The sequence below is a fragment of the Phyllostomus hastatus genome, unplaced genomic scaffold (genome assembly GCF_019186645.2).
Source record: "Phyllostomus hastatus isolate PE091 unplaced genomic scaffold, TTU_PhHast_1.1 phas_contig_29, whole genome shotgun sequence".
NCBI lineage: Eukaryota > Metazoa > Chordata > Mammalia > Chiroptera > Phyllostomidae > Phyllostomus > Phyllostomus hastatus.
In genome coordinates this window covers 46,552,312-46,620,755 of record NW_025333835.1, presented here as the reverse complement: position 1 = coordinate 46,620,755, position 68,444 = coordinate 46,552,312, and the positions used below count along the sequence as shown (strand labels likewise).

The 68,444-nt window shown below is 59.3% G+C and overlaps 2 protein-coding genes across 6 annotated transcripts; one reads left to right on the top strand and one right to left on the bottom strand.

The window, feature by feature from the left end:
• Positions 1-33,637: 33,637 nt before the first annotated feature.
• CCNA1 (cyclin A1) lies at positions 33,638-42,690 on the bottom strand. The gene is made up of 8 exons (XM_045839166.1): positions 42,511-42,690; positions 38,498-38,738; positions 38,198-38,322; positions 37,546-37,769; positions 36,386-36,590; positions 35,335-35,448; positions 34,438-34,571; positions 33,638-33,873 (listed from the first exon to the last, which is right to left on the bottom strand). The coding sequence occupies exons 1-8, from the start codon at positions 42,667-42,669 to the stop codon at positions 33,822-33,824; spliced, it is 1,254 nt and encodes a 417-aa protein (XP_045695122.1). The 5' UTR covers positions 42,670-42,690; the 3' UTR covers positions 33,638-33,821.
• A 1,054-nt stretch (positions 42,691-43,744) lies between these two features.
• On the top strand, positions 43,745-67,727 carry SPART (spartin). Of its 5 annotated transcripts, XM_045839164.1 has the most exons (10): positions 43,745-43,868; positions 44,339-44,405; positions 57,107-57,927; positions 59,086-59,283; positions 62,920-63,087; positions 64,584-64,707; positions 65,307-65,501; positions 65,763-65,921; positions 66,007-66,097; positions 66,611-67,727. In XM_045839164.1, the coding sequence occupies exons 3-10, from the start codon at positions 57,109-57,111 to the stop codon at positions 66,882-66,884; spliced, it is 2,028 nt and encodes a 675-aa protein (XP_045695120.1). In that variant the 5' UTR covers positions 43,745-43,868; positions 44,339-44,405; positions 57,107-57,108; the 3' UTR covers positions 66,885-67,727. The 5 variants fall into 5 exon arrangements, with proteins under 5 accessions (XP_045695120.1, XP_045695117.1, XP_045695119.1 ...); XM_045839161.1 differs by lacking the exons at positions 43,745-43,868; positions 44,339-44,405 and adding an exon at positions 51,952-52,086; XM_045839163.1 differs by lacking the exons at positions 43,745-43,868; positions 44,339-44,405 and adding an exon at positions 52,128-52,242.
• Positions 67,728-68,444: the final 717 nt, after the last annotated feature.

Below are 68,444 nucleotides of genomic sequence, written 5' to 3'. Positions count from 1 at the left end.
AGCGAGCCGCAGCGTGACGGTGGGGTGCTGGCCAGCGTCCACGTCCGCGTGCAAACACGGTTTCAGATGAGGGTGGGTGAGAGGTCACGGAGGTACTAGGGCTGACTCAGGATCCCAACGGAAACTAGAGCAACTCACTACACCAGTGACGGGGCAGTGGCATTGCTTGTGGTTACGGAAAGCTCTATTCTTTGGTGCCTTCGGTTATTCATTCAACAAACGCTTGTTAATTCTGTACTGTGAACAGGAAGGTGATCAAATACTGTCGTTAGGTGCCCGAGTCCGAGGCACATGTAATTTTTGTAGTGCCCACCCTGAATAAAAAATCTCCTGGTGCGGCCACTGTGGGAAGCAGTAGGGAGGTTGCTAAGAAAATTAAAAATGGAACTGCCTGATGGCCCGGCGATTCCACTTCTGGGAACATATCCCAAGAACCCCGAAACACTGGTCTGAAAGAATGCGTGCACCCCTGTGTTCACTGCAGCGTTGTTTACAGTCGCCGACTCCGGCAGCAGCCCGAGGGCCCGCCAGTAGGCGAGCGGATGAAAAAGCTGTGATGCGTGTCCACAACGGGATACTACGTGGCCGCCAGGAAGAAGGAGATTTTAGCTTTTACAACAGCATGAATGCATTGAAGGACAGATAAAAAAAGCTTCCCAGCCTAAAAAAAAATAAAAAAGCTAAGTTCATCGTTGCCAAACCAATATTCCAAGCAATGTCAAAGGGACTTCTTTAAGAAGAAGAAAAAGAAGATGAAAATACGAGTATTAAAATGACGATAACTACATATCTGTTGACAATTGTTTTAAATGCAAATGCATAAATGGCTCCAGTCAAGACACGTGGCGGCCGAACAGGGCACAGAGCAGGAGTCTCACGTGTGCCGTGTACCAGAGACTCACTTCAGATCGAGAGAGACGCACACAGACCGAACGTGAAGGGGTGAAAACGTCGTTTCATGGCTATGAAAATGAACAAACACAGAGCCGGGGAAGCCACATTTATACTGCACAAAACAGACTTTAAAACAAACGCTAGGTAACGAGAGACAGAAGGACCCAGCAATCCCGCTTCCGGTGTTTGTGCAAAGAAGCCCACAACATCACATTGGGAAGACACATACACATCCACGTGTTCACGACAGCGTTATTCACAACGGCCAGGGGAGGGACGCGGCCCCGGTGTCCATCAGTGGGTGAGTGGGTAAAGAAAAAGGTGGTGCGTCTGCACAACAGAGCGTGGCTCAGCCACAAAAAAGAATGGAATCTTCCGCCTGCAGCAACACGGACGGACCTGGAGGGGGCTGTGATGCGTGAAAAAAGTCAGAACGAGGGGGACAAGGGCCAGACGGGCCAGACGACGGCCCTTGCGTGTGGAATCCGGAAAACAAAACAGCTGAACGGACAGAACAGAAGCAGACTCGTCGACGCAGAGAACAGACTGATGGCCGCCAGATGGGAGGGTGGGGGAGGGGAGAAACGGGGAAGGGACTGAGCAGTGCAAGCTGGCAGTTACGGAGCAGGCTCAGGATGCCAAGTGCTGCGTAGGAGATGTAACCAGTGATGCCGTGAAACTAGGCACGCCGTCAGACGGGTGCTGGGTGTACTGGGATGCACACTCCATACGTTACACGGTCAAGTCTCATCCCGGGATTGGACTTCAGGTGTAAACACCTGAGACCAACACTGGCACATCAGCTGTAATTCAAAAATAAAACGTTTCTTTACAAAAAGGACAAGAAGCAAGTTATTCCGTGTCCTTTGTTCTCCAGGGGCTAATTCATCATCTACATCAAAATGCATGTCCCACAGGGCCCATGGGCAAACTCGAGGCCCAGACTGGCAGGGACCCCGGAGAGACAGAGGCTCTTGGGAACCCCTTCAGGGGAGCCAGACCAACTTCCCTGGCAAGGAGTCTCCCTCAAGGTCTGCACACCGGTCGGTCCATCCACACTCCACCGTCCGTCTTAAAGACACAGTGTCGTTAGCACTTGACTCGTGAAAGCCAAGGCCAAAAACTCACCAAGAACTTCTCATATGGAATTGTTACAACAGGCGGCCACGGCATACGAGGAGGGCATGAAGAAGATACTAGCAAATATATATATATATATATGTATGTATTTTTTATACATATATGTATAAAATATATATGTATATGTATACATATATATTTTATGTATATATGTACATATATGTACATATATGTACATATATGTGTATATATATGTATACATATATGTGTGTATATATATATGTATTTTTTTTTACCAGGGTTCTATTTATATGGCTGTGTCAAACTGAATACATAAACATAACTATGTTTATGATTCATGAACCTATATGTTAAAATCAATATAAATGGTCTTTTAAGGAAAAAAATCATGTGCGTAACATTTACTACTGGTTGAATGACATGTATGAGTGCTTCCTTTTTAGCCCCAGATACATGGCATTACAGGCTAGCCATGCACATACTGAGCACTGAGAATGTATCTCATGGGAACAAGCCAGGAAGGTTTAAAGGGCACCAGGGCGTCCGCTGGAGCTCCCGAGACACCCGTGAGTCAAGGAGTCACACGAGGAGGGTTCGCTTCAGAGCCGTGCCCGGCACGGCTGCCGTTTTGCACAACAGCCACCAGCCCTGCTGCCAGCCCCTACCGCACCCGCACACACAGCTCCCGGGGGGCGCCCGAGCCACGCGGCCAAGCAGACAGGACTAGCCAGCACAGCGGGCCAGGCACTGAGCTGTCCTGTGCGCGTGTTAGGGGTCAGGGGTCAGAGCAGGCGTGAGACCACATTCCATTCCGTGCACGTCTGTACTCGGGTTTTGCTGCGAGGACCGTGTCCTGTGTGATGATCAGAAAACACAGTGAAGGTGTTTTCATTAATACACAGAAATGAAATCCAATGAGAGCACACGCCGTGAAAATGTAATTGGTTTCTCAGCTTAGAATTCTCCCTGCTGCTCCCCTGCACCCTCCCTCTTTTGCTGAACCAAATATCCTTCGTGCCATCTTTTAAACCAGTTCCTTCCTTTTGGAAACGAACCTTTCCTCTCAAAGTTTCAGCCCGCCAGGCCGAGGCCAGAAAGCCAGCCTGCGCGGTGGGCTCGCTTGCACTGGGTGCTACGCTGGGGTTTGACGAGACGCTGCAAATGTCCTAGTGAAGCGATGAGACGGGCAGCTCTCTCCGCTCAGGGGACCTTGACAGTGACTGAGCACCAGAGCAGCGTCGTTGGCAACAGTGGGTAGGCTACCCGGCACTTCCGACGCGTACCCGACTGCCTGCCGTGGCAGATTACTCTGAAAAGCTGCTGCGTCGGCTTCCCCCGGGGAGCAAATCTGTGTGTGGAATGTTCCGCGAGTGCACGGCCATAGTGGTTTATGCGTAAGCTGTTTCCCCGGCTGTCTAAACCCCACAGAGGTTCCCACAGCCGCCTCGTTTGTTGTCGCCCACCAACAGTCGTATGCAGGTGTGTCTCCTCACGCCACCCTCTTTAACACCTGTGACAGGTGTACGCCCCCGAGTCTCTCATGGCTGTCTGTAGCGATCTCAGCCCCCAAACAATCGATCGCATAATACCATCTGTAAGTCTGGCTCGAAAGACTCTCCCTCGTCACGTGACTGAATCGGTGACAGTTTCGAGTGAGGGACTCAGGGAATGCTGACGACAGTCCACCCTGCTCCCGAGGAGAGTTCAGAGCTTTGAAACGTGGGCACCGTGTCGGCAGGACTGTGGGCAGGACTGTGCCCTTTCGTGCCGAGAGCTGCTGTTTGTTACATCGCGTGTGGCCACTTGAGTTCTCAAAACCCCCATTTTTTTTGTTCTTGCCAAAGCTCAGTGCAGACTAAACAGTGAGTGTCTCCTGGTTCCCAGGGTGGACGTGAGCGTGCACCCTCGTCAACAGGAGCTCTGGGAGGAGGCGTGGCGTGCCAGGAAGCAGCAGCTCGGAGTGCTAATTCCCAGGGTCGCAGAGGCCTCGACTCCCAGCCAGAGCCGCAGGGGCCCGGGAAGGCGGCTCAGCCGCCGGCTCCCCGGCGGCTGGACGGGGCCATGAGTGCACACACAGGTGGTGGGCCCGCGGAGCTCTGCACCCCAAGCCGGCCCACACAGGTGTGTCTGGGACTCCTGCGCCCGAGCCCCGGCTGGGTGTCTGTCGGAACCTCCGTCGGATGCCACAGGGGCACCGCCAGCTGGCGCACTCAGTCCGGCCCCGTCTCTGCTGGGCTCCCTACTCCCTCCGCTAACGGGAAGGCTTCGGTATTATTTTTATCCGCCATGAAGAAAACACAAGCCTATGAGAATGAAGTCTGTGGTGCTCTGTGTTAACATAGTAACACAATATGCTCAGCACATATGTGCGCGACGGGAAGGGCATGTTTCTGCTGGGCTCCTTGTCGGTTTCCAGCTCCACGTAGCAAATGTTTACCCACGGGCTCGGGGGCCGGCAGCCGGGGGGGCCGGGCAGGCGGGACTCACCCAAGGCCCGACCCTCACGGCCTTTTAGAGATGTGCTTTTCCAGGTTCTTAAATTACTGTTTGAAAAGCCCAAACAAGCCCTGGCTGGCGTAGCTCAGTGGGTTGAGCTTGGGCTGCGAACCAAAGCGTCGCAGGTTCGATTCCCAGTCAGGGCACATGCCTGGGTTGCAGGCCACGGCCCCCAGCAACCACACACGGATGTTTCTCTCTCTCTTTCTCCCTCCCTCCCTTCCCTCTCTAAAAATAAATAAATAAAATCTTTAAAAAAAAAGCCCGAACAAGCAAAAACACAAAAGTGATGTCATAATTTTACTTTTTGCTTCTCCCCGATAACTCATCACATACAGAAACGCTGACCCCCAACTCTACAAAGTTTGAAAAAAAAGGCGGGTGGGGGGGCAATATTCAAACACAACGTCAGGGAGAAGAGTCAGCCCAGGGCAGGAGGGACAGTATCACCGGAGCCGAGAGCCGGTCTGGAATGAGGGCCGGATGAGAGAGCTGGGCTTGCGAGGGGTCCGTCTTCTCGTCTGAGGGTGAACGCGTGACGGCAAGTTTGCCGAGTGGCCGGGACGGCTGGCCACCCCCCCACCCCCCCACCGTCGGTTCTGCCCTCCTCCCTCTGCCCTCCTTGGAGGCGAAGAACGGAAGGAACGTGAGACGCCTGCAGACAAACCCTCTGATGGACTCAAGACCACGCGTCCCCACAGGGGTCTTTACCTGGGACCCCCAGACGGGGCCCCGAGCGCCAGGGACTCGCCCAGCGAGTGCGCGGCAGCAGGAAGGACGGAGGGACGGCCACTGCCCGGGCGGCGTCTCGAACGAGACCCAAGAGCAAGCGTTAAGCTCTTCAAAGTGCTTGGCCTTGTGTGGCGGAACCAAGACGAGTGCGTAAGAATGGCAACGGAACCAGAAGCCTCCAGCACCCAACAACACAGAGACGGGACAGAGGCCCCACCCGCGCTCGGGGGCTCCGTGTGCCCGGGTATTTCTGAGGTGGGCGGACGGCCCCCTCCTTGCCCGGGCCCGGCCTCTGAAGGTGCCCAGAGCGTGCCCAGTGGGAATGCTGTCCCCGCAGCAGCTCGGCCACAAGGCGTCTGCCCAGCACACGCCTGGGAAGCGTTTGGCATTAAGGATTGACTCGTGGGGCAGTGGGGGTGGGGGACAAGACGCCTCTGTACTTAGCAAAATGAAGCATTTTAGCCACAACATACATTTAAGAATCTCCAGGAGCTAGATGTCGAATGAGCTGAATGCTCCGACTGGTTGCATAACTTGAGCTAATTAAACAGTCTCTCAGTCTCTCTCTCTCTCTCTCTCTCTCTCTCTAACGAGGGTGCATGGGGCTGCCAGCCGCCTTGCCTCTTTCCCTGTGGATGGGCTCTAGTCTGACAATGAGTGCGGAAAGTCTAACGCGCCCGGTGCGGAAGGACAAACACCCTGCGGACTCGTCCCTCGGGATGGCCCGTGGCAGTTGCTGCCGCTCTCAAGCCCCTCGGGCGCGCGCAGTGGGGACCTGACCCCACGCGAGGGCTCCCCTTCTCCAGCACAAACCGCCACCGAAGGACCGGCTTGGGCGGGACATTTCCCGAAGGAAATCCAACGGGCCGAGGAAATGACGGGCACTGAGAAAGAGACTGGAGTCTCTGGACTCTGACGCCGACCCGAGCCGGGCGGGCCCCAGGGACCCGGCGGCGGACAGCACGCGTGTACAGCCCCAGACCTGGTCCTCCACGAGACGCTTCTGTGAATGGGCGGTGTGGCGGGGGGGAGGGGGTCCTTTGCAGGCCGAGGAGGGCACGCCGCACACCCTGTCCTGAGTCGGAGCCCCCACAGGGCGCCGCCGACCCGCGCACCTCGGCAGGGAAACGCAGGACCCCGGCGCCTCATCGGGCCCGGGAAAAGGGAAAGGACGCGGGCGCGGTTTCCCGCTCGGCTTCCGGGGAAGCCGGCAGACCACCGCTGGGGAGCGCAAGGATTCGGCCGCGGATGAAACTTCCCGGGATTTGGAGCCACGGAGGCTGGCGGAGAGACTCCCGCGAGCGCCCTAAGGGACAAGGCTGCTGGCCCGCGTGCGCGCGCGTGGCGAGTCCCCCGGAGGGACGGATGACCCTGGAAATCCAGACACAGACACGGGCACGACCGCGCGGAGGGGACACGCAGAATGCACACGGAATCGCCCTCCGCCAAGCGGGGCGCAGCCCAGGCTTGCACGGGGGAATCGATCTTCGCAGCGGCGGACACGAGGGCAGATCCTCGCGGTCCCCCGTGTCCGGGACAGAAGCGGGTCATCCCGGGGCCAAGGACGTTGCGCAGCCCCGCGAAGTCCTCCCGAGACTCGGGAGAGCCAGGCGGCGGAGGCTGCCGGGGGGGGGGCGGGGGCCTTCAGGACGTGGCCGGCCACGAGGGGTTGGGTTCGGGGCGTCCAGGAAGGAGTTAAACCTCTGGGAGCCGAGGAGTGTCAGCGAGGCGGCTCCGGAGCGAGCGGAGCCTTCGGGACCCGAGGCCGCCCCAGGAGAGGAGTCCGAACGCCCCAGACAGGGGGCGAGCCCCTCTCCAACGCTCTGCAAGCCCCTCCCCCCACCCCCACTCCTCCACCCCGCCGCACGGGCCGTGTCCGGAGACCCTCACTGACCTGCAGGTCGGGGCGCACCCAGCGGCGCCCCGGCACTCGAGCGGGACCGGGGCCGCGCCGAGCTCCTCGCGGGTGCCCCTGCTCCGGCGATCCGCGCCCGCGAAGCCGTCCGCGGGAATGTGGAGCGCGCGCCCGGGGCGCACTGGCAGCAGCGGGCGCAGCGGGCGAACACCCGCGGCGGCGGGGTCTGCGGGACGCCTCGTCTTCCCTCCGCCCCTCCCGCCCGCACAGCCAATGGCGGGGAGCTGGGCCCACCCGCCGCCACCCCCCAGCCCCGCTCCCGCGAGGGCGGAGCTTGCGCCGGCGTTGGAAAATCCTGGAGGAGGAGGAGGCGGCCGCGCAGGGAGCCCCATCTGGAGAAGGCAGGTGCGGCGCCGCTAACTTCTGTGTGTAGGGGGTAGGTTGGCGAGGGGTGCCGTTGCTGGGGGCCTCAGGCACCTCCTTCTGCCGGCGAGAGCATCCTTCGCCCAAGTTCCTTCCCTCTGAGACTCTTTCACGAGTCCCGCGCAGTCCCCACGCCACGCCGAGGCGCACCGGGGAGCGCAGCTCTGGGCGGAGTGGGGGCATCGCCCGCCCGCCGGTGAAGAGCTTCGCCTCCGACGTCTTCCCTAAAGTGCTCTCCTCTTTGCCCGCTGCACCCGCTGTGGAGTGGGGCCACGCTTTTTACCGCCACCTGGGAGTCAGGCGGTCACCCGAGTCCCTGCCGGCTCGGACAGAGAACCTGGTCTTTCCCAGGCGCCTGGAACGGGAGCCTTTCACGGATGGGACCAACTCCTGTACCGCTGGGCCCTCCCACCTGCACCCAGCCACTCCGCACGCCTGTTTCTCAGCGCGGAAACAGGAGGCCGGGCGTGTGCTGCCTGAGGTCTCTTCCACAGTCCACTTGGGCCTCTGGCCGCTGTGGCTGCGACCCGCCGATCCCCTGCGAGGGATTGGCCTGGGTCCTTTTCCCCGCAGCCCGAGCTCACCCTGCCGCGCTACATCCCCCTGAAACTGTCCCCCTGGGGCCGGGAGAGCGAGTCAATCCGGAAGGATGCTGTCCACGCCTCAGAGACCATCGCACAGACGGTGTTCCCTCCGGGCCCCGGCCCCTGGAAGCGTGTCCGTTGCGTCCATGTCCAGTGGTTCTGCAGGAGGGCGCAGAGGCCTGGACCTGAGGCCCCGTGGTAAGTGGGGGGAGGCCCCAGCCCTCTGGGTTCCTTCTCCAGGGCCGTGTGGCTGGGGCTTAGTCCTTTCCAGTCTTCCCGCGTCTGGTCCCAAACGCAGGGGGACTGAGATGCAGCGTCCACAGGGCAGGGTCGGAGAGCTGCTCCCCCTCCCACCCCCAACGCACTTGGATTTGCGCCTGAAGGTCACGGCTCACACGTCACGTTCACGGGTTTTGTGACATCTGTCTCCTGTCCGATCTACCATGCGCTCAGTGTCTTGCTTCAGATTTTTACATGGCCTCATCTCAGGCAGTGATGCCTGTGAAATCCTCGGCTTGTTATCTGTGAATTATATTCCTTACAAAACGTGAGTTAGTAATACGTGACCTGTAAGGTTTCTCTGGGCATTTCCTGAACTTAGTTTCTTGGGGCTTCTCTCGTCTTCGTGTTTAAACGTGCCGTACACACATGATCTAGAACCTGCCGGCTGCCAGGTCGACTTCCACAGGGGGTCTTCGCGCGCGGGTCCCTGGAGTGGCGGGCGGAGCCTGGGGGCAGAGGTCAGCGCCTCCTGAGCGTGATGAGCCCGCCTGTCCCCGGGTCCCTTTCTGGGGGCAAAAAGTGTGGAATTTGGAACTAGATGGAGTCATTAAATTCTGATGCTCTGACTTATTATCTGTGCGACTAAAGCCAGTCACTCACCCTCTCTGAACCTCATTTCTCTTACCTGTAAAATGGAAACCATAGTGTCCACCTTATGAGGTTATTGTCAGGGCTAAATTCCCTCCCTCTCTCTCTCTCTCTCTCTCTCTCTCTCACACACACACACACACACACACACACGCATAGTTCCTGGCAATTCTGTTGCATGTAACAGGCCCTTAACAACATTAGCTCGGCCTGTCCTTCCCTGCTGCCATCAAAGCTGCGTGCAGAATCAGCGTGCCCCATTCTCTGCCTTCCTTCTCGGCCATCACGACTCTTAGGTTCTCTGGGGAGGCCCCCCACCCCCAGGACTAATTTTCTGCTCCCTTTCCTCGGTCCCTTCCATTCTGCGCCCCTTTCGAGGTTTCTTCCCCAGCTCCACCCCCTTCCTAACGCCGCAGTCCCTGCCCTTTCAGGGGGGTCCCCTCCCGTGGCCACACCGGGTGTTAGTGGGTGGGTGTCGTGCACACCCTGAAGCCCCTGCTGCTGGGTGCCACGGCAGCGACCTCTCTGGGCGGAGCTGGAGGGGGGACTGGGCCACGGCTCCGGCCACTCGGCCTCCCGTGGCTGCTGTTCATTTCCTGAGCGTGTTTCTCGTCCCGTCTCCTCCTGATCGATTCCGGCTTTGCCTAAACCAGCCAAATTGATTCTTAGCAGCTACGAGCACTCCGGCGGAGGCCTGGCCCCAGGGCTGTGCCTACCGCGGCCAGAAGAATGCTGATGAGTTCGTCCCGTAACCTGTGCTCCTGGGGCGTTCGCACTGCACATGTCTGAGCGAGGCCACGGGAGCCCAGGAGAGGAGCTGAAAACGCCCACGCGCGCGGGGACTCGGAGACGCCAGGGGCTCTGAGTGGGCTCGGCTGGTGAGTGAGCAGAAGTTATGAATAAGCAGGAGTTATGAGTTAGCAGAGACCGCCACACGCACGGAGGAGAGCGGGAGGCGGTTGGCTGGCAGCAGCAGCAGCAGCAGGGAGTGGGAGCCCCCGGGAGCCGAGTCCCCATGGCGAGGGGGGAGCGGAGGAGCCCCTGCTCTCCCGGGACCGGCTCCACCCGAACCCACTCCCGAGATAGGTCTTGAACCCCCCTCCAGTCCCCAACCTGCATGCCCATCCCTACGAGGTTGATGACCCTGGTTGTCACTGGGTTCCTTGGCGTTCCCGCTGTCCTCACAATGATGCCCCTGTTACTGGATGTGACCAGAGAAGACTCCACTCTGTATGCCCGAAAGGTGACAGTGATGACAGGGACCAGGGACACGGCTGTCCGGGAGTGTATCTCAGACGCCGACGACCTGCCTCTCTGGAGGTGTCCTCTGCTTCCCGACCTTACTGGAAATTCCCAGCGGGGCGGGAGAGCCTTCCTCTTGGCTGGAAACCTGATCGTCCCTGGGCGGCCCCTGTGTCAGATGCGCCCTGGTTCCCGGGGGCCGAGGAGTCAGAGGCCTCTCCTCTGCACCAGTCCTTGGCCCTCGGGCACATCCCAAGGGCTCCTTATTGACCTGGGACCCTTGGACGTCTGACCCTCAGGGGACCCGCCGGGTACAGGGCAGAAAAACCGGGCGAGGAGGAGGGGGAAGCAGAGACTAGAGAACAGAAAATGGCGGTGAGAGGGCCCCGGCCATGTGAGGGGCTGTCCTCTGTCACGTTCCCGTCGGGGAAGGTGCTGGCAGGCAGCGGGGGTGAAGGGTGCCATGGGGCAGGGGGACCCAAGTGGCGGCCGTGCCAGAAGGTGGACACGGACGCCGAACACTCCCACGGCCCAGTCTGCTGCTGCCAGCTGCAGAGGATGACCCCGCGTGACTCCCTTACCCCCCAGCTCCCGTGGAGGCGGGGCTGGCGTGGCAGAGGAAGACGGTCCCCGCGCGTGTCTGCACCCGCATCCGCGGGCCTTGGGGACGCCTGCGCGCACCGGTGGCCTGCCTCGCCTGTCCTGCAGCACCCAGGGCCCTCTCGGGGCTTGTGACAAAGGAACCATCTGTAGGTGGTCTCACCCAGTCAGCCCGCGGCACACCATCGAGAGGGGAGAGGTGGTTTCGTTCATGACACTCGTCACGGAAGGAAGAGACCGACACGTGTGTGCCGCTGTGTCGCGGGGGTTGGGGGGCATGCCTGGAAGCCGCGTTCGTGAAAGTGGAAGTCTAACGTGGTCCCCCCATCCATCCACTCCCCCCCCCCCCAGCAGAGTGGGCAGCACTGCGCTCGGAACGGCGGTGAGTTACCTCGGGCGCAGGCAGCCGGGAAATATCAATGCGCGGACACGGGCCGTGCAGGGCGCACTCCTCGGCGGCTGGGGGCCGCGGGCGCCCGCCCGCTGGCTCTGTTCGTGGGGCCGAGGGACTTGCTGTGGGTTAGAAATCAGCGTGGAGAGCAGATGGGGACTGGGACGCATCCCCCACATCCCTGCCTCGGGGCTGGCTGACGGCCATGAGCGATTGCGAAGAGGAAGTTGCGAAAGGACATTCACCCTTTCAGATGGCTCTGCCGGCGCTCTGCGGTTCCCCGTGTGCCACCGAGGCTGCTTCTCAGAGACGGGTTTTCCTGGCGCGCTTCCCAAGCCCCTTGCAGCCCAAGGGCAGCCTGGGGGGCGGGGGCAGGGTTAGATAGGAAAGCCGGCTTTGGAGGAATGAGCCGGGAATGAGGGAGGAGGAGGCTGGGGTGGGGGGACTGAAGGGGTCTGGAACGTTTAGGCTGAGTTCTAGCCCAGACTGTCTGGCACCGGGAACTCCAGTGTCCAGCGGTAGCTTTGCTGGTTTTGCTCGTGGCCATCAACCCTCAAGTACTGTGGGGGAGGGGGGGCTGTTGAGGGGTGGGCCTTCAGATAGCTAAAACATATTTGGTCTTGTAAGAAAAAAAAAAGCGTTAAAAGCCCAGCAGCATCGTAATTTAACAATGCTGGCCTTGATCATCTTCAGGAAACGGGGGTCGACACGGAAGTGGCTGGGAGCCCAGCGCACCTGCCGCGCCCCCCCCCGCGTCTGGTTTCCAGGCGGAGCCTGGCCGTGCGCGGGGTGCCTTCACGTCCAGCGTGGGGGGGGGGGCAGTGTGCAGGCGCTGCCCCCAGGCCCCAGGTGGCAAGGAATCAACAGTCAGCAGCCTGGGGAAACGTGCATCTCGAGCAAGCGTGCTCCGAGGTCCCGAGGAGAAGAAAGCCAGGCCGGACCCGGATTCCTGGCGCACAGAAAACGCGGGCGGAGGAGACTGCGTGCGGGATGAGACGGCGGGAGGCGCGCGCAGACGCTGCAGGGGCTGCAGGGCCGCGGGCCGGGAGGGTCGCTGGTGCAGGGTGCGCTGTTGGTCACGTGGTAACGTGTCTTTCAGAAACGCTCACGGACGTAGATCCACACCGAGCACACTTAATTCCAGTATTTTGAGAAACGGGCTGTAAAAACGACGTGCTATGCTCACTTCCTGCGCTGCTAGGCCAGGCGGGAGGTAGAGGAGGTTCTCCGCGAACAGCGCCTTGCGGTCCAAAACCGCAGGTGCACTCCATCCGTCCACGCACCTTTGTTGACCCCCTCCCGCGGGCCAGGGGCTCGGGCCCGTCGTGAACAAGCCACACCTGAGCGGGAGGGGACTGGGTCCTGGGGACCCGGTCTGGGGACCCAGGCCTCCGGAACACACCGCCGGCCCTGGAGCCTGCCTGCTCCCACGCGGGACCAAGCACCATGCAACCCCCCCCTCCATCTTGCCTTCTCTCCCCTCTCCTCTCTCTCCTTTTTAAAAACGAGTTTTGTTTCCCGCCTTCTGGCTCTTGCTCTCTGTGTTTTCCTTTCCCTCCCCCAACAGGGACTTCCACTTCCTCAAACCCTCGAACCCGGGTCCTCCGCCTTTTCCCATCTTGGAGGTAGGTCCTTGCCTTTCATGACTCGGAATTCTTCCTCCCGGCCCCTTCTGGCCTGAACACTTTCCTTTGAGAAATCAGCTGGCAGTCTGATGGGAACTCCTTTGCAGGTAACTCTCTCCTTTTCTCTTGCTGCTTCTAGGATTCTCTTTCTCTTTAATCTTGGGTAATGTAATGATGATGTGCCTTGGTGTGTGCTTCCTCGGGTCCAACTTCTTTGGGACTCTCTGAGCTTCCTGGACTTCCTGGAAGTCTATTTCCTTTGCCAGACTGGGGAAGTTCTCCTTTATTATTTGTTCAAAGAAGTTTTCCATTTCTTGCTCTTCCTTCCTTTTCTCCTTCTGGCAGCCCTATGATTCAGATGTTGAAGTGTTTAAAGATGTTCTGGAGGTTCCTAAGCCTCTCCTCATTTTTTTGAATTCTTGTTTCTTCATTGTGTTCTGACTAACTATTTCTTTCTTCTTTCTGGTCCAAGCCGTTAATGTGAGTCCCAGTTTCCTTCCCGTCACTGTTGGTTCCCTGTGCATTTTCCTTTATTTCACTTTTCGTAGCCTTCACTTTTTCCTCTATTTTGTGACCATACTCAACCAATTCTGTGAGCACCCTGATGACCAGTGTTTTGACCCATGCACCTGGTAGGTTGGCTATCTCTTTGTCACTTAGTTGTATTTTTTCTGGAACTTTGATCTGTTCTTTCATTTGGGCCATATTTTTTTTTGTCTTGGCGCACCTGTTACATAGTGAGGGGTGGAGCCCTAGGTGTTCACCAGGGCAGGAGAACCCAGGTTGCTGTGTTGTGACGCTGTACATGGGGGAGGGTCCGAGAGGGAACAATGCCACTTGTTCCACTCTGGACCGGCTTCCAGTCCCTTCCCCCACTTCCCACAAGCAAAGTGGGCCCTTCTGGTGCTGATTCCTGGGTAGGTGGGCTTGAGTACATTCTAGGACCCTGTGGGTCTCTTCAGCGGACTCTCCTGTGAGGCTGGGAGTCTCTCCCGCTGCCACAACCCCCACTAGTGTTTTCAGTCAGAGGTTTGAGGCTTTATTTCCCCGCTGGAGCCGTGGGCTGTGGCTCTGTCTCGCCGCCCAGTTGTTCCTCCCGGTTTATCTGCACACGAGTGTGGGACCCCGGGTCTGCCAGCCTCCACCTCACCACGAGTCCCCTCCACCCGGCTGCCCGTCTCCGCCCCTCCTGCCGGTCTGAGTGTTTCTTCTTCACTCCTTGGTTGTCGGACTTTCATACAGTTTGATTTTCTGTCAGTTCTGGTTGTTTTTGTTTTTAAACTTGTTGTTGTTGTTGTTCTGGTTGTGGGAGGAGGCACAGTGTGTCTACCGGTGCCTCCGTCTCAGCCAGACAGGGTCTCCCATTTCTGACTGTGATAAAAGGAGTCGTCAGCTGACAGATTGTTAACATGCTGCTTATGATAGCTTGTCATATGACTGTTTTGGCTTTTGACTCAGAAGTTCAAAGAGTTGAGTGACATTTGCTATAAAACTGCCATTTCTCCCTACTTAGTATTGAGAGAAAGGTTTCAAAGCACATGCTTATAACAATAAAAAGAAGAATACAATTAGTGATCTATATTTCCCATAGCTGAATCCAAACATAAATAATATTCACTCATGTATGAACTAATTAATTGGAAAAATATGTCCTCCTTTACCTTACTGTGAGAAACACTTTTGACACAGTGTTTTAATATGTGGGGAGCTTTCCCGTCAATTGTATATTCACCGGATTAGTAGCTAACCTAGAAGAAACCTTTTAGCGCTCAGAACCGTATGCTCACAGAAAATGTAAAAATTACACCCCACTCTGGATTCCGGGTGTTTGTTGCGGAGAGGCGTGTGAAGGAGGCGCGTAAAAACCGTGTGAGGTTTCGCACGAGGAGTGCGATAACGTACAGCTGTCAGGGAGGCTGGAAGGACGGGCCGGACAGACGGGGCCGGACAGGAAGGAAAGGAGCCAAACTCCCACCCGAGGGCCCATCCGGCGCAGCTGTGGGTGGGTGATGGCGGGACCAGTCCCCGTGGTGTTAAAGCGCACCGGTCGCTCCCGTGGACTGAGTGTTTGTGTCGCTCAGAGTCCGTCCGTCGCCCGCCCCCCGCCCCCCGGTCCCTCGTGTGACGGGATTTGGCCGGGGCTGTGAGGGGCGGCTGTCAGGGCGCAGGGCTCTCGGGAGGGGGCAGGAGCGCGTAGGAAGGAGCCGGGGACACGGCGAGGAGGCTGCCACCCCCAGCCAGGCAGCAGGCAGTGCCTGGCCTTGAACCTCCCGCCTCCCGGCCTGGGGGAGCGAAGTCCTGTCGTCTCTAGGCCGCCACGCCTACAGAGTTCCGTGAGAGCACGCCCCATGGGCCGAGATGGCTGCATTCCTTTTAAACGACACCTCAGAATGTGCCATATGTCGAAAACGGTATCTCGTTGAAACATGTAATGAGGAATTGAAATGTCACCGTAAAAATGTGCGGAGGGTTGGTCGTCGTTCAAATCTGTGTGGGGGGAGTGGCAGGGAGAGGGCTTGAGGTCCGAGGGACACGGTCACCCCTCGTGTCCCAACACCTCGCACCCTTCGGTCCCTCTGTGAGGTTGGTCCCCGCACTCCTCGGCGTCGGTCCTGCCGCCTCGGTTGTACCGCACCCTCTGCCGGCCCCGAAGCCGCCCCGGGCCGCCGCCGGTTCCGTGCTGGGTCTGCGGTCACAGCTCTCGGGGGAGACCCCAGCGCCGCGCCCGGCCGCCCTGCTGGCCCAGCGTGCGCCAGCCCCCACTTCCCAGAGACCGTTTCCCACTCCCCGTTTCCCCCCCGGGGTTCTCGTCTGCTTCCTCCCCAGGCCAGCCGGCGGCTCCGGGCTCGGCTTCATGCCTCCTCCGCACTGAGGACAGAATGGAAACGGGACAAGGGCGCCCTCCTCACCCTCCAGCCCCCGGCACGGGCTCCCGGGGGTTGCCTCCCCTCTTGTTCGGGGGTGGGGGGAGGCGAAGCCATCCCCCTGCAGGTCCAGCACCTCCTCTTTGCTCCAGAGGGACCCCATCTCCTGCTGGCTTCTGGAGGGCGTTGTCCCAGGGTGTCCCTTTGTGTGACATCATGCCCGAGGACTTACTGACCTGCTTCCGTTCGCCTGCCTGAAACACCCCTCCCTCCCCTGTGTCCCCACCACCCCCTCCTTCTCCCTCTGCTGGTCCCCACAGCTGCACCCCAGAAAGAGCTCACTGCAGCCCCCCTGCCTTCCCTTCTGGGGCCAGCCCCCCCCACCCCCGCGCCCACGCAGATGTCCTGCACGCCACTCCATGGAGGCTAACGTCAGCAGGCTTCCCTGCAGCCGAATCCGGCGGCCACGTCTCTGTTCTCATCCGACGGACCCGTGGAGCGCTTCTTCCATCCGTGGAGAGGAGGGCTGGTCTTGGGGTCCCTGACCCCGCACCGTCCTGGCTTCCTCACGCGTCGCTGGCGGCTGCCGCTGCTTCCCTGTGTCCTCCGCTGTGGTCCCACCCCTCGCGACCCCGGACCTCCGAGTCTGGCGTGCTCCCTGGCCCAGTTCTTCTCTTCTATCAGCAGACACGTTTTTTTAGGTGACTCAATCTTGTGGTTAAAATGCCATTTTTATTCCAAAGATTCTCTTAGCTGTATCTCAAGCTGGATTTCTCTCCAGAAGGGCCTACCTGGTATCTTCATCTTTGTATCAAGTAGTTCTCCTCAGTCTAACCCGGCCCACGCTGAACTCTGGGCCGCTGTCCCACACGCCCCCTCCCCCCACTCCCCTCCCCCCACTCCCCCTCCCCCCCGGGGCCTGCCTTGTGCTCTCGGGCTCAGGGGGCGGCTCGGACATCCGGCCAGTTCTTCAGCCAAAACCGAGCCGTGGCCCTGGTCGCCTCTGTTCTTATCACCTCTAACCCATCCCCCCAAAACCTGTCTTCTACATCTTCAGACCACATCCGTGCCGATTCTTTTAATGTGTTGACAGTTACCCTGGGGCCCAGTAATTGGCTTGTGAAAATGTCTCATAGGCACTCATCAAAAACAAGGATATTATTCTCACTGGCGGGGTGTCCATGAGGTCAAGCTGGTTAATTGTATTTCAAACAAAATCTCCTGTGCTCTTAATTTTTTGCCTCGACCAGTTTTTGAGAGGGGCCCCTTAAAATTCTCTGCTGTGACAGTGCATTGCCCTGTGGCAAATCTTGTCATTTTAGCTCTAGTATATTTGAGACCATATTGTTAGGTCCATATGAATTTAGAGTTGGTTATCACCTGGTGAAGTTTAATTTTTTATCCTGTTATAGTATATCTTTTTATTTCTAAAGATTTTTAAATTTATTTTTGGAGAGGGGGCAAGGAGAGAGAAGGAGAGGGAGAGAAACATCGACTGTGACAGAAACGTTCATCAGTTGCCTGTCACATGCGTCCCACCTGGGGAGCAAAGCCGCAGCCCAGGCACGTGCCCGGACTGGGGCTCGAACCAGCGACCTTTTGCTTTGCAGGACGACAGCCAAACAACTGAGGCTATCTTTTTATTTCTAAATAACAGTTCTCGTCTTAAAATATTTTCTCTAATAGGAATGTATCTGCACAAAGACTGTCTTAATACCATTCCTTCTACCTTTTACTTTGAAAGTCACTATATCCTTATATTCCAGGTGTTATTCTCGGGACACCTCTTGTCCACTTGATGATCTGACTTCCAGCCGGTGCCCCGGTGGGGCGTTTGGAAGCAGGGAAGGTCCGAACAGTGAAACAAAATGCAGCTGGAAACGAGACAGACGCACCGCACAGGGGCGCCACGAGTCCAGGTCGCACAGGTACTTCCTCCCCTGGCGCAGGGTTCCAGCGGGGGAGGCGGGGCCAGCGGCCGCCCCGGGGAGTGGATCCCCTCGGCCAGTGAGGGGCTTCCTCCAGTTCCCGTGCTCCCCTCACCGAACTAGTAGCGCCCACGGAGGGTTGTTATGTGGATTCCGTAGGATAAGGCAAATCCAGGGCTCGCACAGTCTCTGAGAAAGGAGGAGGTCAGTAACGGTCACCTATCGTCTGTTTTCCCCTGAGCTGACATCTGTCAGCATCGCGAGTGACCGTGAATAATAAAGACCCACAACGGGAGTGGCCTGAACAAGAGAGGGGCTTGTTTCTCCTGCACAGAGAGACCCCCACGGAGCAGGCCAGAGGGTGGGCCCCACGGTGCTCGGGGGCCCAGGGCGCCAGGCTACCATTCCTGAGGTGTGCCCTGCATCCTCAAGACCCAGGTGGTGCCGAGAGCGGCAGCCGAGCTCTCGGCGGCGGGGCCGAGGAAGGGACCCCAACGGAAGGGCAAATGGCGGCGGTCCCACCAGCTCCCTTTTCAGGAAGCATCGCAGGTGACCGTGAGACCCTGCAAACCCGTTTCAAACTTCCAATTCTTGGAGCATCCCAGGGGTGCAGCCTGCAGTCTAGCCGGGGCTCACTAAGATCGCAGAATCTTTCTCTGCTCTAGTTCAGTGAGGCTGACGGACTGAACATAAACACGGTGTCACGACATTGAAGGTCACCCGGTGCTTCGCATGCGGCTGCCTGGGAAACGTCGTCGTCTGTGTTTCCGATGGACCGGAATTGTTCGGGTTTTCAGCTCTGCATTCTAAACTGCGATTTCCCCGCCCCGCCCCGAGCCTGGGCCACGGTCGGCCGGCCCACAGGGCAAGGCTCACACTGTAGGCTGATTGCAGAGCAAATGCTTCCGTGGAGAACGCTCCAGGGGAAGGCGGCGGAAGGGGAGCGTGGCAGAAAGACAAGGTGCTGTGGCAGGAAGGTTCGTTTTGCTCCAGGAGGCGCATGAATAATAGATGCAATGTAAGGCATCTGTGCAATGCATAATAAAACCACGGTAAAAAAAGAGAAAAAAGTAAAACCCACTGACATGACAGCCACTGAAGGCCCCTCATGATGCGGGGTCTGTCTGGCGGGGTGAACCAGGGCCCTAGCGAAGTCAGCTGGAGTTTCTGGGCATTAACTCTCTGTTGAACGGCTCTCACGGGGCAGCTCTTCCTTTGCACAAGCGGAAGGATCACCACGTACAAGGCCAAGGCCGTCAGGGCGTGCACTGCCCCTGGGTCTACGGCCTGTCGTCTTCTCTAACGGATCAGGATGGCACCTCTGGGGGCTTCTCACTCAGCGTTTCTGATTATAACGAAACCCGGGCCGATTCCCAGACCTCACGCTGGCTCCTTCCCCCAGCAATCGGGGACGGGACGGGGCGGGGCGGAGTTGATGCAGAATTAGGTCTGTTTGCGAAAGAAACACACAGCCGTTAGCAGCACAACTGGGCCAATTTTGAGAAGCAAATACATTAGCATTAAATATCAGTACTAAATATAAGCCCTAGGAATGATGAGGATTTAGGAACCCAGAATAATGACCGTATTTTGCCGTGTATAATGTGCACCCACATTTTGGGCCCAAACTTTCAGGAAGAAAAAGTCTTTTGTTTTAATTTTTTAATTCTATTTACTTATTTATTTATTTATATTTAGAAACAAAACTGACGACTGTATTCCAGGGTACTGTTTTGTACACGGATACCATGACTGCTTTCTCGAGTTGCGCTTTTCGCACCCTCAGCCCAAAACCCAGGCACGCGCCCCAACTGGGAATCGAACCGGCGACCCTGTGGCTCGCAGGCCAGCACTCAGTCCACAGAGCCACACCAGCCAGAGCATGAGTTACACTTCTAATGCATAAGCATCATAAAATAATTAAAAACATGTACATAGATAGAGAATTAGTACTACCCAAGGATATTACGCATCCTTATTTTTCCATCAAAATTTTGGGCAAAAACATGCCCATTATACACAGCAAAATATGGTATTCCAAAAGTGGACAGAATCACGTGCTTGGGGTGAGCAGTTGCCCTGAGAGCAGTTTTCTGGGACGCGGCCGCCAGCGGCGGGCCGAGGGCAGCCCACCGGGGGAGGGGGAGGGCTTTCTGCGCCCAGACTCGCGCCCCTCTGCTTTATCCAGAACCAAAGGGGAGGCGAACACGGCTTTCTCCCAGCTGATGTTTAATGACCGTTAATGGGCTTCTGTAGAGTGATGAGACCGGCCGTGTAATTCGTAAGTGACATTCACCGTGGCAGACACTTCGGCTGCCTGTGAAATATTTCTGCAAGGCTTTCTTCTGAACTAATGTTTAATGAGTATTAATGGGCTTCTTCCGAGTATCTAATGCAACCAGCTCTGTAACTGGTGGATGACATTTAACGGCGGCGGACACGTTCGGCCGCCTGTGAAATACTCCTGCACCTCCTCTCTGCTGCCAGGGCCCGGGCGTTGTTACGAGCGAGCACGCTGGCCTGAATGGGTGCCGTCAAGGGCTCCTTTACAGTCAGTGGAGCGCTTCAGCCTCAGCTGTGACACAAAGGGGGCACAAAGGTGGGGCGTTCGGGGCCCTCCTGGCAAAGCCTGTGCAGTCCCGGCGAAACGGACAGAGGCCCTGGCCTTAATCACTGCCTTTCTTCTCCCCTCCTTGCTCGCAGGTAGGGGGCAGGAAAAAACCCATTTTCTTCTACCCTTGTAGGTGCTCCTGGCCGGTCTAGAGATCAAATTACCAAGAGACGGATTAACAGGAGAAAAGGACCGCATGTATTACGCCTGTGCGGACAGGGGTTCCCCGGGACCATGGGACCTGAAGTCACGCTGGGTAGTTGAGACTTGTATGTTGGGGTGGCCAAAAAGTTTGTTCTGTTTTTTTTCCCTACGATGGCTCTAATAGTGTTTAGTTGTCTTTAACTTCACTTGAAACAATTTTGCTAGATTGTATTGTGACAGCTGTCATATCTGCGTGCATTTAAAAAACATCAAAATTGGTGCATTTTGGGGTATCCATTTTAATACTGAAGGTGGAAGGAAATACGTAACATTTTCGGCATATGATGCTGTATTATTTCAGGAAAGGTAAAAACACAGCTGAAATGCAAAAAAAGACGTGTGCAGTGTGTGGAGAATGTACCATCACCGGTTGAACATGTCAAAGGTGGTCTGTGAAGTCCTGTGCTGGAGATTTCCCGCCGGACGATGCCCCACGGTAGGGGAGACCAGGCGGAGTTGACAGCGATCCAATCGAGAGGTTCACTGGGAACAGTCAGCGTTCCACCACGTGGGAGATAGCGGCACCCTCAAAACACCCAAGTCAATAAAGTTATTAGTGACCGTGACAAAGGTCTCTTTTATTTTATCGAAAAAACTAAATGGACTTCTTGGCCAACCCGTACCGTTCCGGACTGAGTGGACGGAAGCGGCGGTCTGGGCCCGCAGAGGGGATCAGACCACCCACAGGTGGATGAGGAGGAGCAGACAGGTGCTGAGCAAATTCTCCCCAGAGCCGCCGAGAGACCGGGGGACACAGAGGAGAGTCTAGCCAGCAGACTTCACTCGGCCTCTCTGTCTCCACCACATTGGGGTCGTAATGTGCCAGGGGATCGCTCCCTTCCTTCACACAGGCCTTTCCGGCTGCGTTCCTTCAGGCCGACGAGGATCGGGGCGGGTCTGGCATATAGTGACCATTCTACTCCTTCGTTCCCAGGTTGCTTGCCTTTTATTTCTTTCTCGTGCCTGAGGACTCTGGCTGGGGCTGCCAGAGCTGCGCTGAGTCAGAGTGGCGAGCGTGGGCATCCGTGTTTCCGATTTTAGAGGGAAGGCGGTCCGTTGTTCTCCGTCGTGCATGCTGTCGGCTGGGGGTTTGTAATCTACGGCCCTTATGACACTGAGGTGCTTTCCTTCCACACCCATGGTATTGACTGTTTCAATCATAAATGGATATTGTGTCTTATTAAATGTTTTTTCTGCACCTATTGATAAGATCATATGGTTTTTATTCTTCATTTTTGTCGATGTGCCCCTGGAATAAACCCCACCTGGTCGTGATATATTATTTTTTAACGTGTTTGATTTGCTAGTATTTTGTTTAGCATGTTTGCACCTGTGCTCGTCAGAGACACTGGCCTGCAGTCGCCTTGTTCCGTGTCACCCTGGCCGGGCCGCGGTCTCGGGTGGTGTCGGCCTCGCACGGTGTGTCAGGAAGTGCTGCCGTTGTTTCTGTCAAGCTCCGGCGACGGACGGACGTGCTAACCAGCGGCGGCGGCCCTGGGGCGGCCGGGAGGCCGGGGAGGAAACGGAGAGGGAGTGTGCGCTTCCATGACCCGGTCTTCTCCTTTCCGGGCCACTTCGCACCGTCAGTGTACTGGACTTTCTCGCTGGTAGGGACCCACTGCTACATAGAGGTCTGTTTTCTTAGAAAATAGGAATATCCTGGAAGAAGTCTTTCATTGTTTTTTTTCCTTGCAGTTTAATGTTGACAAGTAACACATTCTTAATCTGCTGTATATAGTAATTCCCCCCCAAAACTCCAGCCCCCTAACTTTCACCAGTTGCTGACTGTCCGAGTTCACGGTCCAGGGAGTTCCATCGTGAATCTTCACACGAGCCTTCTTATGGAAACCAGGCCTCCAGTGGGAGGTTTGGGGCCAGGTGGAAAGTGTGAGAAATGGTCTGTCGTAAACTGGACTGCGTCAGACCAAAGCTTCCACAGCCCGGTGAACAGACGTTTTTAAATAAACCAGATACCCTAGGCTGTAGTTTTGCAGTAGCCTCACTTTCTGAAGTTCTCACGTTGCAGGAACTCTTCAATATTTATTCTATAGAGTTTCTGGAGAAACCTAGGCCTTCCTCAACGCCTGTGCAGCCAGAACTCGGGGCAGAGGTGAGCAGACGCGCCACGCGGTTGAAGCCCTCGGCGAGGGGGCGGGCAGCGTCTCCTTGCGGGCTCCGACTCTGCCAGGCGGAGCAGCAGTGACTTCAGCTCATCTCTCTTCTCCATTCGTACGTGCAGCTCGAGAGTGGCTGTATGATTAAAGAATCCATAATGAATCTAATTTTTATCTTCTCTAAGTGGAGTTTCATTAACATTAAAGATGATCAGAGCAGCCTCTGGTGTCAATCACTGTCCTGGTACAAAAACACACTAATCACCATGACATTTGCAATTCTAACCGAAGCGCAGGGGACGCAGAGTCTGGGGAACAGTGACAGAGCAAATGAGGGCGTGATGTCAGGGGTTCAAAGCAGGAGCCTGGGGCGGCTCGCGGTGCCAGAGGGCGAGGAAGCAAGGGAAGGAAGGAGGGGGGAGGGCTGAAAGAGGGAGGAAAAGCCCTGGCTGGCGTAGCTCAGTGGATTGAGCGCGGGCTGCGAACCAAAGCATCGCAGGTTCGATTCCCAGTCAGGGCACATGCCTGGGTTGCAGGCCACGGCCCCCAGCAACCGCACATGGATGTTTCTCTCTCTCTTTCTCTCTCTCTCTTTTTCTTCCTCCCTTCCCTCTCTAAAAATAAAATAAAAAAAATAACAACAACAAACGAAACCAAGATCAAAGAAGCCTGCAGCTGGTTAATAATGGCCGTGCCTGACCCCGACTGGCAGCTCCTGGTATCCTAACCAAACTGAAACTAATCATACTGTGTTGCTGGCCTTGAGGGGTGAAAACGCCCTTCCTCCAGAGGGCGTTCCATGCCTTAGCCGCCTGGGGGCAGCTCGCTTGCAAGTGAGCAGCTTCGGCTGTCAGATCTCACCCTGGGGGGCGGCAGACAGGGATGTGGGGACCTTATAACCAGGTGGCCTGAAACAGGTCACGAACACTCTTGTGTTCTCCGTTCAGTCCGCACTTGCCCACTTCGCACTGGGAGCTCAGACGTCCCCGCTCCACCTGGGGCTCAGAGGCCGGCGCTGCTGACCCTCGGGGGTGAGAACCAGAAGGTCGCCTCCCAGGCAGAAGGTTACACTGAGCCAAGGCACAGGACGGCTCCCGGAGGGTCCCAGAGAGCTTTCTCAAGGCCTTTGCTGGCAGGAAAACTAGAGCAGCTGAGCCTCAGAGACACTCTTCGCTGCCGCTTGCAGGACAAGGCAGCTGCCTCCGCCACTGTGGGGCACCTCAGGTCCCAGGACGTGGGGAGCTCGTACAACGGCGGCCGGGGAAACAACCTTGCCGGCTGAGTCCTCCAGAGACTCCTCTCGCAGAAGCGGACGGAAGGCCTCCGCCATCCTGCTCCAGCTGTCCTGGGAGTCTCACCTGTCAGTCTGCCGCAGCCACAGGTCACTGGGACATCCGAGTGGCCCTCGTGCCGGGCGGGCACCTCCGTCACCCGGAGCTAAGAAGGGCCGGCCTCACCATAGAAACCCCCGTAGGGCCCCGGCCCTGCTGTCCACGGCCCAGAGGGTCCATGCCATGTGCGAGAGGAATGCCTGCTGTCCTCTCTTTTCTCTCTGTCTACGTAATGCCATACAGGCGGGGTAGGGACCCAGAAGCTGTGGGTCACGACAGGAATTCCCACAATGCCATTGAAGACAGTCTGTCCCTAAAGCAGAATCCAGAGCGTGCACTGTGGTTCAGAGGCACGGGCTACATATCTCAGAGCACCATCCTACAGAACGCTTCCAATGTCAGGCCCCTTGATTAATGTTGAGTTACTCCCCTCACTCCCTGTGCACTCACCTGAGGCCGTCCCCTTGCACGAGAGGGAGGGGAGAGGGCCGACGGCCCGAAGCACACGCGTCCATCCATCAGTGTCTCATTCGTCCCGGACTGAAGCTCCTCCTGTCTCATCAGAGCAGCCGGGGAGTGACTGGGAGGGAACGGCTGGCCGGCTTTGGCGAGCAGAACGCACACTTCTAATTTCCTAATTTCCTGTCTCGGCACTGCGCCCTATTTTTAGCAAAGCTCCGGGGTGGCTTCCTTCCTCGTTCGGTGGGGGTGCAGCGCTCGTACTGTTGGTCTCACCGTCCCGGGGGTCGGCCCTCCCCGGGGAGAGAGCGTTTCCGTCCGGCCGGGCGGCGGCGGAGTCAGCGTTTCGTGCACGGTGCGTGTGGGGCAGCTGCGGTCACACGCGGGTTCCATTCGCCGGGAAGGCTGCCGGGTGCTCAGAATGGCGGGACCCGAGGGCGGAAAAACGCGCAGATGTCCCACTGTCGAGTCTGGTTTCCAAAGAGAACGCTTGAAGGACTTTTAAATTTACGACAGCTACAATTTGTGAGATTAGGCCGGCTGTGATCTTCCGCCGGCCGAGATGAGAAAAGGAAAGGAAGAGGCGTCCGGGGCCCCTGGAATCCCAGCTGGGGCCGTGCGGCGTGGCCTGGCCGTAACTCCTCCTTGTGCACGCCGCTGGCCTTCGCCCCAGGGTCTGAAATGCTATCTGAGGGGGCAGCAGACGCCTCTCCGGAGAGGGCACTGTAATTTCGTCCTTCCGCGGGCCTGGCGACGGCGGCCTGCTCTCCCCACGCAGCTTCTCCGCGCAGCCACGCCGGCCGTTCCCAGGGCTCTCAGCGGGGCTCGAACCAAGTCACCGTGACTCCCTGGGGCTTCCCCTCCGCCGTGCGATTGTGCCGAACCGTGTGCTCGTCTTTTACGTTTTCTTTTTCTTTTTTTTTAAAGGCTTGCTTTTTAAAAAAAAAAATTATTTATTTTATTTTTAGAGAGGGGAGGGAGGGGGAGAGAGAGAGAGAGAGAACCATCAATGTGCGGTTGCTGGGGGCCGTGGCCTGCAACCCAGGCATGTGCCCTAACTGGGAATTGAACCTGCGATGCTTTGGTTCGCAGCCCGCGCTCAATCCACTGAACTACGCCAGCCAGGGAGTCTTTTATGTTTTCAAGTGCCCTCCTCTCGGGCTGGGACTTGCGCAGACAGAAATCCGAGAGGACAGTTACCTGCGGCCAGGCAGAACCAGGGCCCTGTGGCCCTGAAGGAGAAGTTTGTCACCTGGAGGCAAGGGGCGGGACAGAGGTGCGGAGGGAGGAGCCTGGAGGCAGTGGTCTCCCCTCCCCCGTTTCGTGTGCGAACGACGGCGCTGTGGGGGTGACCTCGGCGTTGACCCTGCGCCACCCCCTCCGTCGCCCACACTGCAGCTGGCACGAGTCTTCTCTGCAGACACAGCCCCGCCGCCCTCCCGTTTAAAGCCGTTCACTGACTCGTCGCCACTGTCCCGGGAGGAAGTCCAGGTTCCATGCCTTCGCTGACCAGTATTTTTCCGTCCGGCACCTGCCTGGTGTCCCTCCCCAGCCTCAGCTCCTGAGTCTCCACTGCAGACCGACAGCATGACCGGGGCGCTCACACCCCGGCAGGCGGGCCCGCTACCCGAGTTACTCGTGCCACCCGGACGCGCTCCCCCCAGTCCCAGGTCCCATGCGTGGGGAACCCTCTTCATCTTCTTCATCTCAACTTGCTCTGACGCCCCAAGCCTGGGTTTGGGGTTCCCCTCTGCATCCCCCTAAGACCCTCTGTGTGTCCCCGTTGGAGGTTGGACCCCGCTGCGTGTAACCAAACCCGGTCACTCTCCCGTACCCTTGGGGTGCGTCTCGCTCAGCCTGGAGCCCAGCACGGTTGGGTGTTGCCCGGACTCGGCAGGGTCCTCCGTCGGTGTCCACCGCACGAACAGAGGGTGACTCCCAAGCCCAGCAGCGCGCCCACGGCGGAACCCGCATGCTCTTCATCTCCCATTCAAAACAGTCCAGTCCCTCCACCTGAACCCTGGTGTTCAGTGAATGTTTTGCAGACAGACTTTCCAAAGTTTGGAAGTTTCCAAAGATTCTTCCCCTGCAGACTTGACCTCTCCCTTCCATCACCCAAACCCTCCCCGACTTCCGCAGATTCACAGAGCACGCCCCCCCCACCCCCCCACCCCGGCCCCCATGGAGCCACCCGATTCTGATGCCACTCGGCTCGAGCTTTTTCTTCCTCTTCCATCTTCCTGGTCTTCACTCTGCGTTTTGTGACTTGGCTCTTCACCGTCTCCTGTTGTCCCCTCATGGTGTCACGTTCGGCCCGCAGAGCCTCACGCAGACTGTGACCCCCCACGCACAGGGCTCAGCTCTTAACTTCGTACGGAATGTATCATGGAATCCGGAACGGTGCCCTCTAAAGGGGCCATCCTTCCACCTCTTACCGTTTACTAAGTATGCTGTATCTCTACCATATACTTCCTTGCATCTCTCTTTTTCTAAAGATTTTATTTATTTATTTTTAGAGAGGGAAGGGAGGGAGAAAGAGAGAGAGAGAGAGAGAAACATCAGTGTGCAGTTGCTGGGGGCCGTGGCCTGCAACCCAGGCATGTGCCCTGACTGGGAATCAAACCTGCGATGCTTTGGTTCGCAGCCCGCGCTCAGTCCACTGAGCTACGCCAGCCAGGGCTAAACTTCCTTATATGTCTTACCATATACTGGCCACCCTTCCATCTCTTACCGTGCACTATATATACTATATCTCTACCATATACTTCCTTAGATCTCTTACCATATATGATGTATACTGTATCTCTTCCCATATACCACTTCCCAGTGAAACGTGTGTTCTTATCTTTATGTTGTGTCTCACATCCCTTGTTCCAGCCCAGATGTTTGGTCCTCTGCGGCCTAATCCACATCGTATAGTTATTTTGCCTCTCATATGGGTAACGGGCGTGTCACACACACAGGACGACTGTCCGCTGTAGTTGACAATGACGGTGACGGTTCGCCTTCCACAAGTATTTGCTGGTCATTCGGCAGGTTTTCCCCGGTAAATACATTTCTGCTCTGACAAGTGCAAACCCGTCTTTGCGCCCAGTCGTCTGTCTGATCAGTGGGAGCCCGGGAGCCTGCAAATCCCACGCCCTGTGTATCTCCTGCACTTAAGCTTTACAGTCTCCACTTGGATGCCCGGGAGCCCCGGGCCCCGCCGGTAAGTGGCATCTTTGGGCAGAAGGAGACACATCTCTGCCCCGGAGCACGTCGCTGTGAAGGGTTCTTTGGGGTGAAGGGCACACGTGTTGCTCAGTTCAAGTCCGTCTCTGCACAGCAGACGGCGGCAGGGTTCGGTTACCCAGCGGCTGATGCTGCCTTGTAGTTCTTTCTTGTGTTTACTTTGAGATTTACAGCCATAATGGAGACATTGAGAAATAATAGTTTGGATTGCAGGTTCGATCCCCAGTCGGGGTGTGTGCCAGAGGCAACCAGTCGATGTTTCTCTCATCAGTGTTTCTCTCCCTCTACTTCTCCCTCCCTGCCCCTTAACTCGTTTAGTCTTCCTTTCCTACTGAGGGACTTAAATGAAAATGCATCCATGTAAGAGCTGTATCTGTCTCTCAGTGGCAGCTATGGACTGGTTATGGATAGAAGGGTTTAGGAAATACCAACAGGAGTATTCTGCAAGAATAAATTAGCTGCAGTACATGGGATTTACGACAGAGCATTACGTATTTTATTACTCTCTGATTTGTCTGATATGTGTGTTGCCTACTGTCCACACCAGTACCGTTTATAACACACCTACATGTGTGCATGTGTGTGTGTAGGTACACTGGCCCCACCCCCACCCCAGGGAGCTGGTTCCTAAACACACAGCGGCACACGCCACTGGTGCCCCCCTTTCCTCACTGTCCCCCCACCCCCGGGAAGGGGGAAAACCCCAGCTGATCTTGGGAACCGGCAGCTGCTTCTTCTGCAGCAGTGTCGCTGTGGCTGTCTGCCGCGGCAGTGACTCGGGGGCCCAGGGGCCGGGCGGGTCTGAGACGAGAACGGGCTGGGCTCCGTCCACGGTCTCCCCCTGAAGACTGGGCCTAGCCATGACCTATGACTCCCCCTTTGCCCAGAATGCTGGAGCCGCGCCCTCGCCCCCGGTCCGAGTTCTGGCGTAGACCATTTCCACGGGGAATTCTTGTTTTCACTTTTTGTTTTCCCGCATTTTCCTCTCTCCAAGAGGGCCTGGAGTTCTGTCTCCCAGGACGCCTGGGACATCGGACTCTTGTGATGGTCCCCAGGGCGACTGGAGAGTGGGGGCCTCTCCCCGACCTCCCTGGAGGGAAGCTCCTTCCCTCCGTCCGTCGCCCCCACCCAGGCGCATAAACCACGGTGCCGGGAGCATTTGCTCTAGCTCCCGGCATCTCACTCGGATAGAACTCTCTGCCTCTGGGCGAACCGGGTTCCGAGCGCCGCTCGCTCCTGGGGCCGGTCCCCGTGCTCCCACGGCGGGGGTCCAGTCCGGCGGCAGAACGTGGCGGTCAGCGCTCCGGCGGTCCGCGCTCCCAGCCTGGGGGTGCTCGGGTCCCCACAGGAAAGAACTGACCGACGTTTTCCTGACAGCGCTTTGGCTCATCCAGCTCCAGAAACCAGGCGACGATGTGTCTGTGTGAAGCCCGGGGCTGGTGGAACCCGCGGGAGGATGCATCACCTGCGAGTTACTTTCTAGTTACTTTCCGGGGCCAAGGGGACGTGTGCTGCTCAGTCCAACTCTGCGCGTTTGTTTCCCTCGGATGCACTTCCTGAGCAGACCTGCTTCGGGCCGCAAGTCAGGGCTTTTATGTAATCCTGTTAACACTGGGGAGACCGCTTAAATGATTCGTTCAATCAAAGTTAACAGGGTGACATTTTTGAAACGTGAGGTGTCTGGGAAAACTATCATTTGACTTCACCGTGGGACGGTGTCACCAAAGGATTCGATGGTGACTCTGGTGCTGTCACGGGGAGCCGGGGCTGTCACCGAGCCGCCACGTCCCGTCCCACCTCTCGCAGCCGCCGCCGCCCTTGCCCAGACAGTGTGCAGCCAGTCGTGCGTCTGCCGTCTCCAGCCGGGGAATACCGGGGGCGTAAGGCTTCGAACCGTGCGAGACTGCCATTCCCGTAGGGATGGAAGAACCACACAATCATTGCACCCACCCAGAACGCCCTTATTTGTACTGTATGTATGTTGTTTAAAGATTTTATGTATTTTCAGAAAGAGGGGAAGGTAGGGAGAAAGGGGGAGAGACACATCGACCAGTTGCCTCTCGTGAGCACCCCGATGAGGACCGAACCCACAGCCCGGGCCTGTGCCCTGACGGGGAACAGAGCCCACGGCCTTCGGCTCTGCGGAATGGTGCCCAGCCCTGAGCCACACCGGTCAGGGCCGCATTTCCTATGTTAGCATGGCTCCAACTGTTAGAGTCCATCCTTTTGGGGGTTCCAGGTTAAGTAATCACTGTCTTTTCCTTTTTAAGCGTGACTTTGCAAAAATAACCCCAAGCAACACGATTTCTAACAGGAAAGAAAACGGGGGTGGGGGGGCTGGGGGAAGCTGGCCCCCACCTCAGAACCGAAGATCTGGGCCTCTGTGTCATCAGGACGTGACTTTTTAAAAGTGATGGGAGAATAAGTCACTCAGCAAAAAGGGCTTCTGTGTATGCATTCCAGAGGCAAGAAGGACTTACGATGGATGCCCCAGAGCACGCGCAAAACAAAGCTGTCGCTGCCGGTGAAATGGGGGCTCGGGACTTGCCTCCTCCTTTAAAGACGAAACCCCTCCCTCCCTTCGCGGCAGGCGGAGGGACACGTCGAGGCTGGAAGACGGCGGAACCCTGACTCCATCTCTCAGAAGCCACCGTGTTCCCACCTCTCAGCCGAGAAGCGCCCTCGGTTTCCACGTCCCAGTGGAAGCGTTCCTCTACCGCCTAGTGCGCTGCGCCGTGACCGTGCCCGGGGTGCGAGGCCGGCGCACCGTGTACGAGGCGTCGGCACCGCACGCTCTCGCCTCCGGCCGCAGGCTTCCCCTTCCCTTCGCGCGTCCGACCGGCTCTGCAAAGCTCTCCGCTTCCCGGCAACAGCGCCCTGTAGCGGACGCACTCGAGGGCCGGTGGTCGCCTGTACAACAACGTGTGACCCACTCGTTCTCCAGCAGAATACTACCGGTCTCCAGCGCACAGGCAGGCGTCACCAGGGCGGGGGTGACGCGCGTGCCCTGGGCGGGGACAGGGAACCACGGCCAGCTGCAGCGCAGGGACACACCCTGAGGCTGGCAGGGGACGGGAAGCCGAAGTCAGCGCTGGAGCATGGCTCCGTGGCAGCTCAGGGGGCCCGGGGAGCGGCCAGGGTCTTTCAAAGAGAGGATGCTGCGGAGTCGGGGAGGGGCAAGGCCGGGACGGGAAACGCTGTCACTGGCAGGTAACCAAAGCAGCGCAGCCTGTTTGGGGGGTGTGTGTTGGGGGGGGGGGGGGTCTGGCCAGGAAGGGGCCTGCACGCCCCCGTTTTCTCCCAGGGTTTATGGGAGGCTGACGAGTTAGATGCAGGGATGCCACAGCCCGATGTCACCTGAGAACACTCTGGAAGCAGGGAAGAAGGAAGCAGGGCCCTGAGGAGGTTGCTACGGCGACGGATGCACTCGGGGAAAGACGGGGCTGAGCCAGGGCAGCCACAGCCGAGCGTGGCGACAGAGATGGGTTCGGACAGCAGGAGGATAACCCCTACTGCGTGTGTCCGCTCAGTGACACAGTCGCGGGGCACACACGCAGAGTTCGCTGCTGCGTCCTCTGGACTTCAGGCACCGCCGCCGCCAGCCCTCCTCTCGCCCTGACTGTCAGAACCACCGCGTCAGATGGTGCAGACGGAGGAGCTGGTCTCCCCGCCGCCCTGGTCAGTACAGCGGGGGGCGGGGGGGGCTGGGGGGCAGAAAGGGGAGGAGAAACGATGCGGAAATGGGATGCTGCCCCGTCCCGGCAAAGGCCTGCGTCCCTACGGCCCCGGTCTGTGGTCCTTCACCGCCCCGAGATCCTGCCTCTCTCCGAGATCCTGCCTCTCTCAGCAGAGAGCCCGGTTCAGGGCCAGCCCCCAGACTTCCCGCCGGCAGCACCTAGAACAGGGAGTCCTTGGCGGCGGCGTTCACTCCGTGAAGCGCTGTGGGTCTCTGCGGAGCCGCGGGGCGGTCTTCCCCAGGGGGCCATGCACGTGCCGCCGGTGGACGGGACTTTAAGTGACTCCCGGTCCGTAGTTGTGTGTGTTTGATGTGTGTTAAAAATATACATATATATATATATATATATAACTCGTCTGTCGTAGCCATTATTTCTGGATGCTACTGTCCAGAAGAGGTTGGGTCTAAAACGTCGGTCCTTGACAGGAGAGCTCCAGATAGGAGAAAAATTACTGTAAAATGGGGGTGAGCAGCTCAAACCTGGCAGAGCCCCGATTCACGATGAGGCTGAGGTTGGGGGCGCGAGGTGCCCGCTGGCAGAGGCTGGCTCTCTGCCCACCCTGGATTGCCCTCCGCTCCCAGTGCTGACGGCCAAACCCCACCTCCAGCCCCCCCGAAGGAAAAGGGGGTGCGCTTTCTCCATGCTCCTTCTCTCGGCTCTCCTGCGGGGGCGGGGGGGCACGAGAATCCAGGGGAGGCTCCTAGGGAAGGGGGTTCTGCAGGAGCAGAGGCCCCTCTCCCAGCCCGCGCTGGGGAGCGATGAGCTACAGGGGAGAGATGTCTTCCGTGTGACGAGCCACAGGGCTTCGGTGCTGGTGGGACTCGGCTCACAGCCGGACTGGAGCTGGGCCCCTGGTCTCCGGATGGTCTTTATCAGAGGCCGTTCCGGCCCTTCCCTGAGTTTGCCTCCCGGTTTCAGCTCCCCCGCCCGCCCCAGAGATGAGCTGCTGAGCCCCTGAAGCCACAGAGAGAGCCTTTTGGACTACTCATGCTTGACGTGGGACTCGGAAGGCCGAGGTAGCACCTCCGCTGGGCGGTGTGTGGAGGATGTTCTGTTTCACTGAGGACTGTACACCGAGGAGAGAAAACTCACGTTCGGTCAGGCTGAGCTTAGTTAGACGTGCCCAGGCGGACCCACGAGCCCCGTGGACCGGACCGCTCTCCTCCTGCTCCGTCGGAGGCTGGGGCTGCGCGGCGGGCACCCTGGCAGCAGCTGCCTCTGACTCCCAAGTCTGCAGCGCCGGCACCACCCGCTCCTAGCAGCAAGGGGCTCTGTGTGCACAGCTCCCACAGCCGGTGGCTGCAGAACCCAGGCTCCCGCCACGGGGACGTGAGTGTCGGACACGTCCCGAGTGGCAGGCAGATCCACGAGCTGGACACAGAGGCGGCCGGCCCCGCTGTCTACTCGGGCTGCAGTCCTGAGAGTGCCGGGCAGCTGACGGTCTACTGCTCAGGTGCGTGTTCAACAGCAAAAGGAGAGCGTGTGAAACTGATTGCGTGGAAATAGCAGTTTAAACTGATGGGGGGGATGATGGGCGGCTCCAAAGTCGGAACATTGTACTTTAAGAAATGGCTAATGAGCTTAGCAATCCATGTGTGTGAAAGCTGTTGTTCCAGGCACTGAAGGGGGACCCCCCCCCGACTCCGGAGACCACGAGCAGGTGCACCTGTGGGCCCCAGGAGGCCCGCAAGCCAGCATGCTGCTGTCCGAGCCGCCGTGTGCCAGGACGAGACGCCCGCCGCCCAGGACACAGATGGAGACCCCCCGGGTGAGCACGCTGCGGGTTTTAGACCCAGTGAACTTCTCCTGGAATTCCACAGCCCTGACCTACGCCTTGTTCTCCCTATAAAAAAGGACCATTTTCAAACGGAATTTAACATGGTCTGCTAGGGTACAAACCCTCTGGCCACCTGATTCAAGTGCCCATGAAGATTCAAAAAAACAACAACAAAAACAAACAAACAAACAAAAAAACCCCCACAAAACCCCAAACTCAAAAAGCCAGATTCAGATGGAGTGGGCGGCGGCCCTCCCGGGAGCCTGAGAAGGGGGCGGGGCCACACGGGGCTGGCTCACACACCCCTTCACTCTGCCAGGTTCGGGAGGCTGAGGCGGAGGGCCTGCAGAAAAACGTCTCGGGGCAGGCACTGACCAAAGAGGAAAACCTCCGGGTCCCTCGGAGTACGTCAACCAAAGAGGGCGCCAGGTTTTTAAAAGCCACGTGGGGGAAACCTTGGGACAGAGATGACATGTATCGCACTCGCAACTCAGCTTCAGGTGAGGGCGTCACCATGGCGATCAGTAAACCAACCCGACACCTGGCCAGAAGGTAAGCTGTTTATTCTTTTAAAAGTGTCAGACTATTTTACAAGCTACTACATCTAAGAGAACCTGAATGCATTTACATTTTCTAAAAATAGGTCGTCTCTGTGAAAGCGACCCCAGTTGATCCGATCTGCGGAAACCCATGGAAGCCGGGATGGTCCGCTGGTCCGGGGGCTCCCTCCGCAGGCGCTGCAGCCCCGCCGCTCACTGCAGGGGGAGGACGGCCGGCGGCTCCAGCAGGGACACGTGCAGGTACCTGCAACGGGACCCCGGGCGGCTGAGCGCGAGCCCAGACTCCGGTTCCCTGAAAGCCAGGTGAGGCCACAGGAAACGCTCTATGAGATTCCACAGAAGGAAGGAAAGGAGCCCTGGCTGGGGTGGCTCAGTGGACAGAGCACCGGCCTGCGGACCACAGGGTCCCTGGTTCGATTCCCAGTCAGGGCACAGGCCTGGGTTGCGTGCCGGGTCCCCAGTAGGGGGCGTGAGAGAGGCAACCACACATTGATGTTTCTCTCCTTCTTTCTCCCTCCCTTCCCCTCTGTCTAAAAATAAATAAATCTTAAAACCAAAAAAAAAAAAAAAAAGAAAGAAAGAAAGAAAGAAAGAAAAAAGGAGGACAGCCGACTGTGTGTACTAGAAGCTGACAAATGACCAGTCTGGGTCCCTCCAGACTGATGGTGTTGATCTAACTTGCAACCTTACTTCTGCAGCCTCGCCCCAGGTGCAATGTGCCCTAGTTTTGATTCCGACGTTGCCGCGACCTGTTAAAGCTTCAGGGCTTTGGACAGCCAGCCCTGGGGAGAGGGCGCCGGGCGCTTACTTGGAGGCCTTGTACTTCTCCCGGACGGCTTGCTGGGGCCGGCGCGGCGCGTCCAGGCAGGCCCTGTGCAGCTCGCTCAGGCAGGGCCCGATCTCGCTCAGCGAGTAGCCCGTGAAGGCGGCCAGGGTCTCCGGCTGGCGGGGACAAAAGAACAAAACCGCATCCATCACGCACCTTCCCGGGGCACAGGGAGTCTGAGGACCAAACGGTGAAACAGAGGGAGTTAACCACGTACTGTCCACACTCACGCCCAAAGGAACCGTAATCCCTCTTTGGACGCGTTAGCCACAAAACCTTAGACAGCGCGGCCCGAGCTCTGAGCGCGCTCGCGCTGCGCTGTACTGACCTGCACGCCCGGTTCACACAGAACACGGAAGGTTCTCTGCTGAGTGCAGAACGAGAGACAGTGTTCTGGAAAATAAAGGCAGGCACCCCGCTTCTCTCGGCGCGAGAGAGAACCTTCAGGACCGAACCGAGGGGCCCGTGTGCAGTCCCGCCACCGTCTTGGGCCGAGAGATTCTCTCCTGCCAGGATCCCGCCCTCCGGCCACCCCAGCGGAGCCAGGCTGTCCGCCGCTTTGAGGGGGAAGTCAGCAGCTTTCCCGGGCCGGGGCCGGAGCCGGGGCCGCTGCTTCCGCTGCAGGAACAGGCCCTCCCTGCCTGAGAGCAGCACCAGGCCGCCAGACCCGCTCCCACCCAGCGGGCGCGCCCACGTGCCACCTCCTGGACTCCCCGCGCCTGCCCTCTGCGCAGAGCGAGCCACCGGCCCAGGCCACACCGGCCGTGGTCCTCGGCCAGCGAGACCCAGGAGGCCGGCCCACCCTAAGCCCCGGGTGGTACCCGGGGGGTTTCACAGAGGCCTTGAACTTCACCTAGAGAAACGGCGTCGGAGGCTCACCCAGAAGTGCCTGTTGACGGTGTAGTTCGCCAGGCAGTAGGCCGCCGCCGCGATCAGGGAAGGCAGGTACTTCAGGAACGGGTCGGCCTCGAGCAGACTCAGCTCTGCGACGTACTGGGGACGGGAGGGGAGAGCCGCGCTGGGCGGGGACCGGGAGGCACTGCGGCCACGAGCCAACGGGAAAACCTCAGGGGGCGAAGGGCCCTACTTCCGTCCAGCCTGCATCACTGGGTGCGCAGCTGACAGTCACTCACAGCTGTTCACGCGGCCGGCGACCGCCGGGCCTGCCCACAGCCAGGACAACACGTACACGGTCACGGATCTCAGCGCACACGCACTTGGCCCGAGCACACGGCGTGTGGACGGGTGGCTTATCTCACGCTGGCAGTGCAGGTGCACCACTCTGGCCACGGGGGCGGAGCTACAGACGTCAGCCAAGGGCACCCTAGGGCCGCATTACAGCTGCGGGTTCACCGGGCAGCGACACGCGGCCCAGAGGCGAGAAGAGCACCAGCGGGGCTGTGTCCGGTTAGAGGAAACACGCTGGGAAACGCAGGTGGACTTCCTTATCACCGCTGGCACGGCGCGGAGGTACCGGACAGACCGCACCACGGTGGCAGAAGCCACGCCTTCCCAAGCGATGCTTCGGTGCCGTGGGCTGTTCTGTGGCTCCGGGTGACCGAGTGGGGCCGCCTCACCTCACGTGTCAGGAGGGGTCAGGGCCAGATCTGATCACATTTACTCTGTTCCTACTCTGCACACCTCCGAGGTGTGGCTCGCACGTGCTCTGCACCCAACGGGGGAACCGTCTCCAAGTCGGGGCTCGGGGATTAGACAAGCCGTGACCACCAAATCAGGGTTGCTAGGGGCGTCGTGTGACCACAGGCCATGTTCTTACAGTCGGTTCTCTCCCACCACCAGGAAGTTCTGCTGGGCCCACGACAAACCACAAACCCCCCCCGAAAAGGCAGGAGGAGCCGAAGGATGGCCGGGAAGCCCACCCCCCACCCGGACGTGGGGCCCACGCCCCGGGCCGACCCGCGCGGCGCACCTTGGCCAGGTTCTCGGTCCTGCCGCACACCCCCTGCCGCCGCAGGTACTGCAGCAGGAACTGGTGGGCGGTGGGCACGGTCAGGTCGAAGGCCAGCACCTTCAGGAGCAGGTGCTCCATCCTCAGCAGCTGCCGCTTCGTGTACGTGTCGTCTGTTATGTAGACGAACTCGTCCACCTCGGGCGGGTAGATCTCTTCGTACTTCCTGCGGAGGGAAGGCCGAGAGCCTGCGGCGGTCACGCGGGAACCTGCGGCCGTGTCCCAAGCCGTCACCCCTGCATCACCTGGCTGCCACCGCAGCTGGGGACGCACAAACTGGGGCGGGGCTGGGAGAGGACCGGGGACTTGTTTCCGGAACGAGAACATGCGTGCTACAAACACGTGTTGTACCACCGGCTAGGGACAGCGACAGAAACCCCTTCTTCCAACCAGGAGTCTCAGGTCTGGCCTCTCCTAACTCAGACCCTCTTGTGGGAAAGGATGCCACGTGGACCACGTGGCAGGAAAAAAATCCCTTAAGTCTTAGATTAAAAAAAAAATAGATCGTGTTTGGCTTTCTCTACTGAACTAGCAAGTGACGCTGTTCATCCAGGAGAACGACAATCATGAAATCTCACAGTTACCAGTTCTTTGCTTTTACTTTTACTTCTCCTTTCTGCAGGGAAACCCCGGGCGTGTTTTTAGGCAAGTCAATAACTAGAACATCTGAGGCCAGAGGAACAGGAAGGAAACTACTGTCACCAGCAGGTCACTCGCTCGAGGCAGCCCGGCCACTGCGCACCCTTCCCACACCGGTAGGTGTCCCCAACGCCCGATGGCAGGGGGGACAAGCTCGGACAGGGAGCTCACTGCAACCACACAGACCGCGGAGTGACGGCCGAAAGGCAGCCTGCATGGCGGCTGCGGTCAGGGAGCTGCACTGGTCACTGCGCGTCAGAGGCGTGTGGCTGAGGAATGAGCGTCCGGTGAGACTCAGTGTCTCGGTCAACACGACCAAGCTAGGACCGTCTGTCAGGGGGCGTGGCGAGGTCTGCATGACAAAGCCCGGCCTGTCTCAGGGAGTGGGAGTGGGCCCTGCGTCTCAGAGAGTGGAGAGTGGGCCCTGCGCTCGGGAGGGCGGGGACACCTGCCGTCGGTCGCCCAAGCCACAGGTCACTTACGCGGCCAGGAGGATGGCCGCCGTCCCCACGAGCTGCAGCTTGCCTCTCAGGACAGACATGCAGGACAGGAAGCGGTCCAGGAAGTTGACGGCCAGGTAGAGGGTCTCGGCGCGCAGCTGGTACTCCTCGGCCACCTCCACCAGCCAGTCCACCAGGATGCGGCGCATGCCGTCCGTGATGTCGGGCTGCTTCCGCAGGTAGTGCGCCTTGGGCCGGTGCCGCGTCTGTGGGGCGGGGGTGGGGGGGCATTTCAGAGCTCAGGCCGGGGCTCCGGCAGACGGGTCACACGTCACAGGACACCTGCCGTGTCGCCATCTCGGGGGCAGGGGGCAGCAGGGGACTACCGGGCCCAGGGCCAAGGTCATCTTTACGAGGGCACCGAGGAGGGTGTGAGCTCCGGCTCTGGACCGTGCTGGGTGATGAACAGCCTGAGGGTGTTGGGGGGGGACACGGTGACACGGACGGCCCCCCAGAGCGGGCACGCAGGGCACAAGCCCGCCCAGCGCCTGCTGCTCGCCCGACAACCAGCATCGTCAGGATACACTCGTGCGCCCTGAGCGAGCCTCTCCTGCACGCGTGGGCGGGCGTCTGCAGCCGCCTCCTGCTAGGTGCCAGGCGGCCGGAAACGGGGGTGGGACTGGGGGGCGCCCACCTCAGCCTCTCGCAGGTACTGGTGGATCTCCTCCGCGTACTCCGCCACGCTGATCACGTCGGCGCCCCAGTCGGACGCCGCCTCGGCCGGGGAGTGGAGCGCGGCGTCCACCAGCATGGGGGACACTGCGGGGAGGGGCAGCTCGCAGACGGTCTCGGCCCACCACCGACCGAGCCCCCCCCGCGGGCCGCCGTGGGCGCCGGCACCGCTCTCCGGCTGGGGCCGTGCAGCCGCACCCCCGCTGACGGCCGCAGGGACCTGTCCCCACCCCCACCTGCCCGCCGCAGGCGGCCAGCTCACCGGCGCTGAAGTCCAGCAGGAAGTGCAGGTCTGACTTCAGTGCGCTGGTGTCCACCTCGTACGTGTCCCCAGAGGCCGCCCCGTCGCTGCCAGTGCCGCCGGGGCCGTCCTCCGGCTCGGCCATGTGGACGTCGAACCCCGCCCTGGCCGGGACGTGGGCCCCGCAGGCGGCCTGGGCTTTCGGTGCGGCCGCGGGGAAGGCATTCTCCGACCCCGAGAAGTACCTCACCGTGGGGATCCCCTGGAAAGGGATTGCGCGTCTTGTTAGAGGTCCCCCGGCCCCCTGAGACCAGCAGGCGGCATGACCCTGTGTGCCTGTGACCCAGCGGGCTGGGGGGCCGGGAGGGGCCCCAGGTCGAAAGGCCTGTGTCTGCCATGCGGGGTCAGACCGCGGGGCTTCCCAGGGGTCGTGAGTGGGGGCCTTCTGCGCTGTCTCTGTCTGCGTGCGGCGTCTGGGAGAAGAGCCGTCTGAACTCCGTCATCTTCCTCACACTGTCTGTCACCAAAGGGGACTCGGGGCCAGAGAGAAGGACGCTCTGACTCCTTCCCATGACGACACGGGCCCCACGCGGGAGGGGCTGCAGTGGACTTCCGGGCCTGCGTGGCTCCGGGGCTCCATGGGCGCCCACCCAGCTCAGCCCAGACACATGGCTGCCACCCCATAGTCCTCCTCCGTACGTGGCGGCCTCTCGGTCGGCAGCCCCTGCAGAGCTCCCAGGGCACACCCAGTTGTGGAGAAACAAGGCGACTCTAGGAGCTCGGAAGACTACAGTCTCTCGGCACAGCGGCTTTCTGAGTGACAGGACGCTGAGACCCCCGGGAAACCTGATCCCGTCCAGCGGGCGAGTGAGCGCGTCCCCCTTTCCTTGACTCCTGCAGCACCCACGACGGAGACCAGGGGTGCGTGTGCCCCTCTGGGAACGAGCGTGGTGTATCTCACACTCACACACACATTTCGCACCCCGGGGTGAGGCACGTGGGAGGGACCGCAGGACAGCGGGGCCCGCGCAGGAGGGCGAGCCTCAGGAATCCACGTGGCGGGGGTGCGCAGCTGGGTCTGCCTGCCGTGTTCCCGTTTCACCGTGTGCGACTACTCTCTGTGCCTACCGCTGAGACTCTTTCTCGGTGACGGGTCCCCACAGCTTTTCCTGCGCACCGGCAGGTTCAACGTGCGGCCGGTGTCTACTCCGGTAGGAAGAGGGCTCTCCCTGGCGGCACTGGAAACCTCACAAAACCTCACAAGCTGCTATAACCAGATGCTCCCGACTCCACGTCACGGCCAAGGCCGCCTTCTGCTGCCTCGGCGCGTGTGCGCGTGGGTGGGGGCGTGCACTCCTCGCACGCTCACTGAGCGTCCGCCAGGCGCCAGACGCCGCTCCAGGTGCCCCGAAGTTCGCAGCGAACGGAGCGTTCCAGAAGAACGGCCCTGGTGGCATGCCTGTTCTAGTGGGGGGAGGGGAGACCCCGTGGGTCAGGGAGTGGGAAGTGCCTTGGCGCAGAGTAACGCCGGGAGAAGACCGCCCGGCTGCTGTAAACAGCGTGGCCGGGGAGCGCCCCGGTGAGGAAGACTCTCGAGGAAGGCTCGGTTGGGCGGAGGCCTGGACAAGCCAAGGGGCCCAGGCACTTGGGCCGCCGAGGGGACAGCCTGGGCCGGGCCGGGCCGGGCGGGCGCCCTAATGTGCGAGGGGATTTGCCTCCGGGACTCGGCAGGGAGCGGGCGGCGCAGAGTGGGACGGGGCGCAGAGTTGGACGGGAAGCCAGGAGGAAGAGAGACGCCAGGCCTCGCGGCCAGTAAGCCGGGCGAGATGAGGCGGTGGGACGTGCCGTGCCCGGGGCGGCCACCGCGGGGCTTTGAGCCAGCGCGGCCGGAGTGGGGGCGAGGAAGGGGCCTCCCTGTACGCCGCACACGGCAGAGCTGGCAGGGTTTCTCCGGCACGGTGGACGAGCGGCGGGAGGAAGGAGGGTTGAGGACGACGCAGAGCCCTCTGGGCTGCACAGCAGGAGGGACGGATGCTCCGTGGCCTGGGAGGAATGGACCGGGGCGGGCCTCGCACGAGTTTGAGATGCCGTTTGCACGAGCCAAAGCTCCAAGCGCAGCTGTCACGTAGGATGCAGAGTGTGTGCACGCGTGCGGGAGAGCCGAGCGGTCCCGGTCCCGGCAAGAGACGAGAGTGCGAGCCAGCCGCAGATGGGTGGTGTCTCAGGCTCAGAGCCTGGAAGAGATCGCGGAGGGAGGGAGGGAGGCAGGCGGTGCAAACTCAGACCACATGCCGGGCCCCGGAGCGCTCCAACTTCCAGGGGCTGGGCAAGGAAGAACCGGGATCGGCAGCAGGGGTGGCCGGCGAGCCACGGGGGAAAGCCCGGACAGAGTGCTGTGCTGCAGGCTGGGCCGGAGGAAAACTGTTTCTAGAAGTGAAAAACGATCCATCGCGTCAAAAGGGAACTGGAGAAGAACGAGAGACAGAGAAGATTCTCGCAACAAACACCAGCACGCTCCCCTGGGCCAGGCCCCGGTCAGAGCCCCGGGAGCCCGGCAGCGACCCTGCCATCCCGAATCTTCATCCCGGTGGCCCTTATAATCTAGCGGGATAAACTACGCCCGAAGAAATAGTGCTGCAAAGAGACAGACACGGCAGAGAGCTTCGTAGTTGGAAGATTTTTCAGATGGAAAAGTTGCATTTATGTACGCTTATGGGTTTGACCCCGTAAAGAAGAGAAAACTGGGGAGAGAAAAAAAGAGTCGATTAACATCCCTGAAGAGGCAAGAGGGCGTAAGGCGTTCGCACTGGGAGGGGTTCGCCTCGTGTAAGAGCAGGGACCTGGGTCGCGCTGCGGGGTGGGCATGAGGCGTATGTGGCACCTGGGAGCACGTGGGCATCCTCTTCCGGTTGCTTTTATGTTTTTAGGAAATTAGGGCACAAAGCCTTCGACCGAGGTGGGGGTGGAGGCGGGGGTCGTGGTGGGTCAGAGAGAGGAGCGGAGGTGCAAGGCAGGTTCCTACGACGGCGGCTGCGGAGGAATCGGGCGGGCAGCACGGAGGTCAGACCCGTCGGCGAAGGCGCCGCCGCCGCTGGCTCCCATGAGCCAGGTTTAAAGAAGTGCATGCGTCTGCCGCTCCGTAAACGACATTCGCTAAAAACAACCTCACTCCGCTTTTCCCAGAGCCTTCCACAGAACACGCTGGGCATTTTTCTCCCACTAATCACATGCCCCCAAAAGGCCCGAGGGGCCAGCTGACTGAGTAGGTGAGGGGCTTCTTTCCAACGGGCCCTCCTCCAGTGTGCTCCCGCCCCCACCTCCCGGGCCTTTCCGAAGCCCCTTAGATTCCCTCACCCACGAAATGGAAAGGAGACCCGCCCGCCCGCTCCGCTGGACGATATCACCAGCTTCATTCCATACAAACGTGCCACACAGGCTTTCAGACGCACTGGTATCAGGAAGTAAACTGGTAAACAGGCTTGGGGAAGCTTTTTTTTTTTTAAACCTCAAAATCCATTCTGAGGCATCCACACTCCTCATCCGCATTTCAATGTCTGAATTTAATTTCAACCTGTTAAGGGATCCGTTAAGCAATGTCTAATGGCCAGTCGTCTGTTTGCCCAGCTGCCCTTTGTCGGTAGTGGGGAGAGTCTGCTTTCCAATCACGTTCGGAAATAACCTAGTCCAGACCGACCCAATCCCGACCGGACGCTCTCCCCAATCATCTCCGCAAAGGCCGCCCTGGATAGCTGTGGGGTGGTCTGCACCCGGCTCTGACCTGCAGTAACCCCGGCTCTACAGTTTATTGGAGGGCATTCACATTTCCTTTTAGCTTCATCCAACGTATTCACTATTTCTAGCTGGAAAGGGGACCCAACAAGATGATCTTAAACTGCTGTGTCCCAACAGTCCCGACCCCAGGGCTGGAATTCTCCGGGGGAGTTTGTAGGCGGAACTGCAAGCGAAGCCCATTTCCCGCCGCCACAGGAGAGCCCTTCCCCGCCAGCAGCGTCCCAGCGCTGCTGCGTCCTTACCTGGCCGCTCCGGTACTGCACATTCTCGGTCAGCACCCCTAGCACTGTCCTTTGCGGGGGGTCCTGGCCGAGCTGGGCTCTGGTCGCCATCTGACAGGCATCGGGACCTCGGGACACCGGAGCCAGGACTACGCCGCTCTTGGAGCTGCTGAGATGCATCGCCTCGGCCTCGACTGGCTGCCGTCGGCAGGGAAGGAGAAACGCAAAGTCGGGTGAGCCAACCCCTTCCACCGGAGGCTCCCAGGGATTGGCTAATCTCCAGGAAGGGGCGCACCCGGACACGTGATCTTCCCGGCAATTGTTAGGGCCCAAAGGGCCTGGGCCTTGGGGCGCCCGCGATCGACGCTGCTTTGCCCTTATAACAGCGACTTGAGTCGGCCCACGCTTCTTCCAAGACCTGGTAGAGGCCGCAAGGCGCGGGCAGCCTGACAAACCTCCAAGCCGGGATACCAGGGCCCCACTTTTCTTGGGGGTCTAAACCTACAGCCCTAGTCTTTTCCGCTGCAAGGCTAGCCCCCCCGCCCCGCCCGCAGGGGAAAGACCGCGGATACTTCACTGCGGGAAAGAACGTCCCCTTCCCAAGGGCCAAGCAGGGGTCGTCCTCCAGACGGAAGGCCCCACCTCGGGCGTCGCTCCGCTCCGCCTTTGGTCTAAACAGGTCCCGAACAATTAGCAAGTGCACTGTCGGGGCGGGGCGGACTGGGAAGGAGGTGTCGCCGCTGTGCGGTGGGGGGGCGGGGGCGGGAGGGGACACGCTGCAGACAGATTCCGGCGGGGGCGCCGGACTCCCAGCGGCTGCAGCCTGGGGACTCAGCGCTAATTACTTTCCTCCCCACGCCCCCCGCGTCTGTTGAATCAGCCAATCAGCGGTGCTCCCGGGCCCCGCGGCGCCGCTCCCATGCCAACCGCAGCGGCGTGCGCGGCCGGGGCCGCGTCACCATGGCGACCTTCTCACCCGTCGAGCTCCCGGCCGCAGCTCCGGGATCACTCTGCCTTCAGGACCCCACGGGGCCAACGGGCGGCGGCTCCCCGCTCCTGCGCCGCCCTGCCCGGCGGGAGGTCGCGGTCCGCACTGCGCCCCGCTGGCCGGCGCCCCCGGCCTGGGTGGGAGGAAGGCGGCCCACCCCGCGATGGCCAGGGCTTTGGAAGGGACTGTTTACGCAGACCGGTTCTCCCAACAGCCGCTAACTCCTCCCGCCAACGTCTTCCCCGCGGCCCGTTCCCGAGAACCTTGGCTCGGGAGGGCGACGCGGGGCCCCGGCCGCGCTCGCCGGACGGCGTGGCTCGCTCTGCGGCCCCGGTGCACACACCTGCACATCCTCGCACAGAGGGGCCTCGGAATCGCGGCTCGGCCCCAGGTAGGAGTCGCGGCCTCCTGATCCGCGGTGGCGCCGTGCCTTCGGTCATTTTGGGTCTCTGAGCACCAGAGGCAGCGCCTGGGCGCCTGGATTCCAGTGCACGGGACCCGGCAGGGAGGGAGGGTAGATTTGGGGATTTAGGGCCCCACGTGGTGCTCGCAGTGCCCACAAGAGGTCTTCCCCGACGGGTCCTGGGAGCCACTGCGTAAAGCCGGCCCAGGAACGCCGAGCTAGTGGCCCAGGAAGAGGAAGGAACGCGGGTGGCGCGACAGAGCCTGAGACTTTGGCGGGGGGGCGGGGGGGGGGAGGCGGGAGGAGGGGACGGTGGGTTGGAGAGGAAGCAGGGGGCCTTGTGTGAGGGTAGGAGTCGGGATAGGAAGGGAAGAGAGACGGTTCTTAACACCTGGGAGCCCTGGCACCTGGCAAACCAGGTAAAAGAACCTTTAACTGCATTATTTTTTCCAATGCAGAGAAAAGCGTTCGATTGACCGGATGTTAGTGGGACGCCGAAAAGCATCTCGGAAGTCTGTGCTGGAGGTAGGAGCAGCGCAGAAACGGGTCTTGTTCAATAGGAAACCAATTTCTGTGCGTTTATCACCGAGTTGCATTCACCGGAAGCGCGTGGGGGGCCATCCCCTTGCAAGCCGGGCATCCATGCCCTTGGCGAGCCGTGCTAACGTGCGGACGGCTGCAGCCCCGAGTCGGAGGCCGGCCGGGACGAAGGTTCTGCGTGGCCGCAAGCCTCCCGAGCGGAGGAAGACGGCGGTTGCCCTCCCCCGCCTCGGCCGCTTTCAGTTTTCCAGTCTTCCCGGGAGCCCTCCCCCACTACCGGCAGCGCTGCTGTGGTTTCTGGAGACGCAGGCGGCTGGTCTGAGGGGTAAAGTCATCATCGACCCCGGAGCAAGTCTTTGCCAAGAGCGGGGGCTGCTCTGGCGGGATAGGATCTCCCTGTGCGCCCCTGGTCGGGCCCTCTCCAGGTCGCTTTTGATCTGGTTTTCCCTACAGAAGTGACCGAAGGCCTCACCCTTCCGGCCTCTTCCAAAACGAAGGAGCCAGTGCAGCGCTGGTGCCTGGGGCCTGTCCTCCTGGTCATCTTTCCTGAGGGCGAAGCTCGAGGTGGGGGAAGGGCAGCTGGGCTAGGGCAGAGGCAGCTCCTGGAGGTTGGGCAACCCCCCCCCCCACACACACACACTCAGATCTGGTCAGGACCCCAGACAAGGGCACTGAGGTGCCCAGGGGCTCTTAGCCGTCTTTGGTCTGAAAATGCCCTTCAACAAGGAAACAGGCAGGCGGACTCCCAGTATTTCATTCCCCCTTCTCCTTAACTCCTCCCGTGTGAGGAGCTGCGGCCTAGGCCAGCCTGCATGCATGTAGAATGTTAGTGTTACCAGTTACCTGGGTGGACGGAAAGGGGGTCACAGAGTAAACCTGGCCGTGCAGGGGAGGCCTGCGGAGGGCCTTCCGAAGACCGGAGGTAACCCCTGCCCCGGGGGGCAGTCTGAACTGACCTCCTCCTGAGAGCAAGTCCGGGCGGGTAGACAAGTCCTCGGCTGGTAGCTTCCTGGACAAAGGTCGGTCTTTACCTGAACTGAGCCTGTTTTGCCTCTATGATAACACACCTTTGGAATGTCCGGATGATTCCCTTTGTCCACCCCCCTCAGGGCACGGGCTCCTACCGGAGCGGAAACCAGGGTTGCTGTCCGGTAATTGTTACCCGGCAACCCTTCTGCACCCGCCTACGTGGAGAAAGCTGAGTCTGTTTTACTTCTTGTCCAGCCCCGGGGGCTTCCCTGTTTTGCTTTCCCCGCCCCCTCCCTAATCGATCACCTCTGGATTTCATGTAATCCCTTTATGTCTTCCCCTTTGATTCTAATGTGTAAAATCAGTGGTAAAACTGCCATTTTCGGTAGCATTTCCTCAGTTTGTTGAGATTTTGCTTCCTGGCCATTGCTGTCGGTTTGGCTCAAATAAACTCATAAAAATTGTTACGGGTCTGGACGTTTCTTATGTGGACGTGTTACCATCTTCTCTCTCCGTCCACTTTGTTAAACTTGGCAAAAGGAAATGACGTGTGGCTTATGATTTTATTGTTGTGTTGCCTTATAATTCACAATTAAATCATTGCAGTCCTCTGGTTAGATCTTAGAGAGTAATTCAGATAAACTGATATATATATATATTTTATGTGTGTACATATAAATTCTGATAACTTGTGCAATACTTAATGGCTTTTTAAAAAATCTTCACTAAATTCTTGAACAAGTAATGAACTGTGGCAGAAAAACAAACTCAGCTGACCAACAGGTGCATAATTTTTATCAAAAAGAAAAGATACTTGGCCTTGTAATTAAGAAAGCTGAGTGGAGGATAGAAAGGACTTTCTCACTAACTATGCAGTTCTGGTGAGATGCATAATTATAATTTTGCTATCGTAACCATCAGAGTTAGAATTCAAAGTAGATTTTAATGTCTGCGTGTTTTATATAAGCTATGTATTTGGTGATAAGAGTATATTGAGATGTGAACAACATGATCATATCTTAATGTGTAACATGTTAAGTGCATCTTCTATATGACTATGACACTTTCTTAGCCTAAAAAACTACTTGGTCCGCACTTTCTGCCTGATACTCAGTGTCTGCTGGTTTTGATGCTACGGTGGCTTTCCATCCTAGGGAAGAAAGTTACATTCCGTACCTGGGGTTTTCTAAACCCAACAGTCCTGTTCAAATGGACCCTCCCCCCCCAATTACAGTAAAGAAAGTCTTTCCTGGTTGTCAGGAACTCACTGGCATTTCAGAAATGTATTACCTTTGCTCATTATAGTTAGTAATTAACCTCCTGTTCAAACATTTCCGTTTTCATTAATTTGTATGAAAAGAAGTTGGTTTTCAGCATCGGGCTAAGAAAGAGATGCAGAAGCAGAAGAGCCATTTTTATTTTTAGGGACAGAGGTCCCTCTAGGGATATATTCATATGTCATTTCTAAAGTCCACTAACAAGTAGTTTTTCTTCTGAGAACACTTTTGTTATCAAAATGATCCCATGCATAATATTACTGTTTTCATTAGTGGCACTGTGGCAGAGTTAAACATACTATTTACATGTACTTATTTTTCACTCTGAATTGAACTCTTGATTAAAACAAAATAACTTCATCACTCTTGATAATCAAGATGAAAAAATGTTCAGGTTTGCTTAGAACAAAACCATCCTCTGCTAATCGTTAAAGAAAGTCTTTCATTGAGGGACTCTATCCAGTGTCACTAGCGGCACTGAGCGCCAACTCTAAATGAGGGATTTCGGCCAGTCACCATTCTGTGAGATCCTTCTCACCCCCATGTTGCAGATGGGAAAACCGTGGGGAAGTGACGGCAGCTGGGAGGTCAGGGTGAGTCCAGCCCAGCGCCCCCAGCACCAGTGGTCCAGACACTCGGCCACCGTGTGTGACGTGCACCACCAGCCTCTGGAGAGGAGGGCACGTGCCACACTGGAGCTGCGGGGAGATATAGGAGTCCCCAGACAGCCGGTGTCCGGGTTTTAGGTTCTTGTGGGAAATTTCCCAGCAACTCTTTCCCTGTTTCTCCTTCCGTGTTAAAACTTTTACTGCTTTCTGCAAGAAACACACAGGCCCCTGCCTCCCCGGGTCTTCCTCTGGTGCATCGTCCAGGGTGTAGAAATCCTCAGGAGTGCCAATGACAACACAGTCCTCAGTACTTTGCAGGAAGAGATGCCCTCGAAACCCCAATAAACCAGACTTGGAAGACTTCCTGTCTGTCTCGGTCTTACCCAGCCACGCTTCTGGTACAGGCCCGAGAAGGGCGGGGCGTTTGGGGGGTGTTGTTAAATCAGACACACGGTAGGGCGTGGGGAGGATGTGAAAACCGTCCTTTTCATTTCAAGACACGACCCGCCTCTGCTAAGTCTCCACCGATGCTGGAGCAGGCGCCGCCTCTGGGGAGCATCCGGGGAGGACCGCAGCCGGGAAGCGGGCTGGGAGCGGGTGCAGCAGCTGGCCTCCCAGCTGCGTCCCCGCCGCGGGGCGCGGTGCAGGCGGCCGGGTCAGACCCCCGCCAGCTCGCTGCTGCGACCGAGGCCCGTGCTGGCGGAAAGGTGGCAGAGGGCTCTTGCCTGTGAATGCCTCCCGCCCGTGTTCTCAGGCTGTGCCGACCGTGTGAGGCGGGCACACCCGGGGCTTGTTGGGGGTGCACGGGACGGCCCACTGGAAAACACCAGTGGCAGCCACATGGTTGTGGAAGTCACCGTGCAGCCGGCTCCTGGCCGAAGTGGCTCCGTTTGCTTTCTGACGCAGGACTGGGAGACCGGGGAAGCTGGGCTGGCGGTTTCAGACGTCTGCGTCACCTTCCTGCGTCTGCTGGTCCTCCGCTCTCTTCCAGATGGTTAGTCGGGTTTAGTTGCAGAGGGAGGCTCTGAGCCTTGTCCGTCTGTTCGGACGGTCTGACCCCGTGTTTCTTCCCAGCCGGACACACTGAAGGCTACAGGTGGCTCCGCGCGTGTTTTTGAATACAAGCAGTTGCTCTCTGCCACTCCTGGGGCCCGTTCAGCCTCGGCAGCAGGGGCGCAGCCAGGCGGCGTACGGCCTGTGTAGCCTGGGCGGCCTTCCCTAAGAAAACGCAAAATTAGAAACAAGTAAATGTTCATCTTGAATGCCAAAAGTGAAGCAAAAAATTTACAAATTTCAGAAAGTTGACAAATACTCCAGACATCACAATAAAAAAATAACATAGTTCTTTTATTAATTAGGTGCTTAACTTGTACAGCTTTGGAGAAACATTTATTCAAATTCTTTGCCCATTTTTAAATTGTATCACTTATCTTGTCGATTGAGTTATGAGTTCTTTATATAGGTGAGCAAATGTCGGTTTGCAGTTGTAGTGCCAATCAATAGTACAATAATTAATAAACAACAATACAAGCATTAAGTCCGTTTTGCACACTTACAACTGTAAACCTACTTTTGCCACCCCTGGATTCTAAATACACGTCAGATATAATGATTTGCAAATATTTTCTCTTAGTTTGTGGGTGGTACTTCCAATTTCTCGAGGGTTTCTTGAAGAGAAAAAAGTTTTAATTTTGTTGGAGTGAAATTTATCAATTTTTATGTTTTACTGGTTTATATTTTGGGGTCGTATCTAAGAAATCATGGCTGAATTCAGATCATAACCACGCAGAAACTTCATGTCTTTCGTGTGTCCTTTGGTCCTTTTGACTCGAACTGCACTCACCCCGCACCCTGAGGCACCCACCCCCCTGTCCCCAGCATGTCCACGCCCTTAATCATCAGTCCCTCCGGATGACGGGGTGCTGGTGTTCTCGGGAACACGCCCGGGTCTGGGGACCACAGAGTTCCAGTCCAACCAGAGCGAGCCTCTAGGCCTCAGCTGTGTCTCGGCCCCAGAAGGACCCCGCCTTCCGGAACCAGACAGAGCAACGGCGTTCCACACCGCCCCTGCCCTGGCGCTGACCCGTCAGTGCAGAGCGCGTCCCTGGCTCCCTTAGTCCCCTGTGCGACCGTCCTCCCGGAGCCACTGAGGGGCCGGGTCTCTGAGCATTCGCTGACCCGGAATCGGGGCTCGACCCCCGTGTCCTCGACCAGCAGACCCTCACCTTCTTCGCCAAGGACGCCTGTTCCCATCGCACTGGGTTCGGGTGCATGCAGGCAGCGTTTACGAAGGTTCACCTGGGCTTCTTTCCTGAGAGCTTTACAGTCTGGGCTCGTCCATGTAGGTCTGTGAACCGTTTCGCGTTAATTTTTGAGTAGGATGTGAGGTGGGGTCCAGACTCCCCTTGTGGAATGGATTTCGCATCACGCCATTTCTTGAAAAGATTCTTTCTTTCCTCTTGAATTTCCTTGGTCGCTCTGTTGCAAGTTGACTGACAGTGGAAGTGAGGGGTTATTTCTGGGCAGTGAATTCCTCTCCTGGGGTCGATGCCGTCCCTGCGTGTCTGTCCCTGGGCTGGTCACTCGTGGAACTGGTCACTGCAGCACTGCAGTGGGTTGTTGAAGCAGGAAGTGTCAGTCCTCCCGCACCGCTCTCCGTCAACATCGTTTCAGCTCCGCTGGGTCCTGTAGCTGCCCGCGGGAGTTCCGCTCCGCGGGAGCCCGCCAGGCTTTGCAGAACAGCCACCTGTGATATCGTGGGAAACGTGTTGCCTCTGTCGACGGATCTGAGGAGGGCAGCCGTCAGAGCAATGCCCCACGACCACGGAAGGGCTTTCCACTCGCGTAGGTCTGCTGTAAACCCTCTCCACGGCGTTTCAGAGCTTTTGGTGTACGAGTCTTGCACTTATTTTGTTAAATTTATGCCCAAGTATTTCATTCTTCTTTATAGTATTGTCAATGAAAGACTCCACATTTGGAGTGTAAGTGGATAGAAATAACGTTGAGTTTTGTACATCGGTCTTTGCTCCTGAAACCTTGACGGACTTGGTTTTAGCGGCTTTGCAGTAAATGTCGGGTTTTCTACACATAGGATGGTATTGCGCATAGAAATTTTATGTTTTAAACACTTTAGTCTTTAAGGCTCTTGCAAAATTTTAAAATTAGATTTAAATTTATATACTTAATTCTAATTCAAAGTAGTGGCCAATAAAAGACCTTCCAGAATAAAGAAATATTACTTTGGGATAAAAACTCATGAAGTGACATGGAAACATGAATTCAAGAAGAAAAGAAATCATGTACGACTTCCTATTAAAGAAGAGCTTGTTAACAGAGCAGTTTGCAAACCGCATGATGGATGTCAGACTGCCCGGAATGGCTACATTTAAGAGTCATGTGCTTTTGTGTTAGGATGTCAATGTACAGTAAGGCAGTTTGCATCCCTTGGAACTGTGTGAGTCAGGTGAAACTCTTTGATCAACCTAGAAAATGAGGGAGAAGGTACACAGTCAGTTTGTCAGAGTATTTTTTTTAGGGGGTGTAAGAGCAAAATCATTTAAAACTTCTGTGTTAACGTACATATACCTCCCTAACAGGTTTTTCTCTTTGGATGATTGTTACCTGAGATTTGTGAGGGCTATCGAAAGTCCTTACTTTTGAATTTAAAAGCCTTCCCCAGTAGTCATCCAACAGTACAATCCATTACTTTTTTTATTTTTTAAGATTTTATTTATTTATTTTTGGAGAGGGAAGGGAAGGAGAGAGAGAGAGAGAGAGAGAGACAGAGAGAGAAACATCAATGTGCTGCTGCCAGGGGTCATGGCCTGCAACCCAGGCATGTGCCTGACTGGGAATCGAACCCGCGATGCCTGGTTGACAGCCCGCGCTCAATTCACTGAGCTATGCCAGCCACGGCCCATTACTTTTGATTGAGAGGAATAATAATTCATCGGGAATTAAGTCACTGCCATCTTTGAATAAGTCGTTCAGCTAGTTTTGGGTGCTCCATTCACTGTGCTTATGCATGTAATGTGCTCAGGCAGATCTATTCCGGAGTGTAAAATCTCTCTTCTAGCCCTGGCTGGCGTAGCTCAGTGGATTGAACGCAGGCCTGTGAACCAAAGGGTCGCGGGTTCGATTCCCAGTCAGGGCACATGCCTGGGTTGCAGGCCATGACCCCCAGCAACCCCACATTGATGTTTCTCTCTTTCTCCTTCCCTTCCCTCTCTAAAAATAAATAAATAAAATCTTTAAAAAAAAATCTCTCTTCTACTGTGTTTTACTAATTTCAAAGAACTTTTGAAGAAAGGTAGAGTATGGTCACTTTGATTTCCCCCTTGTAGCCTTCCATAATCATCAGCGGTATTAGCACAATTGCTGTTTATCCTTAGCGGTGAGGAATGTAACGTTTTTTTTTTTACCGTATTGCTACAGACTTTTAGCACACTCGTGTCTACCAGGGTCCGTGGCCTCCCGGAGTGGGTGCCTCCGCTGCAGAGGTCACAAAGGTCGGGTTCCAGAACAGTGGAGGGCTCAGCCTTTGTTCCCCCGCGCGCACCGAGCCCAGGGCTCCCTCTAGTTGTCAGAGCTCTCACCGCCCTCCAGCCGCCCAGGGTTCACGCGGGAGCCAGAGAGTGCGCAGGCGCTTGGGCTTTGGGCTTTGGACTTGGCCTCGGGGGACCCCGACCGGGGCGCGCACCGAGCCGCTGGTTCTCTCGCTTCTCTCTGGACCTTCCGTCCTCGCTCCTTTTCAACCCCCAGCGGTTTTACGGTGACCCCGGGGCTGACGTCTCCCCAAACACCATTTACGAGGTGGCAGTGCACATCCCTGGGGCTGGGCCGGCAGGGATCAGGCCGTGGGCGTCACGTGTGCGCGCTGACCCCGACGCGGAGCGAGGGCCACGGGAGGGGCGGGGCGTGGCGGCTGCGTGACGTGCGCGCTCGGGAGCTCCCGGCTGAGAACGCTTTGTGAGTCCGGCGCCCCGAGAACTCGGCGCGGGTTTGGGGGCGCTGCGCAGCCGCGCCGCCGCACTCGAGGAACCCGGCCTCCGGGGCCGCGGCGGCGGCCGGGCGGGGAGCTTTGCGGGCGGCGCGGAAGCGCCGGAAGTCCGGCGGACACAGGTGGGCCGGCGGGTGGCGGGGCGTCTTCCCCCCTGGGCGGGCCCCCGCGAGCGCGGACCGGCTGGTGGCGCCCCGGGCCCTGCGACCTGGCGGGGCGGAGCGGACGCCGGTCATGGGACGTGGGACGCGGGCAGGGAAGGCCGGGGGCGGGGGGGCGCTTTATCCAAAACTTGGAGGTGAACTCTTCAGTGAAGGGGGGACTTTCCAAAGCGAATAGTATAAGAAGTCGTTCTTGGTTAACCCCCACCTCCTAGTTACGAACCTCCGCGCTCCACACCCCACCTCCCCCCATTGACTGTTAGGATGGAGACTCGGCCCTTCCTCCCTCGGGTCGTGGGGTGGCGGCTTCCGCGAGCATCTGCGGCCTCTTCTTGCTGCCGCGCCCCCGCTGTTTGCTTCGAAAATCTCGGGGTTCTCCACCCTCCCCCCCATGCTTGAAGCTTGGGGAAGGTCCGCGCCTTCTGTTTAGGAAACAGCCGGCAGAATGCAGCCAAGGCGCTGGGAGTGGGGGGCGCGGCCTTACTCTTTCGAGCACGTTTGTCCCAGTTCGTTAGGGGCGAGCGCCGCGGGGGACCGGCCTCCGACCTGATTTCTGGGTCTGGAACAGGTTTTTCTTGGAATGTGCCTGAAGGGGACGCGTGGTGTCTGCGCCGCGGAGCGCCGGCCCCGCCCCCGCCCCCGCCCCCGTTGTCACGGATTGCTTTGCTCTGTCCCGGGAGGACCGGTCAGGTTGGCTTTCTTGTGTTGTAATGGAAAGAATTTGTGTGGAAGATCGTCGTGGCCTCTGAAATAATGGCCTTAAATATGTAAGCACACAGCAGTTTTTCTTTGATATTTCCAAAAGCACTAGCAAAAAGCAATGGAAGCACGTCCATTAATAATAATAATAAAGACGTAACGCTCTGCTTTTCTAATAACAGACCTCAGCGAGCGACTTTATAAGAAACCTGTTTGAAACTGCAAGCTTTTTCTCTTAATTGCGTAGCTTACGGGACCGGCCACAGTGGGTGGGAAGCCCTGGGAGGAAATTAATTTGGGAAGTGCCTGCTCAGTTTTTGGTTTTGTTTTTAATTTTTAATAAAGGCCGGAAAGGGCGTTAGAGAACTTCTGCGCACTGTAGGGAGATACATGCTGCATTATTAAAGACTGCTTCTCACGGTGATCTTCCGGGATGGTTGTTACTATAGTGTTCACAGGACTGACTTAAGTGGCCAGCTGTTCAGTTCAGAATTTGGTGATACTCCTGAATCTTTTAAAGCGCGCGTACGCACACGCAGCTGTTCGAAGCATGCATTTCACTCCTTTTATCAGATAGTTTAAAGAATAACTTAAATGCAGCATTGGTATCTGGGATCAGGTTTTGATTTTGATTCAAGGCAGCTACATGCCTGCCTTCTGCTTCCAAGTGCCACCTGTGGAGGCCTGATTTGAACCAAGTTCGAGCCTTCCAGCCCTACCACGAGCAACCCAAGTTTCCTTCAGCCCTCTCTCTTTCCCCTCCCTGGGAGGCGGAGTGAGAGCTTTGTCTTTGCAATTCGACGTTTCACCTCATTTCCTTGTCCAGTGGTGATGGAGCCCAGCTCTGTGAATGTCTTCTCCCTTGACTGGCTCTGCCCTTGGGCTCAGTGTCTGTAAAACGTTTTCTAAGCCACATGCAGACTCCCAGGGATTTAAAAGTTCAGAGAAGCTCAGAGCAGTGCTGAGTACAGAAGAATGTCATGGAAGGGAGTGAATTAAGGCGCCTTCCAGGGGCCAGAGACGCTGTGTGTTTCCCTTGGCAGTGTAGATTGGGTGCTACGCGGTGCTTTGATATGCGCATGAACCCCCACATTTTTTGTTGACCCCACATGTTTAGGTTGACTTATAGCATTTTACATCATGCTTCCAGGTAGTTGCAAAGGATGCGTTTCCCCACGTATTGATGTTTACGTGGCGTAAAACTGGAACATCACTCTTAACTGTGTCCGAAGGGGTGCAGTATTGCAGTGTTATTCCATCACCATCAATTTTAAACGAGTGTGATGTTTTGCCTGGTTCCTTTTTCTTGAAGTTGTACTTTGATTTTTAGCCCCCTGTCCCCCAGATTACCTTAGTGTAATTTGTTTATGCTTGAAAGCTTTTTATCTTCTGCCATACACCTTTTTAATAAAAATACCTGTATAAGTCAAAGCCAGGTTTGTCTTTTAAGATTTATTTTTATTTTTAGAGAGGGGAAGGGAGTGAGAAAGATCGAAACATCAATGTATGGTTGCCTCTCATGCGCCCCCTACTGGGGTCCTGACTTGCAACCCACACATGTGCCCTGACTGGGAATTGAACTGGCGTTTTTTCGGTTTACAGGCCATTGAGCCACACCAGCCAGGGCTGAAACTAGTTTTAAAAATTTCTTATGACTTTAACTCTACAAATTGTATTCCTTCTGGATTGAGTTATTAGAAGTGGTACTAGTTGTTCAGAACAGCATAATGGCTGATGCATTTTGATATAACCATTAACTATGAAAGTAAGAGTGTAGCGGGCATCTGCCTTAATGAGATGGTAGTCAGCATTGCCCAATGGAACCCGGCACTGTCCTTGGACAGGAAGAGCTCCTTCCCTTGGCACCGGCGCAGCCGCACACTAGGCGTGTCGTCCCTGCCGACCAAATGGCACTGCTCTCGGTTTTTCTTATCACCAGACGTTCGCCTGTTCTGTGGCCCTCGGCGCTCTCCCGCGTGTAAGATAGGAGCAGCAGCAGGCCAGCTGGAGGGACTCGGGGTGAGCGTGGCAGCCGCGGCGTCTCCCGCGCTCTGGAGGTGGCTGCCCGAGTCGCCCTGGGGGAGAGGAGACGGGGTCACCGTCCTCGGGGCTTCCCTCCGGGGGGCCACCAGTGTTCCTGCTGGAGAGGCGCCAGCCGCCACGACGCTGAGAACCAGGCCGGGGAGAGGAGGCGGCAGGTCTGGGAATCCGGCGTGCCGGTTGTCATTGAACCCTCCGGCTCTTGGCGCTCACCCGTCTCCACTCCTGGTAGCCCCCTGTCCGAAGACAGTTTACTTCTGCTCTTGAATTGCCCCATCCGATCTTGATCTTCCTTCGGGGCTGGAGAGAAACGGTGTCCAGGTGCTGGGTGTGGGAGAGATCCCGGGGTCTGAATTCGCACCTTGGCTTTTAATCAGTCCTTGATTTCCAGCCCCACTTCCGCTCCCTCCGCGGAGGGGACTGAGCGCCGCCCCTTCCGCACACGCCTCTGGCAGGTCACGTGACGTGCGGCGCCCCGCCCTCCCCGCGTTCCCTCTCCGACAGCTGGCCTTCGCTGCTGCCGTCTCTGGTCTGGTTTGTGAGTTACCACTCGTCTGTCTGTCCGTCTGTTGCCTTTTCCTCCTCCTCCTGTGTCCTTGCATTCAGGGATAACACACAAGTGTATATAGTGCACTAATCTTAAACTTACATAGCTTAAGCATCGTTTATACATGCAATCACGCTGATCACGAGCATTTCCACATACAACGTGGTCCCCTCGTGTCCCCTGCAAACCCAGACCCACCACCTGCGAGCCCTGTCCCTATTTCTGTCATCAGACACCAGTGGCGCCTGTTTCCCAGCCTCCCTTGGGCAGGCCACTCATGCATTATGTAGCCTCAGTGTGAGGTCTTCTGTATCCGGCTGCCTTTGCTCCAGGAGTTGGAGAGATCGGGAGTGTGGCAGGCCTCGGCTTATTTGCTTACTTTCCAGTTTCTGTGGGTTAGTGCATTGCATGAATACACACACCGCTCCTGATCCCTTCTCCTGTGGGTGGGCACCCGGGTTCTTGGCCTCCACGAGCAAAGTTGCTGTGACTGTCGCTGTGCCTGTTTCTGGTGCGTGTGTTCACTCATTTCTCCTGGTTGCACGCCGCTGCGGGGGGTTGCCGGTCGGTGGGGTAAGGGTGCGGGTGCGGTGAGCTGTCGTAGGAACGCCAGCTTCCGAAGTGTCTGCGCCTGCGCAGTCCTCCACTGGCGGGGGCAGGGCGAGCAAAGGGCCGGCACCAGCCGCCGTTCCCCACGAGCCCTCTCTGACCCACGGGTCGTCCTGCCGCCGTGGTTTCAGGGCCCTCTCCCCGGGGGAAGAGCGTGTTGATTTTCACACGCCAGCTACATGTGTCGTCGTGTGAAGCAGCTGCACCCTTTTCTCAGAAGAGAACGGTTGTGCCGTTTCAGTACCCGCGTTGGAGCCGTGGGAGGGGCGGGGCCGACTGCCCGCGGGCCGCCTGCCCCTCTGAGCGGGGGTGGGGTGGCTCGGGGGCTTCCTCCAGGTGTTTCTCTCATTTCTGTCATCTCCAGCGGGTGGCTCACCCTCGCTTTTAAGTAGCTGGGCGCGACCTGTGTTTATATCATGAGTTTTAGAAGGACCCTCTGGTTCCCACCTTACAGGCGTGTGGGAGGGAGCTCTTATTTATTAGAAGCTGGAACGGGAAAGTCACTTGGTAGTTGTATTTTGCCTTACTCTCTTCTGGTTTGGATTTAAACGCTATTCGGGACTGAGCAACAACGTCCACTCACCCGCTGAGCTCATGCATATTCGGTGCCTTTTGGGCGGCGGCCCAGGCAGTGGGCCGGGGAATTCGGTGGGGAATGGGGTGCGGAACCCCGCGAGCGGGGCTGCTGGCCTCTTGCAGGGTATTCAGGCGGAGAAAGTCACGATAAGTAAGCAAATGGTTAAGTAAGATAATGAAAGGTAATCACCTGTCTTGCAGAAATGGAGCAAGAGCCGCAAAATGGAGAACCTGCCGAAATTAAGATCATCAAGGAAGCCTACGAGAAGGCCTTTTTCTTCGTCAACAAAGGGCTGACGACGGACGAGTTAGGTCAGAAGGAAGAGGCCAAGAACCACTATAAGCAAGGAATAGGCCACCTGCTCAGAGGGATCAGCGTGTGCCCCGCGGACCCGGGTAGCGCGGGGCCCGGGTGGGAGTCCGCGCGGCAGATGCAGCAGAAAATGAGGGAGACGCTGCAGAACGTGCGCACCAGGCTGGAGATCCTCGAGAAGGGCCTTGCCACACCCCTGCGGGGTGACCTGCAGGAGGTGCCCAAGTTGTGCCCAGAGTTCCCACCAAAAGACGCGTCCTCCTCCTCCTCGGAGAAGCGCCGGGAGCCTGCGGCCTTCGGCTCCGCCCCTGCGCCCGCCACCGCAGCGAATGGAAGCGCTTCGGGCGCCGGGGCGCCGCCCGCCCCCACCTCCCTGCGCGTAGGGGCCCAGAGCCACCCCGCGGAGGCGCCGCCCGCCTACTCGCCCCAGGCGGCCGAGGGCCACTACACCGTGTCCTACGGGACGGCGTCGGGGGAGGTCTCATCCGTCGGAGAGGACTTTTACAGGAATCATTCCCAGCCGCCGCCCCTCGAGACCTTAGGGCTGGACGCGGACGAGCTGATTCTGATCCCGAACGGGGTGCAGATCTTCTTCGTGAACCCCGCGGGGGAGGTCAGTGCGCCCTCCTACCCTGGGTACCTCCGCATCGTGCGGTTCCTGGATAGTTCCCTGGACACCGTCCTGAACCGCCCTCCGGGGTTCCTTCAGGTAAGCCGAGGAGGGCGTCACCTGCTTGGAGGAGGGGGCGCAGCACGTGGTTTTTGTTCCTTAGTATTTCTGATGTGTCTAAGGCAGTAACCGCGAAAGAGTCATTCTAAGTTCTGGTTCTTCTGTAAATACACTCCTGAAATTTATGGGCTTCGAATGTACATGTTTGTGTTTGATGGACTTTCTTTTTCTTTTTATTTTTTTACCTTCCCCTGAGGACATGTTTATTGATTTGAGAGGGAGGAAGGTGGGGAGAGAGGGAGAGGGAAACATCAGTTGGTTGCCTCCTGTACACGCCCTGACTGGGGATCGAACCCACCACCTTTTGGGGTACAGGACAGCAATGCTCCAGGCAACTCAGCCGCCTGGCCAGGGCAGGAGAGGAGGGGTACTGACCGGGGCTGTGAAGCGGCTGCTGGGCGCGCACGGTTCCGCTGATGTGGCCATTGAGCGGCATCCGAACAGCGGGAGTAGGGACCTGGGCGGGGCCTGGGCTGCGGCAGGGCGGGAAGAGTGGGGGCTTCTCCCCGAATGCGGGGTGTGGGGGGCCGGGGCGCAGACCGCCGGGGAGCTCCCAGGAGCCCTGCTGAGTAGGCGTCGGCCTTCCCAGGGTCCCCACTGGCGAACCCGCAACACGCTGCGTGGCGTGCTCTGGCCTGCGCCCTGCCCACGGGTCTTGGGCGACCAGTGCGCAGCGTGGAGATGCCGAGTCCCCACGTAAACCTCCACACTCACCGACCCCGCGGACTTGGGGAGATGGAGTCAGTAGGTGCCTGTCGGGCGCCTGACACCGGTGTGACCTGACTCATTGCCACCAGGGGGTGTCCAGTCGGCCCGGCGAAGAGAGCCAGGACTTACCTCTGCCGCTGTCTGCCGGCGGTGGCAGGCTCATTCCGGTTCCCGGTTCCCGGTTCCCAGTGGGCTCTCGGAGGCCGCGGGCGGGAGCACCTTTAGCAGAGGTGCTGCTCGTGGTTTGTGGGGTGATCAGGTAGCGAGGGCCGGTTTCCGCTGGGGGCCTGCGGGTGCCGGGCGGTCTCTGGGGCCCGGTGAGGTGCCTGCAGCCCTCGGCGTGCCCGTTTCCTGGGAGAGCAGTTTCGGCGCCTCGGCGAACGCCTAGGCCCGCGCACTGATCGATGTTTGTTGGACCAACCCCTGCAGGTCTGCGACTGGCTGTACCCTCTGGTTCCCGATCGGTCGCCCGTCCTCAAGTGCACCGCCGGGGCCTACATGTTCCCGGACACTATGCTGCAGGCGGCCGGCTGCTTCGTGGGCGTCGTCCTGTCCTCGGAGCTGCCCGAGGACGACCGGGAGCTCTTCGAGGACCTGCTGAGGCAGATGTCCGACCTCCGGCTCCAGGTGACCCCTCGGGCGGTGCCTGGGGGTGTGGAGCCTGCTGTGGCGGGGAAGCCCGGGCAGCCGCGCTCCTGCTCTGCTCACCGGCTCCGTGCTGCCGACAGCCAGGTCCAGACCCGGGTCTGCGAGCGCCCCGGAGCAGCGACGGGGGCCGCGGCGGGAAGCGGGGCAGCAGGCGACCCGTTGTGCGCACGGGGCGGGTGCAGCTGCGAACGGGGGACGAGGGTGGGAGTCGAGCAGGGGCTGGAGGGTGGCCCGGTGCCCCCGCGAGGCTGTGGGAGCTCCTCGCCGCGGGGACCCGGTGGGTGCGAGGTGGGCAGAGAGGCGTCTGTGAAGGCAAGTCCCCCGTGCAGACCACGCGGCCGGGCCGGCCTCCCCGGTCTCGGTCACGGGGAGGCACCAGTTGCACGCTGGACACTGTCTGCGGAGCGCGATCGGGGTCAGAGGGTCCGTGTCCGCCCCCCCGCTCGTCCGCTTCTCGGACACACATGTTCACTGTCCCGGGGCCGTGGGCCTGCGCCGGTGCCCAGGGCGCGGAGCTCCCCCGTGGAAGGGCACTCACATTCACGCTCGTCCTGAGGTCCCTGCCCCTCGCACGCAGCCCCGCCCTGCCTGTCTTGTAACCGTTCCTAACGTCCTTTGTGTGTGTGCCGGCCCGTGTTCCTGCGGGGGTTCCCGGGATCCTCGGGGTCTCCGACCTGCCTTTCCTGCGGGTCCACCCGCTGCTGTTACAATGTGCCAGTGAGCACTTTTTCTCTGCGATGTTTTCGTGCTTGTATTTTAGTTTTCCTTCTTTTTCAAGAGGACGTTCCCACACCCCGTGTAGCGCTGGTTTCCAGGGTGCTCCTGCCGCTCGCTCTCGTTGGGGAGCTCTGTGTCCCTGGCTGGGCCCCGCACGGCCCTGGCCGCCGGCCCCTGCTTGTCATCACCACGAACATTTCACACCCCCCCCTCCCCCGCTCGGAAACGTTTCTGTGGAGAAACCAGCTGACAGTCGTGCAGTCTGGGTGACGGACTGCTTTTCTCCGCTGCTCTGCGGGTTCCGCTGGTCTCTAGCCTCCGGCGTGTCAGTCCCAGCTGTCTCGGCGCGGCCCTCTTGGGTGCGTCCTGGGTGGGACTCGCTGTGCTTCCTGGGCTCTCGCGCCTGCGTCCCCCAGCAGTTTCCGGCCGTCACTTCCTCAGCCTCGTCCAACCCCCCATGCTCCCCGGCCCCCCATCCCGGCCCCTGTGCCCCCCACTGCCCCCCCCCCATCCTTTCACCGCCTCTGCCTCCTTGTCGACGCTTCCTGTCCTCTGGGGGGACGTTGTTGCCGAGGCCCCGAGCGTCCCTGCGCCCCGTGTTTTCGCCTCCAAGTCCAGGAGGTGGCTTGTCCCCATTCCATGTGGTTCTTCTCTTGGAGCTGGGTCCTTCTCTTCCACCTGGGCCCTGCTGCTGTGTCCCCTCGTCTGGGCCCCGTGGTGCACCTCCCCGTCACCTGAGCCAGGTGCGCCGTTGAGCCCCGATGGCTGTTAGCACGTCAGTGGGGCAGGGGGACCCTCAGCTGACCGGCCGGAGGAGTGGCCCTGAGGAGTGGCCTTGAGGAGTGGCCCTGAGGAGTGGCCACGGCGACAGCAGACAAGCTTTTGGGCAGGAGGTGACCCTGCAGAGCAGGACTCGCTGCACCTGGCCACTGGTGCCTGCTGCACCCACTGGTTGGTGTCGTGCGTGTGGTGCTGGTCGGCCAGTGCCCTGGTGCGTGTGGTGCTGGTCGGCCAGTGCCCTGGTGCGTGTGGTGCTGGTCGGCCAGTGCCCTGGTGCGTGTGGTGCTGGTCGGCCAGTGCCCTGGTGTGTGTGGTGCTGGTCGGCCAGTGCCCTGGTGCGTGTGGTGCTGGTCGGTGGGTGCCCTGGTGTGGTCTGAAGCCAGGCCAGCCACCAGGTGTAGATGTGTTGGTTCTGGGGCGGGGGACTCCGGTCCTTGCCAAAGTCCGCTGCTCAGCCCAGGGCTGCCTGGTGGGAGCTGCCTGGGTCCGGCCTGGGGGGCCCCGGGAAGGCCGTGCTGCAGACTGGGGTCAGCGGCCACCAGTGCCGGGCTCGGGGCCCCGGGGCGAGCGCAGCAGGGCACGCAGCGGCCGTTGTGCCCGTTTGGGCGGCGCGGGCCCTTCAGAGACGTTGGGGGAGTCTGCAGCGCGGGTCAGCTTCTGAGGAGCGGCTGCTGACGGGCGGGGGTGCACGCCCCGGGAGGTCGGCAAAGGCACGGGGCGCTGCTGGCACTCTGTCGGGAGAGAGCTGCCCCTCCAGCCCTCGCTCCGAAGCCAGACACTTGTGTCCCCGTGTCCTCCCTGTGCGCCCGCCCCTGGTCCTTCTTAAGCCGCTGTCCCCCTGCTGGTGCTCGGGGCGGGGGGGGGGTGTGGGCGAGCCAGTCTGCTGCCCCTGGAGAGCGGTCGGGTCCGTCGAGCCCGGAAGGCGTCTGCCCCGGCGCTGACAGGCACAGCCGGGTGCAGGGGGGGGGGGGGGGGCTGTTCTCAGCCGCCGCCCCCCCCCCGCCCCCTCCATGTTGCGTCTTCCTGCGCTCAGCGTCGGGGGTTCTGTTCAGCCAGGCGTCCGGCGGCTCGCAGGGGTGATGGTCTGACCTTTACCTGTGGTTGGACGTGGTCCAGGGCAGAGGGGAGCGCGGTGTTTCCCCGCCCCTGCCCCGCCAGCTGGGCCACCTGGCGAGGAGCAGCCGCAGGGAGCGCCCGCCCGCCGCCCGTGAGGTCCAGGGTCGACGGTGGTCCCCTCCGACTGCAGGTCGGAGAGGCTTGTTCCCGTCTCTCCGGAGGAGAGCGCACTCTGAACCCGTGCCTGCGTTTCAGGGAGCAGAGGTCACGGGCACGAGCTCCAGCTCAGGGAAGGCGGCAGCCACGTCCACGTGTGTGTGTGTGTGTGTGTGTGTGTGTGTGTGTGTGTGTGTCACGTGGCGGGGGCCACAGTCGTGCTGGCGTCTGGTCTGGGTTAACAGCGCCCACGGCCCCAGAGGGAGGGCGTGTCCTGTGGCCGCAGAGGCCGGCGTGGGTGTGAGCCTCAGGCCCCTGTCTGCCCGGGTGCACTGGCGGGGCGAGGGGGCCTTCAGGGGCTCAGCCCTGGGGCCCCGCCCCTGCCACCCCCGGCAGCAGGAGGGACGTCAGCCGGCTCTCCGGTCAGACGCTCACTTCTCCCTCGAGTTTGTTTTTCGGTCGCGTGTCCTTTTCCTGGGCCCTGTGGTCCCTGCCCCCCTGCCCCCCCAGCTGTGAACACAAGGTAGTTGCAGCTGGGACCCTGATGGTTGTTGTCACCCGTGAGTGTTCCTTCAGCAGGTGGGTGCCGGAGAACGCCTTCAGTATTGAGTGCAGAGAGCCCAGCGGTGCGCTTCCCAGCAGCGCCGAGTGGTTAAGCCGCCCTTGGGTTTAGCTGATTGCCCGTAGAGTCAGTTACTCTCGTGTGTGTGTGTGTCCGCCCTAAGTCTTCTATCCCGCGTCTCCTGAGGTTGGGCTTCGGTAGCCCGGAGGTTGGGGGCTGGGGGCGGGTCGGACGGAAGCTGTGTCGTGCGCAGTGGGACCATCGGACGCTGGCGTCCGGGCCGAGGCACCGGGGTGCGCGCGGTCCCTGGGGAGTCGGGCTGACTCCCAGTGCTCTCCCCCCAGGCGAGCTGGGACCGGGCGGAGGGAGAGGACACGCTCCAGACCCCCGGCCGCGCCCGGGGCCCCGCTGAGCCGCAGAAGGATGCCAGCGGCCCCGAGGGGAGACCCGTGGGCCCTTCGAGGGACCAGGGCGGCCAGGACTTGCGGCCCAAAGGGAGGCAGGGTAAAAAGGTGAGCCATGGGGGGGGGTGCCCTGCCCACTGACGGAAGGTGCCCGTCGCCCGCCCGGGTCCGGGACTCCCAGGGTCCCCCCCGCCCTCGGAGCAGCACCGGCGGACGGCCGTCACCATCACCGGCAGCCTCCGCTCTCCCCTCTCCCGGCCGTCGTCACCGGGAGCGTCTTAAAGGGCTCCGTGTCTGGGGGTAGACACTTTCCTGGTTTTGAGATTTTCCTGTTGTGTTAATGATGCACCTGTTTCTCTGTTTCGTGGTGTCTCCCCCCCCACCCCCGTGTGCACCGAGATTGTCGGGGGCGGGGCGCGGTTGTCCCCAGAGCCGCCGTCCTTCAGCCCCGTCGCCGCGCGGGCGGTCGCCAGGGCCGCTGGGCTCGAGGACCCGTGGCCGGTTGCTCTTTCTTCTTCCTCCGTCTCCCGGACTCCGGGCGTGGGGGGCGCCCTGAGCAGCGGGTCTGGGTCCGAGTCAGTGCAGGTCCCTGGGGGCTGGGACGCGGGGCGGGCGGGGGAGCGGGAATCGAGCGCCTCTTCTCAGGAGGGACCGACGGCCTGGTGGGGAGGACGGACGGACGGACGGACGGACAGACGGACTGAGTGTCCGTCCAGCACGACCCCCAACTGGACGGAGGGGCGCAGGCTGCGTGCCGAGCTGGGCGGCGCCTTCCCTCTGACGGCCGGCCCTGCCCGTGCGTGTGGCCCGTGCGGGGCCCTGGGGGAGAGACCCTGCCAGGGGCCCAGGGGCCGGGATGAGTCCCGGCGGACGGGGGAGGGCTGGCCGCACGGGCGGCAGGTGGGGGGACCCTCGGCAGCAGGGCGGCGTGGACGGACGTGTGGAGGGAGGAAGACAGGGTGTGTGTGAGTCCGGAGCGAGGGCAGCCTGGTGGGTGGGCGCTCGCGCTGCGTCTGGGTTGCCTCGAGCGGCTGTTCCCCGCGCGGGAGTTCCGGTTTGGCTTCTAGTGTCCTACGTCTGGCGTTCCAGTGCTCTGTGCTGGAAGCGGAGTGTCCTGGGGGCAGCTGCGGGTCGGCAGGTGCCGGTGCCTCCGTGTCCCCCTCTCTGTCCCAGTGGGAAGGCGGGGGGCGCGGCGTGCGGGTCTTTTCCCTGTGACTCGATTTCTGCCGGAAGCGGTTCATCCGGATGCACCTTCCCCGCTGACTGCGCCCCGTGTCCCGGGGTGACGGGGTGAGCGGGGCTCCCGCTCTGCTCAGGGAAGGGAGACGCCGGTGCAGACAGGGACACAGGACGGTGGGCGCTGCTCGGGGGGCGTGGCGGCCGCGGGAGCCTCACTCGCCCGGCGGGGGGAGCGCATGAGACCGAGGCCGCCCGCCCGCCCGAGGGCGCCGAGGCACACGGCGCCCGGTGCCGTGAGTGGCCGCTGGCCGGCTGGGCTGCAGACGTGGTCGTCTGCCACGTCATGTGCTGTTGCATAAGGCCGACGGTTTCTCCTCTCCCTGGCGCTCCGCCGGCTCACGTCTCCACGTGTGCTTGCCCCTCAGGCCGGAGGTGCTTCCAGCGAGGAGGTCAGTCTGAGCCACATGGTGCCCTGCGAGCCCGTCCCCGGAGAGGAGGCGAGGGAGCTGCCCGAGTGGAGCGAGAAGGTGGCCCAGAGCATCCTGACGGGTAGGCCGGCCGGCGGCCGCGGCTCTCCTCCCTGCGGGTCTGCGCGGCGGCCCCGGGCCCCGACCGCGCGGGGCTGGCCCGGCCTTCAGAGGTCTCCGGAGAGCGTCCCCTGCCGGGATGTCCGAGGGCTCTGCAGAGGGTCCTCCGGGGGCTGGAGCATCCACGGGGCCGGCTCACCGTGGGGGGGGGCTCGTGGAGATTCTGGAGGGGCCGCGGGGTCTGCTGGCTCCTCCCCTGCGCCCTAACGGCTGGGCGCCCCGGACACCCCTCTGATCGAATGCCGGACCCTCAGTCCGTTGGAGTGCCGCGAGCGCTGTGGGGGGCGGCGGGCGGTGCCCGCAGGTCAGCGGCGGGAGCGGGGACACGGCACCCTTTCCCGGGCGCCCGTGCTGCGTTCAAGCCGAAGTCGCTCAGGAGAAGACGCGGGTGCTCCTTCTGGGCAGAGGACTGCGAGGGCAGAGGGGCCGGGAGGGCAGGGGGTGTGTGGGGTCGGGGGTTGGAACAACCGGGCCTTCTTCCTGCCGGCTGGCCAGTTGTGGAAGGGTGTGAAGGTAAGGTCAGCCGGTAGCGCTGTGCACTCTGACATTTCCTTTTCACAGGCGCTTCCTGGGTGAGCTGGGGCCTCGTCAAAGGGGCCGAGTTCACGGGCAAAGCCATCCAGAAAGGCGCCTCCAAACTGCGGGAGCGGATTCAGCCGGAAGAGAAGCCGGCGGAAGTGGGCCCCGCCATGCGCCGGGGCCTGCACATCGCCAAGCAGGCCACCGGCGGGGCCGCCAAAGTCAGCCAGTTCCTGGGTAACGTGCCTCCGGTGCCTGGGCTGCTTTTCGGGTGAACGGAGCGTGACCCCTCAGTTCAGGGCAGAGTCTGCGCGCTCCCTCCGCGAGGGCCGGCCGTGAGAGCAGGGAACCGGACGCAGCAGCTCCACGGGGTTCCCAGGGGGCCGCCCGCCGGGGCGCCCGCGTGAGGGTGTGGCTGGCTGGCAGCGGGGAATTGAGGCAGGAGTGCACTTTTAAGTGATCTTGTTTCTGTTTTTATTTTATTTAACGGCGTGTTAGTGGACGGCGTGTGCACCGTGGCCTCCTGCGTGGGGAAGGAGCTGGCCCCGCACGTGAAGAAGCACGGGGGCAAGCTCCTCCCGGAGTCGCTCCGGAAGGACCGGGACGGGAAGTCTCCGCTGGACGGGGCCCTGGTCGTGGCGGCCAGCAGCGTCCAAGGTAGCGCCGGGGCGGCCGCCTCACCGCCCGGGCCGGGTGCTGGGTGCCGCGAGCCACGTGCCCTCACCCTTCGCCGTGTCCGCAGGGTTCTCCACGGTCTGGCAGGGGCTGGAGTGCGCGGCCAAGTGCATCGTCAGCAACGTGTCCGCAGAGACGGTGCAGACCGTCCGGCACAAGTAAGTCGGGCTCCCCGTCTCAGCTCGAAACCGCGGGCAGCCTTTGTTTGTGCGGCCCAGGACGGTTACGTTGGCCGTCCGGTGGTTTTTATTGAGGGTCTGGTAACTGCCTTCACTCGCTGTTTTCCTCGGACCCTCGGTCTCGTGTTCCCGGGGCGGGGAGGAGCTGGGGGTGGGAGGGACTCGCGGCAGGGAGCCGCCGCCCCTGCCGTTCCCATTGGTTCCTCTGCGCAAGCACAGTCCCCTCACGCTGGCCGCGGCCGGCCGGGTCCGCTTCCTGCGCAGCCCTGGCCAGGGGAGGAGGCGCGGGCCCAGTGCAGTGCGACCCGTTCTCTCCCGTGTCCCCGTGGTTCGTGGGGTGGGCCTCGCCCCGGATTCCGCTCTCAGGGATCGCGTGCTGACCGCGTGACTGGGCAGGACTCCGGAGACAGACCGCAGTGTGTGTGCGTGTGTGCGTGCGTGTGCACACGCGTGTGCACTTCCCCCGAGCTCGTGCCCACCTTTCCTCCACAGGTACGGACACACTGCGGGGGAAGCCACGCACGACGCGGTGAATTCCGCCATCAACGTGGGCGTGGCCGCCTACAACCTGGACAACCTGGGCATCAAAGCGATGGTGAAGAAGACGGCCAAGGAGACCGGGCAGACCCTCCTGGAGGAATACCGGGTGGCCGACCCCTCCCAGGGGGGCGCCCCCGCGGGGGGCGCGCCGGCGAGCGGGAAAGCGGGGAGGGATGCGCCCACGGAGGACAGGGAGGGGAGTGAGGCCCGGAAGAAGGGCCCATGACGCCCGTGGGGGGCAGCGGCGGCGAGAGCGGGGTGCTCGGGGTGAGCCGGGTCCCGGTGCCTCCGTTTCCCAGCGGTTGTCCCGCGAGTGCCTGCAGGGAGAAGAGTCGGAATTCCTTCATGTGGCCTTGAGAAATACGCTCTTGCATTCTCAGTGAGTTTATTTTTTCGCTACCTGTGGCTAAGGCTTTGCAGTTAAAACAAGGCTAATAACAACACGTGCCCTCATTAAACCTGGAACTAAACTATTTTTGTATTTGCTCTCTTTCAGAAAGCAAAGTAGGAGATTATTATATATTTACATAAAATTTAGCATTTAGTAACCTCAGTTTTACTTGTACCGGGAAGGACTGACTTAAAATACCGTTTCCTTTTTTTGCACTAACTGTGAAGTTTGGGGCACGCTGGTCAGGGTCACAGTACGTCACTGAAGTAAACAGTGTATTCCCAAACTAAAAGAATTCTCAAGTAACATTTAAACATTTTTTCAAAACAGGGAATAGACTAATCGTGAACAATAAGGTGAAGTTCTGTAGCGTTATCTGGGCGCTCACCTCTTCAGTGGAAACGAGATGAGCGGCCTTTCCGGCTTCACGCGAACACAGGCAGCTGTCGGAGTCGGGTGCCGGTGTAGAACGGGGTTGACGGGGGGGGGGGGGTCTGGGAAGTGTGGGGGTGCGACTGGCATTAACACTCAAAGTGATCATTAATTGGCTTAGTTGGACCAAAAGCGCTGTGAGAAATCATTTACTGTGTCCACTCCTGCAAGTTTTTCCAAAAAGCTAACACTTTGTAAAGAACAAATACATATATATAAAAACAAATATAAACAGTATTAAGTTTATGGGTGGTAAATATATTTTTATTTTGGAGTTCAGTCGTTGGAATTTTATGTATTAAAAAGCTAATAAACAGATTATTGGAAAGAAAAGCTCTTATTCACAGTCAACGTACAGAACGTGAAGGCGCCGGGCTGGGCCCGTGGGTGGTGGGCGCGCACCACCAGTGCACCTGGGGGGCAGGCAGGGCCCCGCAGCCCCGAGAACCAGCAGCACGCGGGCGGGCAGACGCCTGTGGCTTTGCAGTCCCGTTCACCGGTTTTCAGAGCTGCCATTGGTGTTCCTCGTTGTCCGTGCTCGGGTGGTTTTGAACCTGCAACAGCTACTTAGCTCACATTGGAGCTCACGTGGCCCCGCCCCAGCGAGGCACTTGGTGGACGAGCTGTCTGAGCTGCTTGGGCTCAGACACTCCTGGCCCGGGCAGCGACTGAGGAGCACGCAGAACTGGTGGGGTTGTTCCCCGAGGCCAGGGGTCCTGGGCTGGTTACCACGGAAAGACACTCGGTGAGGAGCTCCCAGCCACTCCCCGCCTCGTGTCAGAGCTGGGATGACACATGGCGGGGCTGAGAGTTTGCAGAGTGAGCTCCGGCCAGAGGGTGGGAGACCGGGCTGTTCCCTGGGCACCCGGGTGGCTGCTGTGCTCCTCCACTCTGCGCTCGGCTGGGCGTGGCCTTTCAGATTTAACGGCCAGGCCGCTTCTCGGTGAGTGACATCTGTGCTGG

Excerpts from the sequence above, each read along its gene's own strand:
- CCNA1 (XM_045839166.1), bottom strand. The coding sequence starts at position 42,669 with ATGCATCTCAGCAGCTCCAAGAGCGGCGTAGTCCTGGCTCCGGTGTCC. Across the intron at positions 36,591-37,545 it reads GCGGCCATCCTCCTGGCCGC|GAAGTACGAAGAGATCTACC; the intron begins GTAAGTGACCTG and ends TTCCCTCCGCAG. Across the intron at positions 35,449-36,385 it reads GGACCGAGAACCTGGCCAAG|TACGTCGCAGAGCTGAGTCT; the intron begins GTGCGCCGCGCG and ends TCCCGTCCCCAG.
- SPART (XM_045839164.1), top strand. The coding sequence starts at position 57,109 with ATGGAGCAAGAGCCGCAAAATGGAGAACCTGCCGAAATTAAGATCATC. Across the intron at positions 63,088-64,583 it reads AAGGGAGGCAGGGTAAAAAG|GCCGGAGGTGCTTCCAGCGA; the intron begins GTGAGCCATGGG and ends CTTGCCCCTCAG. Across the intron at positions 64,708-65,306 it reads GGCCCAGAGCATCCTGACGG|GCGCTTCCTGGGTGAGCTGG; the intron begins GTAGGCCGGCCG and ends TCCTTTTCACAG.